This window comes from Haematobia irritans, chromosome 1, assembly GCF_050003625.1.
Source record: "Haematobia irritans isolate KBUSLIRL chromosome 1, ASM5000362v1, whole genome shotgun sequence".
In the NCBI taxonomy this organism is placed as follows: domain Eukaryota; kingdom Metazoa; phylum Arthropoda; class Insecta; order Diptera; family Muscidae; genus Haematobia; species Haematobia irritans.
Window position 1 is genome coordinate 195,566,141 of NC_134397.1, and position 72,089 is coordinate 195,638,229.

Consider the following 72,089-nt stretch of genomic DNA (forward strand, 5'->3'; position numbering starts at 1 on the left):
GTTTGAAGCCCACACTTGGTAAAGAAAAAACTGATACTTTACCATGATATTTTTCGGATTTGATTTAATTGATATTCTTCGGATTTGATTGAACTGTTGAGTTGGTTGCGAGCTAGACGTAACGTCATTCGTTACGTCATCTCAGAGACGTAACGTCTTCCATCAAACTGAGTTACCTTTTATAGTAACCCAGGAAACTTCCGGTTTGGTCCTTTACACCACATTCTCACTTCCATGTAATTTTCAAGTAATCCGTAGAATCTACAATGTTTTTGGGGTAGGGTCAACATATTGACTAGCCTTTCTTCATCATATGGCCTATCTCTAGGTTTCAAGTAGACTTCAAGAAATTCGAAGAAATTAAATTTTCATATGTACTCTTTACAAAATCGGACAAACAAGAGGTTCATTTATCCGCCCAAATGTAAGAAAGTACAAATTTTTGTAGACCTTCACAGTGGATTCTTTAGAAATTCGGACAACTGGAAGGTCCCCTTACCCAACAGTATACATAGTGGAAATTTGAATCCCTTTCGTTCCCTATATGTTAAGATGACCAAATACACTTGAATGTAGGGTAATTGTCAAAAAAGGAAGCCCCGAATTTTAGTCGAGAGATCTAAAAGTCGGTGCTTCCTGTGCATCCCCTATCCAGACAATTCCCGGTACTATATCGAAGAACATAAGCCAATTTTAAAGGAGGTACCCCACCCCGAGAATTTATCGAAGAATTAGATACCGATTTTTACTCCTTCTTATAAATTTCAAGTACATTCGCAAATTAAGTTTTCTAAGTATTCTTAAAATAAAGGACGATCTACCTCAAGTGCCAAACAATTAAGTATTGAAAGGACATTCAAATCAATTTAATAACAAGAATATTTTTCTGCAATATTTTTTTTTTTTTTTTAACAAAGGCTATGTATAGATTTATTAAAATATATTCTCTTACATATAGATATAATAATGCATAATGATACACGTGACATAAGTATATATGTATATATATGTGTATGTGTGTGGGGATGTACACATTCTTATATAAGTAAATATTTTCCTAAATAAAAAAGAAATAATAACTCTCATTCAATGATTTGTTAAAATAAAAATGAAAAATAAAGAATTTCTATAACTTATTCTAAATATACAGGATTATTGTATCTACGATGAATTGGTGTTAATCGATCTAATTGAGAATAGTTTTGTATGTATTCGGGAAGAAGAGGACAAAATTCGTCCTCTTCATATTCCGGCAATGATGGCAAGTATCTAATAGGCAGCAATAATCACTACATGGAATTAACGATGGGGGGCGGAAGAAGTATGTCTATTTGTAGGGTGTTGTATCCTATAAAAACTAGAAAAGGTTAATGTGAGAGAAAGAGAGAGAGAGAGGGAAAACAGAGAACACAAACAAAAAATCGAAACTAATGCCTCTTATGGTTTGGATGGATATGGGTGTGGTGAGTATGGTTTCTGTAGGTGTCTTAATGATTTATGAATTTCTGTTGTTGGGAATTATTTGTAATTTTGTTGAGCTGGGACGAGAACTTGAGGCTGCCGTTATAGGTTGAGACGACACCGCTGGTACAGTATCCGGATTAAGAGGGGGAATCTCACCACGGAATGGTACAAATTGTGGTGTACTTCTTATAAGCTGTTCCAATTTCGAAATACCCTGCTGATTGCGGCCAAAGAAACGGGCTACCGATCTATCATCTTCTGCTTCCGAGTCTAATTTGGGAGGTAGAACTAAAGAACTGTCCATAACAGATTTACCATCATAGGCTATAACCGATCCGCTACTCTCCGCATTACTAGCGGAAGGATTTTCACGATTGTCTGGAGGTAAGTAATAGGTATCAATACGTTCGGCTGCCTGAGCTTCAGGTTCGGTACCATATTGTCCATCTATGTCGTATAGCTCGGCAGAGTCCTCATCCAGTTCTTCACTTTGGTCCATGTCAACATCGTCTAGATTTTGTTTGTTATACTTCTTGAGTTTGTTTGGCAAAGGCTTTTCCGCAGTAGTGGTTGTTGAAGCAGTGGTAGATTTTAACTCTGCTTTTGGTAATTCTTGAGGTATAAGCTTTAGAATTTCAGATGGAACCTCAGGGGGATGTTTAACTTCATAGTCCTCTTCATCTTCTTTCGGATACTCTTCCACCTCATATTTCTGGCCTTTTAAGTATTCCGACGAAGGTTCCTTGTCTTCCATTTGGTCTTCTGTCACTGGAATACTTGCCAACTTATGATGAGTTGGTTTTAAGACTTCTTCAATTTTATTTCCATAATGTTCTTTAATTTCCTCCTGGGTATACTGCATCTCTTCGGATTCACTATTGAGTATATCCTCTAGAGTGGCATTCCTTAATTTGGCTGTCTCTGGCAATGAAGATGACTTCAACATTGAGCTTATGGGTTGATTATATAAGGAATCCTTAGCCAATGACGATGATACACTGGGATGGGTGGAATGCAATTGCAGACCAGATGATTTGCGTATGATTATACTGGCATTCGTACTATCCGGGGGAGATGGTATAAACATTGGTTCAAAGTTTTGAGTTTGGGTTTGTTGAACTTGAGCGGTCAAAAATAGAGTATCCGATTCCATGGCTTCATCAATTTCCGAACCTGGATCTTCACGACGGTTGGCCATTTGTTCCACAACCTCTGGTGGTGGCATGGGGCCATCAAGCCTTAGTATCGGTTTGAATCCACTTTCTACAACTACGGTGTCGGGTTTGAAGCCTTCATTAACGGCTGGCCTCATGGCTGCAATATCGGCAGCAGAGGGTTCATCTTCTGCTTCATGAACATCGAAGGGATTTTTGAATGCCCCCAAGGGAGCCAAAGAATTAGGCGCAGAGGTAGGCACAGTAGTGGATTTAGTCGATATCGCCAATGGCATTTCGTAGGGTTTGACTTTTTCTGTGGTCAAGGGATGAGGGACTTTGTGTGTTGGAATTGCTGGTTTTACTTTTTCACCATGGATTTTGTTTAAGACCGGTTTTTGTAACGATGAACCTTGTGGCTGGAGATCTCCATATGGGACTGGAATAGCAGGTTTCTTTACATTGTGATCGGTTTTGCGATGATTGGTGAGTTCTGTGGGCTGACCTAATAGAAGAACCGAAGCGGCTAAGGGTTGTAGAGGCAAATGAGTGTCCTTAAAGAATGGTCTCAGTATACTTGGCATAGGTTTGCGATAATGATTCACTATAACTGATGGCTGAGGCAATGGGCCATTGCCATGCAAAGCCATACCACCAGGTGGAGGGTGTCGCGGCAAATGCTGGGGCAGAATGGGTTTTGACGACGAGGGTACTTTCTTTAGGGGTCCCGGAAATGGTCTATGTCCTGGCAGTTTTACTGGATGAAAGAGTGGAGCATTAAATGGTGGTCTTAAAAATTCCGAAAGCCCAATGGTCTTTTGAGGGCCCGAAAACGGCAAATTCCCGCTTATATTGTGTGAGGCAACAGTGGCTGCCACATACTGGGGCATATGTATATGGGGTGTCTGATTAATGTGCTGAGATTGTGAAGCCAATAGTGCCGGTGATAAAGAATGTTGTTGTTGTTGTGGTTTACTAATGGATGATGATTGTGGTGCAGATAATGATGGTGGTGTTGGTGCTAATGAGGATGATTGAGATTGTAATGGGTGTAATGAGTTATGTAATGTGTGTAAATTAATTTCGCCATGTAAGGTCTCTGGTTCGGCAGTCGATATGGCTGGTTGTTGTTGAGGCGGTCCCAAAGGGTTATTCTTCGAATATGAGGTACTACCGTCTAATTTGGAATTACTCTTGACTGCTGGCAGTGTGGACCCTTGATCTGTTGTTGTGGATGACGCCTTTTGTTTTTGCCTCAATATGCTATCCTCGAGAGCCTCAGCAGCGCGGATGCCATCTGAAATCAATTTAGTAATTTCCGTTGATTTGGTTATTTCAAAAGTTAATTTGGGCGGTGTTCCATTCATATTGTGATTCTTAATTAAATCTGATTGGTGTTTTAACAAAAAATTATCGTTGTGGCTGACCTTTGTTTCATGACGTATCGACTCTTCGGCTTCCAACTCATCATCCCCATCACGCACAGGTGCCGGCACACGCACCGAATGTTTTTCCGAACCCGCATAGCGGGCATCATCACAGCTATCGTGCACATGAATCTTCCATCCCAGGTAGCGATGAGTGAAGCAATGATAGTAGACGGTGTCGGGAGTATTACGATCGGGTTTCCAGGTAATCACACCAGGCTCACCGGGATCACACTTCAGGGTAAGGGTTCGTTGATAGGCTCCAAAGGATTGATAATCATCGGCTGGAGGACCATCAACATTCGGAGTCCAGTTACACAGACGACCAACACCGGTCGGTGTAACTTCACCCGAACGTGAACGATGTACACCAGCAAATATACGAATATTCTAGAAAACGATTCGATGGGGGGGAGACCAAATTAATCTGAGTCTTTTTTCAATTCTCAACTTACCTTCTTTTCTTCTTCACGTTTGTGTTCATAACCTCCCACAGGATCATCGGTAATATAGAATGGATGATATTTGGCAGGAATTTCGGGATTATTACCACCTTCTACAACGAAGGTATACGTCTTGCCACGAACCACATGGATTTCGGGTATAAGAAGACCATTAATGAACCAGGAAATACCCCAACCAACATGGCCTGGTGAAAGGAATATAGGGAATTATGGGAAAATCTTTAAACCAATGACCAAATGGACTTACCTGTTATGGCTGAATAACCATGCTTTCCTCCGGTTGGACCCATTTGAGCATAAAATACTCCATCTTCTGGTTCATAGCACTGAATTGGTGGAATTTCCCAAGCTCCATTATCATTGGCCACAGGTTTAGGTGTGGGCACTGGTCTTCTTTGACCCAATTGATGATTGTTCTCCACTCTCCTATTGGGACTTTGTAAGGCCTGAGCTCTATTATTATCATAGAATTCCTCTTCGGGAATTCCTCCATTTCCTGCTGGCTTAGATGCCGGTGGATAACCACGTTCTCCATCGTCATCTTCCTCATCGTCTTCCCCATCGTCCTCTGATCCAGGTTTTGATCCTTCCGGTGTAGGACAATTCCATGTAGGTTGGCGTCCAAAATCAATGTAATGAGTATTCTTATTGAAATGGGTGTGGAAGGAAGTCTCATTGCGTTCATTCAGTGGCCCAATACCCCATACAATAGCCTCGAAACCATTACGTGATATAGGCAAATCTAATTTATCTGTAGCATTTAGAGATCTTTGATAGGTCACAATGGAATATCCATTAACCATGGCAGCATTTAATAAACGCACTGAATTTGTATTATCCTGGATGTTTACATCGGGACAGGAACCACGTTTGCCAGAGCATTGTGATTTATCGCTGAGGTAATAATCGATGGCATAACCCTTGCCAGTGTCCTTTTCAACCCAACTGACAACAACATCGGAACCGATCATTACACTGCGATCCTTATTGGGTGAAATACCAAAGGCCATATAGTGATTGTCTTCTGCGGAAAATAAAGAGATGGAAATTATGAAACTAAAACAATAAATAAAAGGGTTCAGTAAAGAAAATGTAAGGTTAACAATACGAGTACAAAAATCGATAATCGAGTTTTCGTTTAATCGAAAAGTCGATTATCGACTTACGATTACAAAAATTTGTTTGTTTTTCAAACTTTTTACTACAATACGCTAAATGTACTTCGTATAACATGACTTTCGCGTGCGCATCATAAATGATAAATTCACCTATGAGTTATGGGTTCAATCCCAGTTTCGACTGAACACCAAACTGTTTTTCAGCGGTACATTACCCGCTCTCTGTACACGGATAGAAAAAATTACGTTCCAAAATCGTGAACAGATGGTAACAAGATGAAACGAAAACGTTCACGAAAATCAAAACGAAATGTCCACTGGCGTTTACGATTTCATGAACGGCTTTCGTTTTTCTTTGGTAATGAAAAGTCTTAGGTTAGGTGGCAGCCCGAAGTATCAGGCTCACTTAGACTATTCAGTCCATTGTGATACCACATTGGTGAACTTCTCTCTTATCACTGAGTGCTTCCCGATTCCATGTTAAACTCAATGACAAGGGACCTCCTTTTTATAGGCGTTCCACATTGCAGTGAAACCACTTAGAGAAGCTTTGAAACCCTCCGAAATGTCACCAGCATTACTGAGGTGGGAGAATCCACCGCTGAAAAACTTTTTGGTGTTCGGTCGAAGCAGGAATCGAACCCACGACCTTGTGTATGCAAGGTGGGCATGCTAACCATTGCACCACGGTGGAAAAGTCTTAAAATATTCGTTAGACATTTTATGGCAACTCCGTCGGTGGTGCTGTGTGCTAAGGCGTCTGTTAACGCGTATGGTGAAGGCAATCCAAGTTCGAGAATCGGCAGCGGACTTTGTTTTTTTTTATAAATTCGTAACCATTACGTTTTCAGATCATGAACGCTGATTGTTGTTTTGACAACACATGGTGTCATTTTGTCGTTGTCAGATTGACACCGTCCGTTTTCCGTTTTCTCGAAGTGATTTGAATGTAAAGTGGAACGACATTCGGACTCGGCTGTAAAAAAGAGGTATTTTGTCATTGAGCTAAACCTAGTGATAAGAGAGAAGTTCACCACTTTGGTATCACAATGGACTGAATGGTCTAAGTGAGTCTAAGTGAAATGACGGGTCGCCACTATAGCTATCCTAACATTGTCTTGTTTAACGACTTTCATACTGGTCGAACGTGGTTTTTGATGGGCCTCGTCCATGTGCCTTCTAAATGTTAACCATGGAGGAAAAGATTACCAAAATGAGACAGTAGGAATTTCAAAAAATTGCGCAAAACATATCTGCACGTTATGTTTGTCGGCTCGAAGATAGCTCACTCAGCATCATATGCTGCCAGAGAGTTTTCGCGTCGTTTCTTGGCACTTGATTGACATGGATCAACTGGTGCACACTGTAAATCAACGAACAGAGATCTACACCCAGCAAATGTTTTCCTAAGAAAGAGAAGACTATTCAATAAGGCGAAAATGTAATGTCCACTAAAGGGTGATACGGTAAAAATTTGGTCAATATAAACTTGACGTATTTCTTTCATTTTTGCATTTAAAAAACCTGAACACCCCTCATTTTGAAGGTGTGTGTGTGTAGAATGTTGCTCCTATTTTGATTTTGGAATTCACTCTTCAGATGTCAAAATGCCGTCCAAGCAAGAAGAGCAGCGTATCAAAATTTTGCTCGCGCATCGCGAAAATCCGAGCTACTCGCACGCAAAGCTGGCAAAATCGTTAAAAGTTGCCAAATCAACCGTTACAAATGTAATTAAAGTGTTTGGGGAACGTTTGTAGACAGCCAGGAAGTCTGGATCGGGGGGAAATCGAAAAGCGGAAGCCGCTGAGACGACAAAGAGAGTTGCCGGTAGTTTCAAGCGAAACCCTAACCTCTCTCTCCGAGACGCCGCAAATAAGCTGGGTGTATCGTCTACAACCGTGCATCGAGCCAAAAAACGAGCCGGACTATCGACTTACAAGAAGGTAGTGACTCCAAATCGCGATGATAAACAAAATACGACGGCCAAAGCGCGATCCCGGAGGCTGTACACGACGATGCTGACGAAGTTTGACTGCGTGGTAATGGACGACGAAACCTACGTCAAAGCCGACTACAAGCAGCTTCCGGGACAGGAGTTTTATACGGCAAAAGGAAGGGGAAAGGTAGCAGATATTTTCAAGCACATAAAACTGTCAAAGTTGGCAAAGAAATATGTGGTTTGGCAAGCCATCTGTACCTGTGGCTTGAAAAGCAGCATTTTCATAGCTTCCGGGACTGTCAACCAAGAAATTTACGTGAAAGAGTGTTTGAATAAACGTCTGCTGCCTTTCCTGAAGAAACACGGTTGTTCCGTACTGTTTTCGCCGGATTTGGCATCTTGCCATTACGGTAAAAAGGCCATGGAATGGTACGCCGCCAACAACGTGCAGGTGGTTCCCAAGGACAAGAACCCTCCCAACACGTCAGAGCTCCGCCCAATTGAGAAATACTGGGCTATTGTCAAGCGGAACCTAAAGAAGACCAAAAAACTGCTAAGGACGAGCAGCAGTTCAAGGCAAACTGGCTTTCTGCGGCGAAGAAGATGGACAAGGTGGCTGTACAAAATCTGATGGCAGGTGAAAAGCGAAAGCCTAACTGAATATTTGTCCTGAATTTTATACTAATTGAACTTGAAAAAGAAATTTAATTTGATTTTTTAAATAAACGATTTCACCGATTTACACGCGTTTTCCCTTGACCAAATTTTGACCGTATCACCCTTTATTTTAAACGAGTCATAAACTGTGATCCACATCGATGACCTAACTATCACCGGACGAAAATATGGCAAATTATAGTGTTGATTTCCCGCGATGAATTGAATAAAAACGACTCAAATTGGCGAAGACAGAATTTTCGATTGTCAGCTTACTTCTCCCGTGAATTGGGCTACGAACTTCAGTCTCAACCACCGAAATCTGTTCATTTTCGATTTGTGACAATTCAGTTCCGTCTCCATGGCAGCAATGACCTTCTCATCCCTTTTTTCCCAATTTTTTTTTCTTTATAGCCTACGTACGTAGTGTACCACCGTTTTTTATTAGTCTTAGTCTGAGTATCTATACGTATCGATCTAAAATATCAGAGGGCACATGCAGTGGTATTTGCTCCAAAGAGTTTGGAATTGGAGAGTTTTTTTAATTTAGACAGCGAATGTAGCATATCTGAGGCGGAGAGATTCGCTATTGCACAAGTAACAGAACTTCTATCGATGAGGCCTCTATTTCCATTGATAGTCAAGCAGTGATAAAGGCCCAAAGCCATATAAACATAAGGTCGAAGATAGTCAGCCAGATAGCTTACGGTTCTTACTGAAAATCATAGTGTAACTCTGTCCTGGGTTCCTGAAGGAGCAAATGTACTTGCTGAGGGAGGAACACCAAATATTTGGCGATGCACAGAGGTGAGTCTGTTAATAGGAATCATAAGAAGATATAATACTCTGGGAAAGCACCTGGTAAGGATTGACTTAACATATGATGATATTTGTTGATGATGTCTGGCCCCTGAGGCTGCGAGTATCCAGCATTATCTTTTAGAAGAAACAAAATACTGGGTTCTTATTACTTTCAGACTACTAGCGATTTGTGAAACTGCAATCCGTGGAGTACACTCGCTTTAATCAAGGCCTCTGGGTGAAGGATCTAGGCAAATCTAAGGGACATTATACAAATATGATGGGATTAGCCTGAACGGATAGTGTCAGTCACGAAGAGAAAACGAGTTAGAAGGACCTCAATGGATTGATTTTGCCCACGAATATTTTCTATTATTCTAGTGGTGGTGCATATAGACTATATGGAAAAGAGATTTATTATTATTTATTATTATACCCTCCACCATAGGATGGGGGTATATTAACTTTGTCATTCCGTTTGTAACACATCGAAATATTGCTCTAAGACCCCATAAAGTATATATATTCTGGGTCGTAGTGAAATTCTGAGTCGATCTGAGCATGTCCGTCCGTCCGTCCGTCTGTTGAAATCACGCTAACTTCCGAACAAAAGAAGCTATCGACTTGAAACTTGGCGCAAGTAGTTATTATTGATGTAGGTCGGATGGTATTGCAAATGGGCCATATCGGTCCACTTTTACGTATAGCCCCCATATAAACGGACCGCCAAATTTGGCTTGCGATTGCTCTAAGTGAAGCAAATTTCATCCGATCCGGCTGAAATTTGGTACATGGTGTTAGTATATGGCCTGTAATAACCATGCAAAAATTGATCCATATCGGGTTACTTTTACGTATAGCCCCCATATAAACGGACCCCCAAATTTGGCTTGCGATTGCGCTAAGAGAAGCAAATTTCATCCGATCCGGCTGAAATTTGGTACATGGTGTAAGTATATGGTCTCTAACAACCATGCAAAAATTGGTCCACATCGGCCCATAATTATATATAGCCCCAATATAAACCGATCCCCAGATTTGACCTCCGGAGCCTCTTAGAGGAGCAAAAGTCATCCGATCCGATTGAAATTTGGTACGTGGTGTTAGTATATTGTCTCTAACAACCATGCCAAAATTGGTCCATATCGTCCATAACTATATATAGCCCCCATATAAGCCGATCCCGGAGCCTCTTAGAGGAGGCTCCGGAGGTCAAATCTGGGGATGAATTTTGCTCCTCCAAGAGGCTCCGGATATCAAATCTGGGGATCGGCTTATATGGGGGCTATATATAATTATGGACCGATATGGACCAATACTTGCGTGTTTGTGAGATACCACATTCTAACACCATGTTCCAAATTTCAACCGGATCCTCCGATCCGGTTGAAAATTGCAACGTGGTGCTAGTATAAGGCCGCTAATAACCATGCCAAAATTGGTCCATATCGGTCTATAGTTATATATAGCCGATCCCCAATCACACAAAAATTGGTCCATATCGGTTCATAATCATGGTTGCCACTCGAGCCAAAAATAATCTACCAAAATTTTATTTTTAAAGAAAACATTGTCAAAATGTTATTTCTATAGAAAATTTTGTCAAAATGTTATTTCTATAGAAAATTTTGTGAAAATTTTATTTCTATATAAAATTTTATTTCTATAGAAAATTTTGTCAAAAGTTTATTTCTATAGAAAATTTTGTCAAAATTTTATTTCTATAGAAAATTTTGTCAAAATTTTATTTCTATAGAGAATTTTGTCAAAATTTTATTTCTAAAGAAAATTTTGTCAAAATTTTTTTTCTATAGTAAGTTTTTTCCAAATTTTATTTCTATAGAAATTTTTTTCCAAATTTTACTTCTATAGAAAATGTTGTCAAAAATTTATTTTGTCAAAATTTTATTTCTGTAGAAACTTTAAACTTAATCACGTCATATCCAAGGACAAATTGGGCTATGTTAGGAAGTGGCAGCCCTATATCGCAAGCTCACTTAAACTATTAAGTCCATTGTGATACCCCAGGTAGTGAACTTCTCTCTTATCAATGAGTGCTGCATGATTCTATGTTAATCTCAATGACACGGGACCTTCTTCTTACAGCTGAGTCCGAACGGTTGGTGAAACCACATTGAGAAGCTTTGAAATCCACCGCTGAAAAACTTTTTGGAGTTCGGTCGCAACTGGGGTTGAACCCACGACCCTATATAGGCAAGGCGAGAATGCTAACCATTGCACCACCGTGACTACCAAATTGGACTACGAACTGCAGCCTCATCCATCGCATTCTCTTGCTTTAGGAAGTGCGAATTCTTATGTCGATAGTTGCGAACATCCATCAATGACATCTCCGAGGCGAAGATCCCGTATACACGAAGACCTCGTATACACTTTTTTTCCCAAAATGTTTGTTCTTCTCGACTAAGTACTTATATTGCGCAACTTCGCATAACCCGACTCAATATTGCAAAACAGGTACTTATATTAGGTTAGGTGGCAGCCAGGGCTGTGGAGCCGGAGTCGGAGTCTTGGAGTCGGAGTCTGAAGATTTTGCTGGAGTCGGAGCCGTAAAAATTTTGTTCGACTCCGACTCCGGCTAAACCAATTTTTTTAAAACACTTCACATTTTTGTAACTAAGAAAGTTTTTACGCAAATTAGTTTCCATTGCGTTATTCATTCGGTCAATGTACAGCATGATTGTAAATGAAAATCAACTTCCAATTACGGCTATCTTTTTATGTTTCCTAGAATGTTAGACTAGCAGATGGGCTGGATCGATCCATTTTAATGCCCATATCAATTTATTTGAAATATTTCGAACAATCGAAATTATTTTTTTTAATTTTATTTTAAGGCCATATACATGTGTGGAATATTGACAGAAAATTTTTTCAAAGCTGTTTTTTATAGAAAATCTTGTCAAAATATTATTTCTATAAAAAGTTTTGTCAAAATTTTATTTCTAAAGAAATATTTTTTTTCTATAGAAAATTTAGTCAAAATTTTATTTCTATAGAAAATTGAGTCAAAATTTTGTTTCTATAGAATATTTTGCAAAATTTTATTTCTATAGAAAATTTTGCAAAATTTTGTTTGTTACATAAAATTTTTTTCAAAATTTTATTTCTATTGATAATTTTATTTCTATAAAAATTCTATAGAAAATTTGGTCAAAATTTTATTTCTATAGAAAATTTGGTCAAAATTTTATTTCTATAGAAAATTTGGTCAAAATGTTATTTCTATAGAAAATTTAGTCAAAATTTTGTATGTGTAGAATCTTTTGCAGACTTTTATTTACTACACAAAAATTTTGCTAAAATTGTATTTTTATTGATAATTTTTTCAAAATTTTATTTCTATAAAAAAAAATTGTCTAATTTTATTTCTATAGCAAATTTTCTCAATTTTTTTTTACTGATGCTCACTGATACTCACTGCTATAAACAATGTATTCAAAATGTTATTACTATAGAAATATTATTTTCTATATAAAATTTAGTCAAAATTTTATTTCTATAGAAAAATTAGTCAAAATTTTGTTTCTATAGAATATTTTGCAAAATTTCATTTCTATAGAAAATTTTGCAAAATTTTCGCTGCCAAACAATTTTTTTAAATTTTATTTCTATAAAAAATTTTGCCAAATTTTATTTCTATAAAAATTTTATTCAAAATTTTATTTCTATATATGTGGTCAAAATTTGATTTCTATAGAAAAAAACATTGCCCTAAATTTGAAATATAGAGTTCAATTGTCATATAATGTGAAATTAAGACCTTTTTTGCACACATAAATAAATACGATACCACTTACGGTATCCCTACAATAGAACTACAAATTAGTGGTATTAAAATGAGATTTAGTTATATTACACGGAGTCGACTCCGGAGTCGGAGTCGAGCTGATGAAAAATGCTGGAGTCGGAGTCGAGCAAAATAGGCTCGACTCCACAGCCCTGGTGGCAGCCCGATGTATCAGGCTCACTTAGACTATTCAGTCCATTGTGATACCTCATTGGTGAACTTCTCTCTTATATTAAGTACTTATATTGCGCACCTTCGCATGACCCGACTCAATATTGCAAAACACAATTGAACCACTGTTAAACTGTTCATAACATTACAATCTGTAACATTCTCCAAAATGGGAGAATTGCATGCCTGTCATTATCATCATTATTGCGATGACAACATCTATATCATTAGGCTACCAGCTATTACTGGTTTTTGAGTGATGCTAACAGAACCGATAAATTATTTCCCCGCTTTGGATACAAGTCTAGCTTAGTCAGTGAAGTCGTAAGAAGATGTATGACATGATGGTGTTTTGCCAGTTTCATTTACACTTTTTTTCTGTGCGTATTCCATTCAAGAGAAACAGTTGCGTCCATCAATTAACAAAATTACTGTTAGTTGTTTTATGTTATGGTGTTTCTTAGTCACTGATATGGAGATTTCTAGTTTAAATGGTCGCTGATAAAACAAACATAAATCTCTAAGAAGTTCAATAAACGGAGCACAGTATGTTGTGACACAAATTACTATGGTAAAGTGACACACTTTGGAATCTTGTCCACGTAACTCCTTTGGCCAATTTGGTGATGCCATTTCTGGCATAGACAAAACATGTATGTTGTTTGAAAATTATTGCGATACTTTCATTGGATGGTTTGTGAAGAATGTATTTCGCAATGTATTGCATTAATTTAAACTAAATAAGAAAAATAAATTAAATTCTATTGAAAAGAAAATAAACTAATTTCATTGTACGGCTCATGTTCCAGTGATAGATCCGCGAGTTATGAATCGTCGAGAACATGCAATCTTGAGACTTTACGAAAAGTAGAACAAGCCTAACAGCCTAACCCCCATATGTGTGGGCAACTTGGCACCTCAAGTCAATGTCCCAAATTATAGCCATTGACAACAATGTTGTGAAGTATGAAGTGTCTTCAGAACAGTGATGAATGGCTCCGGGCTCACTCTGGGACAAGCCTGACAGGAATTGGATCCATGGAGGTAAGTCCCACTCGTTCTCCGAGAGGAGGTAGAGAATCTGTGGCTTCGGGAAGGAAAGTTCTTGCGCCATCCGGGAGGAGGCTTGAAGATTGCTCACTCCGGACCAAGCCTGACAGAAACTCCTATAGGTGTTGGTAACTTAGCACCTAAAGTCAAGGGTAATGCTACAAGAATGTGACGAGGATGAAGTGGCTCCGAGAGGAGGCAGAGAATCTGTTTTCAATTCAAACTTATTAAAGGTGTAACGAGAGTAATATAATGGTCGATGGCGTCAGCCAACCACAAAAGTGATTATGAAAAAAGTTGAAACAAGTATATACGGCCAGGCCGAATCTTATGTACCCTCCACCATGGAGGGTACATAAGATTCGGCCTAAATTGTGTTTTCTAAATTGTGAGTTAGTCCATACTCGACAAAAAAGGTATGTATAGGTAAGTCTACAAATAATTACGAATCGATATGGACTTTTGCACGGTACGTAGAGAGCCAGAATTGAAATATGGGGGTCGCTTATATGGGGGCTATATACAATTATGAACTTGATATGGACCAATTTTTGTGTGATTGGGGATCGATTTATCTGAGGGCTATATATAACTATAGACCGATATGGACCTAGTTAGGCATGGTTGTTAACGGCCATACACCAAATTTCAACTGACTCGGATGAAATTTGCTCCTCCAAGAGGCCCCAAAACCAAATCTCGGGTTCGGTTTATATATGATTATGGATTGATATGGACCACTTTTAGCATGGTTGTTAAATATCATATACTAGCACCACGTACCAAATTTCAACCAGATCGGATGAATTTTGTTTATGGGGGCTATATATAATTATGGACTGATATGAACCAATTCCTGCATGGTTGGTGGATACCATATAAAGGGTGATTCTTTTGAGGTTAGGATTTTCATGCATTAGTATTTGACAGATCACGTGGGATTTCAGACATGGTGTCAAAGAGAAAGATGCTCAGTATGCTTTGACATTTCATCATGAATAGACTTACGATCTGCCACAACGTCGAATTTTCAGTGAATGGGCCCTAGAAAAGTTGGCAGAAAATCCGCTTTTTTATCGACAAATTTTGTTCAGCGATGAGGCTCATTTCTGGTTGAATGGCTACGTAAATAAGCAAAATTGCCGCATTTGGAGTGAAGAGCAACCAGAAGCCGTTCAAGAACTGCCCATGCATCCCGAAAAATGCACTGTTTGGTGTGGTTTGTACGCTGGTGGAATCATTGGACCGTATTTTTTCAAAGATGCTGTTGGACGCAACGTTACGGTGAATGGCGATCGCTATCGTTCGATGCTAACAAACTTTTTGTTGCCAAAAATGGAAGAACTGAACTTGGTTGACATGTGGTTTCAACAAGATGGCGCTACATGCCACACAGCTCGCGATTCTATGGCCATTTTGAGGGAAAACTTCGGAGAACAATTCATCTCAAGAAATGGACCGGTAAGTTGGCCACCAAGATCATGCGATTTGACGCCTTTAGACTATTTTTTGTGGGGCTACGTCAAGTCTAAAGTCTACAGAAATAAGCCAGCAACTATTCCAGCTTTGGAAGACAACATTTCCGAAGAAATTCGGGCTATTCCGGCCGAAATGCTCGAAAAAGTTGCCCAAAATTGGACTTTCCGAATGGACCACCTAAGACGCAGCCGCGGTCAACATTTAAATGAAATTATCTTCAAAAAGTAAATGTCATGGACCAATCTAACGTTTCAAATAAAGAACCGATGAGATTTTGCAAATTTTATGCGTTTTTTTTTAAAAAAGTTATCAAGCTCTTAACAAATCACCCTTTACTAACATCACGTACCAAATTTCAACCGAATCGGATGAATTTTGCTCTTCCAAGGGGCTCCGGAGGCACGGTTGCCAGATTTTTTCGAGAGAGATCCCCAAAATTTCGAAATTATATCCCCAAAAAATCCCCAACTGAAATATGTGTTCCCATGAAATATCCCCAAAAGAAAATTCATGTAATTATATAATAAAAATCTACCAAAAATTGGAGAAAATCCAAACAAAAATTATTTTGTCAAAATTTTATTTATAGGAAATTTTGTCAAAATGTTATTTCTTTAGAAAATTTTCTTAAAATTTTATTTCTATAGAAAATTTTGTCAAAATTTTATTTCATTGTTGTTGTTTTTTTTTTCTATAGAAAATTTTAATTCTATAGCAAATCTTGTCAAAATGCTATTTCTATAGAAAATTTTCTCCGAATTTTATTCGTTTACAAAATTTTGTCACTATTTTATTTCTATAAACATTTTTTTCAAAAATTTACTTTTACAGAAAATTGTGCCAAAATTTTTTTATATCGCAAATATTACCAACATTTTATTTCTATAAGAAATGTGTAAAAAAATTATTTCTATAGCAAATGTTGTGAAAATTTTATTTCTATAGAAAACTGTATCAAAATTTTATTTTTATATAATATATTGTAAAAATTTTATTTCTATAGAAAATTTTGTCACAATTTTATTTCTATAGAAAATGTAGTCAAAATTTTATTTCTATAGCAAATGTTGTCAAAATTACATTTCCATGAAAAATTTTGTCTAAATTTTATACGTTTAAAAAAGTTTATCAAAGTTTTACTTCTATAGAAAATGGTGTCAACATTTTATTTCTATAGCTGATATTGTCAAATTTTTATTTCTATAGAATATTAAAAAATTTTTTTTACAGCAAATGTTATCAAACTTTTGTTTCTATAGAAAATTTTGTCAAAATTTTATTTCTATAGAAAGTTTGTGAATTACCTCTAAGTTGGAGAGGAATATTTTGCAAAATCTACCAAAGCCCATAAACGTTATTGTACTTCGCTTTTATACTTTCTATAACAAATTTAATACTGTGATTGAAAGTGGAAATATCCCTAGAAAAATCCCCAAATCACGATTTTATCCCCAGTCAAATCCCCAGATCCCCAAAGTGAAAAAAATATCCCCAACCACGAGAAAAATTCCCCAGTTTGGGGAAAAATCCCCTAATCTGACAACACTGTCCGGAGGTCTGGGGATCGGTTTATATGGGGCCTATATATAATTATTGACCGATTTCGACCAATTTGTGCATGGGTGTTTGAGGCCATATATTAACACCACGTACCAAATTTCAACTGAATCAGATGAATTTTGGTCTTCCAAGAGGCTTCGGAGGTCAAATCTGGTGATCGGTTTATATGGGGGCTATATATAATTATGGACCGATGTGGAACAATTTTTGCATGGTCATTAGAGACCATATACTAACACCATGTACCAAATTTCAGCCGTATCGGATGAAATTTGCTTCTCTTAGAGGTTCATCAAGCCAAATCGGGGATCGGTTTATATGGGGGCTATATATAATTATGGACCGATGTGGAACAATTTTTGCATGGTCATTAGAGACCATATACTAACACCATGTACCAAATTTCAGCCGTATCGGATGAAATTTGCTTCTCTTAGAGGCTCCCCAAGCCAAATCGGGGGATCGGTTTATATGGGGGCTACATATAATTATGGACCTATGTGAACCAATTTTTGCATGGTTGTTAGAGACCATATACTAACACCATGTACCAAATTTCAGCCGGAGCGGATGAAATTTGCTTCCCTTAGATCAATCGCAAGCCAAATTTGGGGGTCCGTTTATATGGGGGCTATACGTAAAAGTGGACCGATATGGCCCATTTGCAATACCATCCGACCTACATCAATAACAACTACTTGCGCCAAGTTTCAAGTCGATAGCTAGTTTCGTTCGGAAGTTAGCGTGATTTCAACAGACGGACGGACGGACATGCTCAGATCGACTCAGAATTTCACCACGACCCAGAATGGGGTCGTAGAGCAATATTTCAATGTGTTACAAACGGAATGACAAAGTTAATATACCCCCATCCTATGGTGGAGGGTATAAAAATGTTTTTACTGGGCGGCAAGAGTTTCAGATCCCCAGAACGGGGGACCTTGACGTGGCTTAATGAGCTTCAGCGGTTTTTGAACTATCAACCAACATGTAACCTTGAATTTCTCTATTTCCTTTTTTCTAGAATCCCATATCATTAAATCGAAGTTTACAAGAAAAATAACAAAATTAAGTAAAAAGGTTGACATAACGAGTTTTCCGAATATTTAAGCTACATACACTGAAAAAACAGTGAACACCAGGAAGAAATCTTTTGATTAATTTTAGAAAATTTTGAATATTTTTAAAAATTTTTAACTAAACAGTACTACAAGCGATGGCAACACGCCGATATTACAAAAATAAGTAAATATTTTTCGACAAATTCAAGAAAATTTATTAGACATAGTAAAGGTTTTTCACTTGTTAAAGAAAATTTTAGTTTGAAGGAAAAAATTGGAGTTCAAAATTGCAAGAATGCCTGTAGTGACATACGAAGTTCATGATGGACGCTGCTTTTGTAGTAAAATTTACAAATTTAAAGAAATAATGAACTATTTTGTGAGAAATACGAATTTAGTAAATCTTTATGCTTAATTTGCGTATAATTATTTCCCGTTTTTTAGTTCATTTATCTAACGTACGCAAAAAATAGTGATGTAAAGGAAACGTTCTCCAAACATAATAATTGTATGAACTAAAATATAGTTAAATTGGCTTTAGTGAAATAGAGAGTTCACTTTTTTTTGAGTGTATATTGGTTAAAATTAAAAATGTTGCTCTGATTATTATAATGACTTACCCAGTTTGGATACTAATTGCACCACAATGCTATCACCAGCCATGGCCCAACGGACTTCAAATGCCAAATCATCATATAGGACTTCACAGTTCAGTTTAGACTAGAAAATATTATAATAGGCAAAATTAATTGAAAGAACAAAAATACTGCAAGTATATAGAATGACTTAATTATTTTAATTTAACTCATTTTAATTTAATTAGATTTTTAGTTTAATTTATATTTGTTTAACTTAATTTCATTTATTCGAATTTAATTTAATACAATTTTGTTTAATTTTATTTAGCTATTATGTTTTATTATTTATTAATATCGTTATTACAAATACAAATTATAATAAATTTATAAACGAAGAAGGTTTAGCAGCTAAGGCTATCACACACTGAATCTGATTAGATGTTAGCACCATGCCACTTTAGTGAAAATGTTGCCACTTTTTATGCTTTGACACATTTGTGCCAGATTTTTGCCATTATTTTTGCATTGTTGCGCCATTTTTCAATTAATTCCTTTCTTAGTTCAAAAGTTTTCGTAAATTTTAATTTCGGATCCTTTTAAAATTACGGATGTGATTGATGCCTTAACATCCCAGCAAAAAGATTTGGAAGTTCTTCCAAAGCACAACTTTAAAAGTACTTCCAGAAGATGCACTCCCAATGATGTGCTTTATTTTAACTACCCAGGAAGTTCTTTTAATTCAACTTTTTATAACATGTTTTTTTATACTTTTAATGGGTAATATTAACTTTTTTCAAATAGGTTGCAAAGAGACAAAGAATTCATAAAATGGTACAAAGTAATTAAAATTCGTCGAAAAAATGCTAAATATTTGAGGTCAAACGTTTCCGAGAAGCGCTAGAATCCATTAAAAATTATAAAAATTATTTATTTGGCAAAATATCACATAATTTTTTAATTTACATCCAAAACATTGAATTCGGATCACACCTAAAGAATTGATGCAAATTCAGTGCAACGGTTGTTCAAATGGAGGACTTCCGTCCTATGACAAGCCCATGTTAAATTCATCGCTTCTGCCTCAATTTTGCACCACTTCCGGATCACAAAAAAAAAACATTTCCACTACTTTTTGGCGACGGTTTTTATACCCTTCACCACTACTGTGGTACAGGGTATAATAAGTTTGTGCATTTGTATATAACGCCAAGAAGGAGTAATCATAGACCAACCTTTTAGTATACGGATCGGCTTAGAATTAAATTCTGATTCGATTTAGCGATGTCCGTCTGTCTGTCTGTCTGTCTGTTGGTGTATTTTTGTGTGCAAAGTACAGCTCGCAGTTTTAGTCCGATTGTCCTAAAATTTGGTATAGGACCCTGTTTCGGCTCAAAGACGATCCCTTTTGATTATGGAAAAAATCGGTTCAGATTTAGATATAGCCGATCTGGTCATAATTGGCGTGTATCTCAACCGATCTTCCTCAAATTACATCCGAATATTTTATGAGTCTCGAAAAACTTGCAAAATATCAACCAAATCGGTTCAGATTTAGATATAGCTCCCACATATAGCTTTCGCCCAATTTACACTCATTTGGCCACAGAGGCCAATTTTTTGCTCCGATTTAGTTGGAAATTTGCATAGGGAGTAGAATTGGCATTGTAACTATGCGTGCCAAATTTGGTTGAAATCGGTTCAGATTTGGATATATCTCCCATACATAGCTTTCGTCCGATTTACACTCATATGACCACAGATGCCAATTTTTAACTCTGCAAAGGGAGTAGAATTAGCATTGTAGCTATGCGTGCCAAATTTGGTTGACATCGGTTCAGATTTAGATATAGCTCCCATATATATGTTTTTCCGATTTCGACAAAAATGGTCAAAATACCAACATTTGCCTTGTTAAATCGCCACTGCTTAGTCGAAAAGTTGTAAAAATAACTCTAATTTTCCTTAAAATTGCTTCAGATTTAAATGTTTTCCTGTGAACAATTTTGCACAGGGAGTAGATTTAGCATTGTAGCTATGCGTGCCCAATTTGGTAGAAATCGGTTCAGATTTAGATATAGTTCCCATTTATATGTTTTTCTGATTCCGACAAAAATTGTCAAAATACCAACATTTTCCCTTTTAAAATCGCTTCTGCTTAGTCGAAAACTTGTAAAAAGGACTGTTATTTTCCCTATCATCAAATACATATATATCGAGGGTTAATCATAAAAAAAATCATGCGAAGTTTCCTTAAAATTGCTTCAGATTTAAATGTTTTCCATATTTTTTACTAACATTGTTCCATTCCACCCTAGTGCATTAGCCGACTTAAATTTTGAGTCTATAGATTTTGTAGAAGTCTATGAAATTCTGTCCAGATCGAGTGATATTTAAATGTATGTATTTGGGACAATACAACACATTTGACGGATGTGATATGGTATCGAAAATTTAGATTTACAAAGTGGTGCAGGGTATAATATAGTCGGCCCCGCCCGACTTTAGACTTTCCTTACTTGTTGTTTGCTGGCATGCTTAAAATTCAATTATTTCTCTTCTCACTTATAGAGCAAACCAACCCAACAGCTATGGTGGATGATATTAGAATATTTAATAATACCATCCTATTTGTACCCACCACCATAGAATGGTGACAGGGGTATAATACATTTGTCATTCCGTTTATAACACATCGAAATATCGATTTCCGACTATATAAAGTATACATATATTCTTGATCAGGGAGAAATTCTAAGACGATATAAGCATGTCCGTCTGTCTGTCTGTTGTAATCACGCTACAGCCTTCAATAATGGGCTATCGTCCTGAAATTTGTCACAGATTCGTTTTTTGTTCACAGGCAGGCTAAGTTCAAAGATGGGCTATATCGGTCCAAGTTTTCATATAGTCCCCATATATACCGACCTCCCGATTTTGGGTCTTGGGCTTATAAAAACCGTAGTTTTTATCCAATTTGCCTGAAATTGGAAATCTAGAGGTATTTTAGGACCATAAAAAGGTGTGACAAAAATGGGGCGTTTCGGTCCATCTTTTGGTATAGCCCCCACATAGACCGATCTCCCGATTTTACTTCTTGGGCTTCTAGAAACTGTATTTATATCCGATTTACTTAAAATTTGAAATCTAAAGGTATTCTAAGACCACAAAAAGGTGTGGCAAAAATGGGGCGTATCGGTCAACCTTTTGGTATAGTCCATATATAGACCGATCTCCCGATTTTACTTCTTGGACTTCTAGAAACTGCACCCAGAGAAATGATTGGTTGGAATTCGATTACGACAACAGTTTGATAGTGTAGACCCACAATTTTTAATTGTGTGGAATAATCGTTAGTTACTTGTCTTGTTTGATAGTTTATATAATCAATATAACGGTGGTGTGACCAAAAGTTGGTACACGCGACCAAATATTGGTCGTTATTTATACATTGAAGTAACTGACCATTTCAATTTATTCCACCCTGTTGTGGATACTGATTTGTTTTGCCAATGTGTCATGTATTTGCTTTCCGATTTGCCTGAAATTTGAAATTTAAAAGTATTCTACAACCACAAATAGGTGTGGCAAGAATGGGGCGTATCGGTCAATATTTTGGTATAGTCCATATATAGACCGATCTCCCGATTTTTCTTCTTGGGCTTCTAGAAACTGTATTTACTATCCGATTTACCTGAAATTTGAAATCTAGAGATATTTTAGTACCAAAAGTTGGTGTAGCGCAAATGGCGCATATTGGTCCATCTTTTGGTATAGTCCCCATATAGACCGATCTCCACATTTTACTTCTTGAGCGTCTAGAAACTGTATATACTGTTCAATTTGCCTGAAATTGAAAATCTAGAGGTATTATGGGACCACAAATAGGTGTGTCAGGTTAGGTTAGATGGCAGCCCGATGCATCAAGCTTACTTAGACTATTCAGTCCATTGTGATACCACATTGGTGAACTTCCCTCTTATCACTGAGTGCTGCCCGATTCCATGTTAATCTCAATGACAAGGGACCTCCTTTTTATAGCCGAGTCCGAGCGGCGTTCCACATTGCAGTGAAACCACTTAGAGAATCTTTAAAACACTCAGAAATGTCACCAGCATTACTGAGGTGGGATAATCCACCGCTGTTGTTCTGTCGAAGCAGGAATCGAACTCACGACCCTCAGTATACAAGGCGGGCATGCTAACCATTGCACCACGGTGGTAGATGCGTCGCAAATGGGGTGTATCGGTCGATGTTTTTGTGTAGCCCTCACTCATATAGACCGATCTCCCGACTTTAGGTCTTGAGCTTCTAAAATCGGTAGTTTTTATCCAATTTGCCAGAAATTGGAACTCTAGAGGTATTTTAGGACCATCAAAAAGTGTGCCGAAAATTGTGCTTATCGGTCTATGTTTGGGTATAACCCTCATACACACTGATCTCTCGATTACACTTCTTGGGCTTCTAGAATTCGTATTTTTTACCCAATTTGCCTGAAATTGGAATTCTAGAGGTATTTGAGGACCATTAAGAGATGTGTTGAAAATGGTGAGTATTGGTTCATGTTTTGATATAACCCCTATATAGACCTACTTCCCGTATTTATTTCTAATACTTCTAGAATCCGGCTGACCACAATTAGGTAAGCCGAATATGGTGTGTGTCGAACCATGTTTTGGCTCGACACTGTTTAAAATACTGTTTTCTGAAGGGGAAAAATACTGTGGAAGCAAAAACTTGGCTTGATAATGAGTTTCCGGACTCTGCCCCAGGGAAATCAACAATAATTGATTGGTATGCAAAATTCAAGCGTGGTGAAATGAGCACGCAGGACGGTGAACGCAGTGGACGCCCGAAAGAGGTGGTTACCGACGAAAACATCAAAAAAATCCACAAAATGATTTTGAATGACCGTAAAATGAAGTTGATCGAGATAGCAGAGGCCTTAAAGATATCAAAGGAACGTGTTGGTCATATCATTCATCAATATTTGGATATGCGGAAGCTCTGTGCAAAATAGGTGCCGCGTGTGCTCATATTTGACCAAAAACAACAACGTGTTGATGATTCTGAGCGGTGTTTGCAGCTGTTAACTCGTAATACACCCGAGTTTTTCCTTCGATATGTGACAATCGATGAAACATGGCTCCATAACTATACTCCTGAGTCCAATCGACAGTCGGCTGAGTGGACAGCGACCGGTGAACCGTCTCCGAAGCGTGGAAAGACTCAAAAGTCCGCTGGCAAAGTAATGGCCTCTGTTTCTTGGGATGCGCATGGAATAATTTTTATCGATTATCTTGAGAAGGGAAAAACCTTCAACAGTGACTATTATATGGCGTTATTGGAGCGTTTGAAGGTCGAAATCGCGGCAAAACGGCACCATATGAAGAAGAAACAAGTATATACGGCCGTAAGTTCGGCCAGGCCGAAGCTTATGTACCCTCCACCATGTACTGCGTAGAAACTTCTTCTAAACACTGCCATCCACAATCGAATTACTTAAGTTGCGGTAACGCTTGCCGATGGCAAGGTATCTTAAAACCTCCTAACACCGCCTTCCAAATTGTATGTAAGTCCATACATTGTATATATTAAATCAAAAAAGATCGATTAAATACGTATATAATTCAGTTTGACAACATTTTCTATAGAAATAAAATTTTGACAAAATTTTCTATAGAAATAAAGTTTTGACAAAATTTTTTATAGAAGTAAAGTTTTGGCAAAATTTTTTATAGAAATTAAATTTTAACAAAATTTTCTATAGAAATAAAATTTTGGTAGATTATTTTTGGCTCGAGTGGCAACCATGATTATGAACCGATATGGACCAATTTTTGTGTGATTGGAGATCGGCTATATATAACTATTGACCGATATGGACCAATTTTGGTATGGTTGTTAGCGGGTATGTACTAACACCACGTTCCAAATTTGAACCGGATCAGATGAATTTTGCTCCTCCAAGAGGCTCCTGAGATCAAATCTGGGGATCGGTTTATATGGGGTCTATATATAATTATGAACCGATGCGAACCAATTTTTGCATGGTTGTTAGAGACTATATGCTACCATGATGTACTAAATTTCAGCAAGATCGGATGAAATTTGCTTCTCTTTGAGGCTCCACAAGCCAAATCTGGGGATCGGTTTATAAGGGGGCTATATATAATTATGGACCGATATGGACCAATTTACTAATACCATGTACCAAATTTCAGCCGTATCGGATGAAATTTGCTTCTCTTAGAGGATCCACAAACCAAATCTGGGAATCGATTTATATGGGGGCTATATATAATAATGGACCGATATGGACCAATTTTTGCATGGTTGTTAGATATCATATATTAACACCACGTACAAAATTTGAACCGGATCGGATGAATTTTGCTCCTCTAAGAGGCTCCGGGGTTCAAATCTGGGGATCGGTTTATATGGGGGCTATATATAATTATTGACCGATATCGACCAATTTTTGCATGGTTGTTAGAGACCATGTACCAACACCCTGTGCCAAATTTAAGCCGGATCGGATGAAATTTGCTTCTCTTTCAGGCTCCCCAAGCCAAATCGTGGGATCGGTTTATATGGGGGCTATATATAATTATGGATCGATGTGGACCAATTTTTGCATGGGTATTAGAGACCATATACCAACACCATGTACCAAATTTTAGCCAGATCGGATGAAATATGCTTTTCTTATAGGATCTGCTAGCCAAATTTGGGTGTCCGTTTACATGGGGGCTATACATAAAAGTGGACCGATATGGCCCATTTACAATACCATCCGACCTACATCAATAACAACTACTTGTGCCAAGTTTCAAGTCGATAGCTTGTTTCGTTCGGAAGTTAGCGTGATTTCAACAGACGGACGGACGGACGGACATGCTCAGATCGACTCAGAATTTCACCACGACCCAGAATATATATACTTTATGGGGTCTTAGAGCAATATTTCGATGTGTTACAAACGGAATGACAAAGTTAATATACCCCCATCCTATGGTGGAGGGTATAAAAAGTTTTGTTCCACCAAGACAACGCACCGTGCCACAAGTCATTGAGAACGATGACAAAAATTCATGAATTGGGCTTCGAATTGCATCCCCACCCACCGTATTCTCCAGATCTGGCCGTATTCTCCAGATCTCGCAGGGAAAAAATTTGGCTGCAATGAAGAGGTGATCGCCTATTTTGAGGCAAAACCGAAGGAGTACTACCAAAATGGTATCAAAAAATTGGAAGGTCGTTATTATCGTTGTATCGCTCTTGAATAATAAAAACGAATTTTGACGAAGAAATGTGTTTTTCTTTGATAGACCGGGGACTTATCAGCCAACCTTTTATGTCTAGATGTCGTAAAAATTTGATACTCTTGACCTTTGATTCAATGTTTATCATTGCAAAAACTTCATTGTCATATTCCTAAAAAAATCCGAGCAAATGTCCCAAAATACTAATAACATAAAAATCATCTTTTATGTTGGCCTGATGTCAATGCAAGCTGGTTTAATGTCCAAAATCATATTTCACACTTATAAGTCGGGATACGATCTGATAATAGAGTTAAGATATGTCAACATAATAACCATGTACCACATATATTTTATATATTTATTATTGACAACGCATAAAACTCAAAAAATACAGAGCGTGAATAAAACCAGACAATATTGAAGCAAAATGCAATGGGCTAAAAAAGTAATTCCGCTAACACGATCACCTTGGCAATGTTTATTGCCAAAAAAAAATCATAATTAAATTAAACTGATATTAAAAAAATATCCAAATACCAATAAAACCAAGACATACAAAAAAAAAAAAAAAATAAATGGCACCTTAAACAAACCTTGTGGACTGGGTCATAAATAAGGCACAAAATGCCGCGGCTACGGTTGCTGTTGATGCCATGACTTATGCAGACGGACAGACGGACAAACAGATGCAGATGCAAAGGCTAAATAAAAATAATAGTTTGTTAGTTACAAGCTGGTGGTTGATGAGAGTATGCTTGGCGAATACATCGATCCATGTTTACGATACACAAATTTACGATATTTGTGTGGTTACTACGATACTATTAGCAACAATAATAATAATTGACAATTACGTTAGCAACAGTGTTGTAAATGGCATGACATGGTTTATTTGGAAGGTGTTGTTTATGGTTGGATGTTGGCTATAATAAATGATTGATATTTATGCTATACGGCAGGCATACTGTAGTGTGTAGTGGTTAAGGGGGCGTAAACATGGTCAATAAAGCTTGAGGGTACATTTTATGGTCTCTCATTTAATTTTACCTTGAAGCCAAATTGACCATTTGTCCATCTCTTCAAAATTCCTAATGATATTGTGTTCCTTAAGAATATGAAAAATATTTTTATGTATAATCTTTCTTTTGGGTTTTTTTAGCATGAAATTTATATAAATACAAAATGAAAAATGTTTTTTTTTTTATTTTAGAAAAATATTTAAATTTTGAAAATATTTTTGTTATTGTTTTTTTTGTGTTTTTGCCGAAAAGAAAAAAAATGAAATTAGAAAAAAGGAAACATTCACAAAATGTATTGAAAGAAATGGAAAAAGGAGGTTTATCCTGAAAGCTGAGGTGCTTCGAGTTAGTAATCGCTTCTTTTTTTTTTGTTTGGGAAAGCTTTTTGTGATTTATTCTTTTCCTTTTGTTTTTTTTGTTTGGAGAAAGCTTTTTGTGATTTATTCTTTTGTTTCTTATAAAATAGGCGGCAGGTGGCAGAACTAGGAAAATATGGGGGGAGGTGGGGTAAATCAGCGCAAAATTCAAGCAATACCAAAAACAGATATACAGCTCAATTATTAATTTTTATTGTATAAACCCAATTCCATGGTGTTACACATATTTTAAAAATAATTTTTCAAAAAAAAAAGGCATTCCAAAAAAACATATTTCACTTTGTATCTATTTAAATTTTTACCAAAATATATATTTTAGTTTTGTTTATTCCCAAAAAAAAAATGTTTTAATTATACATAAAAACCTTCCATATTCAAACACATATTTTTTTATTTATTTATTTAATGACATTTTTTATTGTAATAAAAAAAAAATACAAAAAAATGGTTTTTGTTTTTATCTTAGGAGAAAACTTAAATAGTAATTAGAATATTTTAGGGATTTGGCAGAAAATACATAAATATTTTGGATAGTTTGAGCAATTAGGAAATTTGAACAAAAAATATTGGAGCCTTCAAATTCAAATTCCTTCACGAATCATTTTAATATTGCCACCCAAATTTTTTTTTTCCTTACCAAGCTCCATTTGACATTTGTTCAAACTTAGAAATGTGTGATCAAATAAATATTTTAAATAAAAGAAGACAGGAAAACATAATTAAAATTACAAACTTAAGACTATGAAAAATATTATAAAAGACATATAAAAAATTGTTTTTGTGTATGTTTCAAATTTCGAAAAACAACAACAACTCTAATCTAAAAAAAGTGTTCTTTTAATTTAAATGTGATTTGTTGATCTTTTCTGTTAAAAACAATTTCAAGTGCAAACACTTAATAGCAGCGTTTTTTTTGTTATGGGTGCTATTCTAAAAGTCTAAATTATTTAATATAGAATTGACATGTTTTTTTACCTGAGGGCTAATACCCAACATTTTTAATGATGGTGGAACATTAAGAGGTTTGGGTATACGAATATGACCAAAATCAACGGTGAAAGCTTCACACCAAACACCAAAATGGCCAATATCGAAAATAGTCAGATCATCGGGTAAAGTTAAAACAATTGTCTTATGATCATAACGGCGCAAGGGATTCTCTTTGCCATTTTCATCTGGTATGCGTAGACCATTGGATGTGGGTCGTTCACCTTGGCCAACCCAAAATTTGGCATCTGTTGGAAAAACGGGAAAAATTAAAGAATTGTTTTATTAATTTTTTATGTAAAAAAAAAAAAATATTTAAAATATTATAATACACTTATTTCTTAAAAAAATTTAATGTAAGTTTGGTTCTATTGATAATCAAGAAGTAAAATCATAAAAAGACCATACTTGTGGATCTAAACTAACATCAGGATTTTATTTCTCGAGAAAATGTTGTCAAAGTTTTATTTCTATTGAAAATTTTGTAAAAATTTTATTTCTATAGAAAATTTTATCAGAATTTTATTTCTATAGAAAATTGTGTTAACATTTCATTTCTATAGAAAATTTTGTCAAAATTTTATTTCTATAGAAAATTTTGTAAAAATGTTATTTCTAAACAAAATTTTATCAAAATTTTATTTCTATAAAAAATTTTGTTAAATTTTATTTCTATAAAAAATTTTCTCAAAATTTTATTTCTATAGAAAATTTTGTCAAAATTTTATTTCTATAAAAAATTTAGTAAAAATTTTATTTCTATAGAAAATTTTCTCAAAATTCTATTTCTATAGAAAATTTTCCCAAAATTCTATTTCTATAGAAAATTTTGTCAAAATTTTTGTTCTATAAAAAATTTTGTTAAAATTTTATTTCTATAAAGAATTTTGTTACAATTTTATTTCTATAGGATTTTTTGTCAAAATTCTATTTCTATAGAAAATTTTGTCAACATTTTATTTCAATAGAAGATTTTGTCAAAATTTTATTTCTATAGAAAATTTTGTCAACATTTTATTGCTATAGAAAATTTAGTCAAAATTTTATTTCTATAGAAAAATTTTGCCAAAATTTTATTTCCATAGAAAATTTTGTCAAAATTTTATTTCTGTAGAAAATTTTGTCAAAATTGTATTTCTATAGAAAAATTTGTCACAATTTTATTTCTATAGAAAATTATGTCTAAATTGTATTTCTTTAGAAATTTTTGTCTTCATTTTAGCTGTAGAGAAAATTTTGTCAATATTTTTTTCTGTAGAAAATTGTGTCAACATATTATTTCTTCATTTTATTTCTTTCTATAGAAAATTTTGTCAAAATTTTATTTCTATACAAAATTTTGTCAAAATGTTATTTCTATAGAAAATTTTTTAAAAATTTTATTTCTATAGAAATGCTTATTATGCTTATTCTGTAAAATTTAATGCAAGTTTGATTTTATAAATAATCAAGAAGACAAATTTTTAGAAAAGTTTTAGGATTTTATTTCTAAAAAAAAATTTGTAAAAATTTTATTTCTATAGGAAATTGTGTCAACATTTTATTTCTATAGAAAATTTTGCTAAAATTTTATTTCTATAGAAAGTTTTGTTAAAATTTTATTTCTATATAAACTTTTGTGCCAACATTTTATTTCTTTCTACAAAAAAATTTGTAAAAATTTTATTTTTATAGAAAATTTATTTTTTCATTTTATTTCTTTCTATAGAAGATTTTGTCAAAATTTTATTTCTATAGAAAATTCTGTCAACATTTTATTTCTTTCTATAGAAAATTTTGTAAAAATTTTATTTGTATAGAAAACTGTGTCAAAATTTTATTTCTATACAAAATTGTGTCAACATTTTATTTCTATAGAAAATTGTGTAAAAATTCTAAAGAAAATTTTGTCAACATTTTATTTCTATAGAAAATTGTGTCAATATTTTATTTCTTCATTTTATTTATTTCTATAGAAAATTTTGTCAAAATTTTATTTCTATGGAAAATTTTGTAAAAATTTTATTTCTATAGAAAATTTCGTCCAAATTTTATTTCCATAGAAAATTGTGTTAACATTTCATTTCTATAGAAAATTTTGTCAAAATTTTATTTCTATGGAAAATTTTGTAAAAATTTTATTTCTATAGAAAATTTCGTCAAAATTTTATTTCAATAGAAAATTGTGTTAACATTTCATTTCTATAGAAAATTTTGTAAAAATTTTATTTCAATAGAAAATTTTGTAAAAATTTTATTTCTATAGAAATGCATATTCTGCTTATTCTGTAAAATTTAATGCAAGTTTGGTTCTATAGATAATCTAGAAGTAAAATCATAAAAAGACCATATTTGTGGATCCAAAATAACATCAGGATTTTATTTCTAGAGAAAATTTTGTCAAAATTTTATTTCTATAAAAAATTGTGTCAACATTTTATTTCTTCATCTTATTCTATAGAACATTTTGTCAACATTTTTTTTCTATGGAAAATTTTGTAAAAATTTTATTTCTATAGAAAATTGTGTTAACATTTCATTTCTATAGAAAAATTTGTAAACATTTTATCTCTATAGAAAATTTTTTAAAAATTTTATTTCTATAGAAATGCTTATTCTGCTTATTCTGTAAAATTTAATGCAAGTTTGGTTTTATAAATAATCAAGAAGTAAAATCATAAAAAGACCATATTTGTGGATCCAAAATAACATCAGGATTTTATTTCTAGAGAACATTTTGTCAAAGTTTTATTTCTATAGGAAATTTTGTCAAGTTTTTATTTCTATAGAAAATTTTAGCAGAATTTTATTTCGTTAGAAAATTTTATCTAAATTGTATTTTTTAAGAATATTTGGTCCTTATTTTCGTTCTAGAGAAAATTTTGTCAAAATTTTATTTCTATAGAAAATTTTGTCAAAATTTTAGTTCTATAGAAAAATGTGTTGTCATTTTATTTCTATAGAAAATTTCGTCAAAATTTTATTTCTGTAGAAAATTGTGTTGACATGTTATTTCTATAGAAAATTTTGTAAAAATTTTATTTCTATAGAAAATTTTGTAAAAATTTTATTTCTATAGAAAATTGTGTTAACATTTTATTTCTTCATTTTATTTTATTTCTATAGAAAATATTTTCAAAATTTTATTTCTATAGAAGATTTTGTCAAGATTTTATTTTTATATAAAATTTTGTCAAAATTTTATTGCTATATAAAATCTTGTCTATTCTTATAGAAAATTTTGTCAACTTTTTTCTATAGAAAATTTTATCAGGATTTTATTTCTAAAAAAAAAATTGTCACAATTTTATTTCTTTAGAAAATTTTGTCAAAATTTTATTTGTATAGAAAATTTCATCAAAATTTTATTTCTATAGAAAATTTTATTTCTACAGAAAATTTTGTAAAAATTTTATTTCTATAGAAAATTGTGTCAACATTTTATTTATTCATTTTATTTATTTCTATAGAAAATTTTTTCAAAGTTTTATTTCTATGGAAAATTTTGTAAAAATTTTATTCCTATAGAAAATTTCGCCAAAATTTTATTTTAATAGAAAATTGTGTTTACATTTTATTTCTATAGAAAATTTTGTAAAAATTTTATTTCTATAGAAAATTTTGTATTTATTTCTATAAATAATTGTGTTAACATTTTATATCTTTCTGTAGAAAATTTTGTCAAAATTTTATTTCTATAGAAAATTTTGTCAAGATTTTATTTCTATAGAAAATTTTGTCAAGATTTTATTTTTATATAAAATTTTGTCTAAATTGTATTTCTATAGAAAATTGTGTCAACATTTTATTTCTTCATTTTATTTATTTCTGTAAAAACTTTTGTCAAAATTTTATTTGTACAGAAAATTTCGTCAAAATTTTATTTCTATAGAAAATTGGTTAAACATTTTATTTCTATAGAAAATTTTGTAAAAATTTTGTTTCTATAGAAAATTGTGTCAACATTTTATTTGTTTGATCGAAGATTTTGTCAAAATTTTATTTCTATGGAAAATTTTTTAAAAATTTTATTTCTATAGAAAGTTTCGTCAAAATTTTATTTCTATAGAAAATTTTGTAAAAATTTTATTTCTATAGAAAATTTTGTAAAAATTGTATTTCTATAGAAAATTGTGTCAACATTTTATTTCTTCATTTTATTTATTTCTGTAAAAACTTTTGTCAAAATTTTATTTGTACAGAAAATTTCGTCAAAATTTTATTTCTATAGAAAATTGGTTAAACATTTTATTTCTATAGAAAATTTTGTAAAAATTTTATTTCTATAGAAAATTGTGTCAACATTTTATTTGTTTGATCGAAGATTTTGTCAAAATTTTATTTCTATGGAAAATTTTTTAAAAATTTTATTTCTATAGAAAGTTTCGTCAAAATTTTATTTCTATAGAAAATTTTGTAAAAATTTTATTTCTATAGAAAATTTTGTAAAAATTTTATTTCTATAGAAAATTTTGTAAAAATTTTATTTCTATAGAAAATTTTGTAAACATTTTATTTCTTCATTTTATTTCTTTCTATAGAAAATTTTTTCAAAATTTTACTTCTATAGAAAATTTTGTCAAAATTTTATTTCTATAGAAAATTTTGTCAACATTTTATTTTTATACAAAATTTTGTCAAAAGTTTATTTCTATAGAAAATTTTGTCAAAATTTAATTTGTAATTTTGTCTAAACTGTGGTAACACTGAAAATTTTATCCTATTTCCTTGAAGCATTTTAGGTCCACAAATAGGAGTGCCAAAAATGGCGTCCATGTTCTGTTATAGCCGCCATATAGACCTATCTACCGATTTGATTTCTTGGGCGTGTAGAAACACCAACTTTTTGTCAGATTTTTCTGAAAATCTGAAGGTATTTTAGGACCACAAATAACATAGGTGTACCAAAAATATTTGGTTGATCCATGTTTTAAAGTAGCCCCCATATAGATCAATTTCCCTATTTGACATCTTGGGCTTCTAGAAACTGTACATTTTGTACCATTTGCCTGAATTTGGAAATCTGGAGGTAGCTTAGGACCAAAACTTGTTATGCTGAATATGGTTAGCATCAGTCAACGTTTTGGTATAGCCCCCATAATGACCGATCTCCCGATTTGACTTTTTGGGATACTAGAAGCCGCAATTTGTATACAATTTCCCTGAAAATTAATATCTAGACATATTTTAGGATCACAAATAGGTCTTGCAAATATTGTGTGTATTGGTCCATGATTTGGTATAGTCCCTATATAGATCGATCTCCTGATTTGATTTCTTGGGATTCTAGAAACCACAATTTTTATTCGATTTCCCTAAAAATGGATATCTGGAGGTACTTTCGACCCACAAAGACATCTGGCGAATGTAGTTTTTATTTAGTTCTCCTGATTTCAATCCTTCAGGGAATAGAAGGCACAATGGTCATACAAATTGCTCGAAACTAAAAACAAAAATACCAGATTTTATTTCTCCTACTCATTCTAATAATGGGGTTAAAAATCTACAGAATTTAGATGTCAAATCAAGGCATTATTTCGTCATTTTCTTGTACGCTTAGACGAGATATTTAAGATTCCTCTAAAACTCAAACAAAAACGGATTTTAGAAATGCAGAATCTGATGTAGTCTCCGTATGTGGAAATTTTAAATTTAACTTCGGGAAGCGTGTCATTTGAAACAATCTCCTTCAGGTACTATGTTTTCGTAAAATCCACTTGAAATTGTATATTAAAGAAAGCTTTAAACTAAAGATGCAAAATCTTCAATATAAATGTCAATTAATATCTCAGTTAATATAGAGATTATTTCTGATTATTTCCTTTACTTTATATCTTCAAAGTAAAGAAATTTGTGTTTTGAAGAAAATAACTAAAATATTGAATATTTTTTTTAAAAGGCAGAAACGCGTCAAATGTAGTTTAAGACTTATTATAAGGATTTTACATATTTGGCTTAACGATAGCTCCCCAAAAAATTTAATAATGAATGGCTGCGTTTGTTTTATTTAAAATGTATACCAATATTTAACTCACCTGGTGCTTCACCATCATAACTGAAATTGGGCACAAGTAATGTTTGGGCATCTACCACAACAATGGGATCCGATTTGACACCATGGACACCGGATAAACTGCCAAGTTTCTGGGGACGTGGAAAATCCAAATTATTCGGTATGGTAACATCACCAAAATTAACAGCGAATTCATCACACCATACTGAGAACCATTTAATGTCCTTTAGGGTCATACCCTCGGGTAGGGTTAATGTGATATCTTTATTTCTATAGCGTTTGGTTAATGATGTAGCACCACCTTTTTCATCTCGAAGACGGGTACCACCAACAGCACTGGGTTTTCCCGTGCTACCCACATAGAAATAGGCAGCTTAAATAATAAATATAAGAATAAGATAAATAAAAACATTAGCAATTTTGTTCCATCGAATGATTTTATGAAAAGTATTATTTTTATTTTGAGTTTGTTTGAAAATGTTTACCTGGTGCCTCGCCATCATAATTGAATTTTTTCACAAATAATGTTCTGGAATCTACGGCATATACATCACCGGAAACACCATGATGTAATCGTTTTAATGCACCGATTTTTGTGCCAAAATATGGAAATGAAGCGCTTGTGAATGAAAACACTAGAAAATAAATAACAAAAACAAAATCATAAAACAACCACAAACAAATTAACATCATTAGCAATTGGCTTAACTATCATACATACGAAAAAACAACAATAACAACAACAAAACAATAATATAGAAGGCAACAATAAATGTAAACAACATTTGGAAAGAAGTTCGGCATCATTAAATTCTTGTTTTTTTTTGTTAGCCAATGATTTTGCATACTAAAAAACAAAAGACTTAAGGCACAAACGTGGTCAGCTAATGTAGGAATGCTTGAGTGTGCGTGTGTGTGTACGATTATAACTTGCCTCACTAGCTTTAGTGCTAACTCATCCGCCTCTAAAGTTATAGTCCGTAGCAGTCTATTTGTCTCAGTGTATCTGGATATGTGTATTTATTTTTGATTACTAATTTGTTAATCCCCGTAACTTTTCTAATTTGATTTGTTTCTCTGTCCTATTATTATTGATATTTTTATATTAAAAATGAAAACAAATTTAGAAAGAAAAAAAAAAAAATAAACCACAAATAGTAATAAATGTATTGCGTTTTTGTATTTCGTCGAATTTTGTTTTCTGTCAGGAGTTATCTTAGTCAGAATTTAGCAATTAATAATAGTCATTAATCGCTTGCTTTTAGTATTTAAATATCGTATAAATCAATGTTATTAAAATCTCTTGACCTATAAATTAAATTAAGATTTAAACTCATTAAGGGTGTGCATAAAATTTAAGATTCTAGTAATAATTTATTATTGCTTTGTGCTAGATATTTAAAATAAATTGTTATTTTGAAATATTCGACATTTGTGGGAAACAAAACATTATTTATTTAAAAAGGCAAAATTTCGAGAAACACTCGTTGATTTATGACCATTTAAAAGGAATATTAAATTGCACAATACTCAAAAAAAGCATATAGAACTAAAGCCAATTTAATTATATTTTAGTTCATGGAATCATTTGACAATATTTTCTTTACTTTAATCTTGACTTTTGTTTACGTTAATTAGTTGAACCAAAAAGAAGAAAAATTTAAACACAAATAAAGCATAAATATTTACTAAATTCTGTCTCCTCAAAATAGTTCAGAATTTCTTAATATTTAGGTTAGGTTAGGTTAGGTGGCAGCCCGATGTATCAGGCTCACTTAGACTATTCAGTCCATTGTGATATCACATTGATGAACTTCTCTCTTAATATTTAGAAATTTTACAAATAATTCGCCCTTCATGAACTTCGTATGGTACTAAAGACATTGTTACAATTTTGAACTCAATTTTTTCCTTAAAACTTCCAAATTTTCTTTAAAAAGTGAATAAATTTAAATGCGTCAAAAAAATTTTTGAAATTCTAACTAACGAAATACAATCTAAAATTTTAATACAAAAATAATTTATTCTTCAGATATTTAGTGACCAAATATGCACTTTAAATAAACTGAATCCTCCAGGAGACTAAAGCCAATTTAACTTTACTTTAGTTCATAGAAACTATTATGTTTTAGTTAAAATTCTTCTAATATTTGAGAAAGTTTTCTTGACCCTAAAAATTTTTTCATGAAGTATGTACTAAATTCGTATTACCCACACTGAAAAAAAATACATTGTATTTTTTTTTTTTTTTGAGGACACGCATTATTAATATAACAATATTAACAAATTTCTTTAAAAATTAAATTTTAATTAAATGGAAGTAATAATTTTTCCTCAAAAAAAAATATTTTTATTAAATTTAAAACACAAATTTTGGAAATTTGTGTCCTTCCGTTAAATTCGTTTGCCTTTGATTAAAGTAAAGAAAAATATTTTTATTTTAAAGAAATCGCTCTTAAATTAACTGAAATATTGAATCTATAGATAAAAACGCTTCAAATATAGGCTAAGACTTATTTTGATGATTTTGTATCATTGGCTTGAAGTTTTGTTTAGAATTCAGAAAAGTTTTTACTTTGAAGTATCAGTCATAATTTGGATTTTTAAACTGGCATTTGTTTGTTGGTGAAAGCTTTATTAATATAATTATTAATTAATTAATATATCGCAAAAGAGAATGAAAATTCCAAAAAATGAGATCTGTCTCCTAATTTTAGATAGATTGGTCCCTAAATAAGTTGCATTTTGGGCCCAGAATCAATACCACAATCCTTAAATTTTTGATAGAAATTAAAATTTGACAAGTAATAAAATTTTGACAAAATTTTCTACAGAAATAAAATTTTGGTAGATTATTTTTGGAGATGGGCTATATATAATTATAGACCGATATGGATCAATTTTGGCATGGTTGTTAGCGGCCATATACTAGCGCAAAGTACTTAATTTCACCACGTACCAAATATCAACCGGGTCGGATGAATTTTGCTTCTCCAAGAGCTCCGGAGGTCAAATCTGGGGATCGGTTTAAATAGGGTTATATATAATTAAGACCGGTATGAACCAATTTTTGCATGGTTGTTAGAGACCACATACTAACACCACGTACTAAATTTCAACCGAATCGGATGAATTTTGCTCCTCCAAGAGGTTCCGGAGGTCAAATCTGGGGATTGATTTATATGATTTTAAATATCAACCGGGTCGGATGAATTTTGCTTCTCCAAGAGCTCCGGAGGTCAAATCTGGGGATCGGTTTAAATGAGGGTTATATATAATTAAGACCGGTATGAACCAATTTTTGCATGGTTGTTAGAGACCACATACTAACACCACGTACCAAATTTCAACCGAATCGGATGAATTTTGCTCCTCCAAGAGGTTCCGGAGGTCAAATCTGGGGATTGATTTATATGGGGCCTATATATAACTATGGACCGATATGGATCAATTCTTACGTGTTTGATAGAGACCACATACTAACACCACGTTCCAAATTTCAACCGGATTGAATGAATTTTGCTCAAATCTGGGGATCGGTTTATATTGGTCTATATAATTATGGACCGGTGCGGACCAATTCCTGCATGTTTGTTAGAGACCATATACTAACACCACGTACCAAATTTCAACCGGATCGGGTGAATTTTGCTCTTCCAAGAGGGTCCGGAGTTCAAATCTGGGGATCGGTTTATATAGGGGCTACATATAATTATGGACCGATATGGACCAATTCCTGCATGGTTGTTAGAGACCATATACTAACACCATGTACCATATTTCAACCGTATCGGATGAATTTTGCTCCTCCACGAGGCTCCGGAGGTCAAATCTGTGGATCGGTTTATATGAGGGCTATATATAATTATGGACCGATGTGGACCAATTTTTGCACGGTTATTAGAGACCATATACTAACACCATGTACCAAATTTCAGCCGGATCGGATGAAATTTGTTTCTCTTAGAGGCTTCGAAAGCCAAATGTTAGCGTCGGTATATATGGGGGATATACGTAAAAGTGGACCGATATGGCCGATTTGCAACACCATCCGACCTACATCAATAACAACTACTTGTGCCAAGTTTCAAGTCCATAGCTTTTTTTTCTTTCGAAAGTTATCGTGTTTTCAACAGACGGACGGACGGACATGCTTAGATCGACTCAGAATTTCACCACGACCCAGAATAAATATACTTTATGGGGTCTTAGAGCAATATTTCGATGTGTTACAAACGGAATGACAAAGTTAATATACCCCCCATCCTATTGTGGAGGGTATAAAAATTGCAAATTGCCCATCTTGAACTTCATATGGCTAAAGACATTTTTGCAATTTTTAGCTCTAATTTTTTCCTTCAAACTACGAAATTTTCTTTAACAAGTGAACAAATAATAAATATTTCTCATAAATTTTCTTCGATTTATCGAAAAATATTAATTTGTTTTGTGATATCGGCAATTGTAATACAATTTACTTAAAATTTTCTAAAATTAACCAACATTTCGTGATGGGTTAATTTTTTTCTGAGTGAATGGACATTAATAAATACGCTTTCTTTACTTTTCTTTCATGGCCCTTTTGAGAAAGATCTAACTTTAATGTGATCACCTCTTTACGAAAAATTTAGTCAATCACACGATTTGAACATTAATTCATGTTATGTTTTTAGGCCACAAATAAATCAAGAGTGTATCGTAAAATAAGATATCGCAGTCGATTAAAAGCAAATCGCTCAAACTCATTTCAAAAATGCAAATTAATGCGATCATCATTGCAAGACAACGGTAAAGGTAAAATTAACATTCACCTTGGAAACAATGTGCGCACACGATGCTTTAGTATATGTCCATAATGATAAAAGGGCGTTGAAGTGTTGCCGCTTACTTCAAAGGGTGTTCGAAAAAGGTGATCCACTTAGTACACTGAAAAAAATATTTACGTGATATTAAAGATTACGCAACCTCAATTTTTGGATGCGCAATTTACACACTATTAAGGATAAATTTCTTTAAAATAATGAAATTTTAATTAAAAGAAAGTTTATAATCTTTGCTTCAAAAATTTTTTTCATTAAATTTATGGCACACATTTTGAAAATTTGCGTCTCTTCGTTAAAGTTGCATGACTTTAAACTTAGGCAAATTTTCGTTAAAGTAAAGAAACACATTTTTGATATAAAGAAATCGTCCTTAAATTAACTGAAATATTGAATCTTTAGATTTAAGATAAAAATGCTTCAAATATAGGCTAAGACTTATTTTGAGGATTTAGCATCTTTGGTTTAAAGTTTTTTTTTTTTTGAATTAAGAAAATATTTTTTACTTCGAAATATCCGTCATAATTTGGATTTTTAAACTGGCATTTGTTTGTACGTGAATAGCTTTATTAATATACCGGAAAAATAGAATGAAAATTCGACAAAAGATATCTGTATGTTATCCTAATTTTAATTTTATAGATCCTAGATTTAAAGCCAGGTAGACCGCAAAAAATTTCCTTATTTTAAAGAACCCGCATCTTTGGCTCCGAATCAATACCAAAATCCTTAAAGGAAGGTCAAAATCTGTGGATCCAAGTAAACTTTTTTGGTGTGTACAGGAAATACGACATATTACATTTAGTACAAGTATTTGGTTTAAAACATTATTTGTTTGGTTAGACTCGGCTCAGTCTCCGGAGTCGACTCTGGGTATACTAACTACACGCAAAAAAATAATTCTTTCCTCCCAAACGAATTTTTAGACAAACAAAGTTCGTTTCTCATTTGCTTTTCGCTGCAAGGAAGTGTATTTGGAAGAAAAATATATACTTTTTGTGATAAACGTTTACTCTTTTCCAGGATGAAAAAACAATTTCATAAAGACTAACTCAAAAAAACAAAAAAAAAAAACAACGTTGCATTTTCCCTCACATCTTTCTCACATCTACGAGGCTTTTTAGTTCTTAACACCTTTTCCGGTAATATCAACAATGTAGAAGAAATTATATGATTTTATAAATTTTTAAATTTTTTTTACCTTTTGCCTGGACGGAGAATCGAACACTAACCACTGAGCTATGTAGCTGTTATGGTCATCAATAGATAATTATCCATATAAGTTATATTTATATAGCATAGCTTGCGGCGCCCACGAACCGAATAAACAAAGTTTATTTAACAGAAACAAACATTTAGTTTGGCACCGTGGAGCAGTGGTTGCTACGTCCGACTTGCATGCCAAGGGTCGTGGGTTCGATCCCTGCTTCAACCAAAGTTTTTTTTTGTTTTTGTTTTTTTTTACATATATTCCAGATATGTTCGGAAGATTCCGAAAAAATGTTCAACATTACATTGTACTATATTAAATTTTGAACTGTAAAATGTGTCCTATTTATGACCTAAATTCAGAAAAGAACAGTGTTTGATATAAACGAAATGTACTGTATTGTTATTTCAAAAATAACTTTTTTATTGAACAAATAAAAATTTTGCAACAAACGAATTTTTTTGGTGATAAAAGTTTAAAATTTTCGAAGCAATTCAAAAAACTCTAACAAAAGAAAAACGTTTTCGGTACACGTTTTCCAAACGTTTTTTTTTTCTTTGCGTGTATATCTCATGTTAATACCACTAATGTGTAATTCTATTGTGGAGGGTACCAAAAATGGACCGATATAAAGTATCTTATTTATTTATGTGTGCAATAAAGGGTGATACGGTTAAAATTTGGTCAAGGGAAAACGCGTGTAAATCGGTGAAATTGTTTATTTAAAAAATCAAATTAAATTTCTTTTTCAAGTTCAATTAGTATAAAATTCAGGAAAAATATTCAGTTAGGCCTTCGCTTTTCCAAATCCGAATTGCCGGGCCTCACGCTTGACACCTGCCATCAGATTTTGTACAGCCACCTTGTCCACCTTCTTCGCCGCAGAAAGCCAGTTTGCCTTGAACTGCTGCTCGTCCTTAGCAGTTTTTTTGGTATTCTTTAGGTTCCGCTTGACAATAGCCCAGTATTTCTCAATTGGACGGAGCTCTGGCGTGTTGGGAGGGTTCTTGTCCTTGGGAACCACCTGCACTTTGTTGGCGGCGTACCACTCCATGGCCTTTTTACCGTAATGCCAAGATGCCAAATCCGGCCAAAACAGTACGGAACAACCGTGTTTCTTCAGGAAAGGCAGCAGACGTTTATTCAAACACTCTTTCACGTAAATTTCTTGCTTGACAGTCCCGGAAGCTATGAAAATGCTGCTTTTCAAGCCACAGGTACAGATGGCTTGCCAAACCAGATATTTCTTTGCGAACTTTGACAGTTTTATGTGATTGAAAATATCTTTCAATCACTTCCCTTCCTTTTGCAGTATAAAACTCCTGTCCCGGAAGCTGGTTGTAGTCGGCTTTGACGTAGGTTTCGTCGTCAATTACCACGCAGTCAAACTTCGTCAGCATCGTCGTGTACAGCCTCCGGGATCGCGCTTTGCCGTCGTATTTTGTTTATCATCGCGATTTGGAGTCACTACCTTCTTGTAAGTCGATAGTCCGGCTCGTTTTTTGGCTCGATGCACGGTTGTAGACGATACACCCAGCTTTTTTGCGGCATCTCGGAGAGAGAGGTTAGGGTTTCGCTTGAAACTACCGGCAACTCTCTTTGTCGTCTCAGTGGCTTCCGGTTTTCGATTTCCCCCCGATCCAGACTTCCTGGCTGTCGACAAACGTTCTCCAAATACTTTAATTACATTTGTAACGGTTGATTTGGCAACTTTTAGCGATTTTGCCAGCTTTGCGTGCGAGTAGCTCGGATTTTCGCGATGCGCGAGCAAAATTTTGATACGCTGCTCTTCCTGCTTGGACGGCATTTTGACAACTGAAGAGTGAATTCCAAAATCAAAATAGGAGCAACATTCTACACACTCACACCTTCAAAATGAGGGGTGTTCAGGGTGTTTTTTAAATGCAAAATTGAAAGAAATACGTCAAGTTTATATTGACCAAATTTTGACCGTATCACCCTTTAGAGATCTAAATTTCATATTTGATGCCACAGTGTGGCGAAGGGTATAAAAATTACAACTATTTTGAGATACACTGAAATAAAATTGGTATATTATGAAAAAATTATTCAACCCTAATTTTAAAACTCGAAATTGAATATTAATTAAATAACTGAAAACTAAAGATTTTTAATTAAAAATAAGTTTATAATCATTAAAAGGTGTTTACTCATCTTTGAAATGGGCCTTTCATTGATGTAGTATGAAACAGCTAAAACATTTTTAACTTAAAGAATTTAAATTTGAATTAACTTATATTTAATTAAAACTTTGCATGAACTTTCATAGTTTCATAGCAAAATCATTAAAAGCAGATCAACATTTTTGGATCCAAGTTAACTTTAATTGTTTATATTTTGGATAATATAATATAGTTGAGTCAGTAATTACATACATGTTTCCAATATGGTATGTACAACTTAATAATAAATAAAATTGTACATAAAAATGATTTCCCATTAAGCAAATCTGGTTTTTGTCGCACGTCTGAAATTAATCAAGATGGCTATGAGAAGGTATATTCCAGCCAAAATATATTCAATACACAAAAACACTAAAAACTGCAGACATTTATACTCCATACACATATGTAAAATGTACATGCGCCGCCCATAACTAAATCACCGGTAAATAAGACTTAAGGCCCCCTTTTAAAAAAACCCAAAGAGCAATTTTTTTTAAATGTCAACGTGGTCGGCATACAGCTACCGAATGTCGTTGGCATAAAAATTGTGAATGAAGATCAATGTTCCAATTTTTTATTGCAATTTGTTTTTTTTTTCATTCGTTTTAAGTTTTATTCATATATAAAATATTTTGTGGGTCAATCTGCATAGACATAACGGCATACAAAGATACAGATATAATGGATTTTAATGAGATTTTATCTTGTTTGGCAACTATAATAAAATATCATAAACAAAAAAACAAACATCAAGAAAATATTTTATTAGCATTTTCGCATAAATTATAAAATATTTAAGTATGTTAATTAAGTATCTATTTTGCATATATTTACCACCCAAAGCGATGAGTTTTGAACAAATGTGTTTGTTTCTATTGTTCTATTTTCTTCTAGATTTTAACGAACATGAGTTCTAGAATCAAAAATCAATAAATTTATTTTCATGAGACTATCCGTTGAAAATCGTTATTAATCTTCAAGCCGAATTAAGCGAATTTCAAATCTTATAGTTTTAAATCGATGGCTCACATCATGGCGTCTACATCTTTCAAAAAATCAAGTAAAAATGTCAGTCTATAATAATAAATGATCAAGTGTTCATGAACACCATAACTCCCCAGCAAAAAAAATTGGAAGTTCTTCTAAAGGCTCAACTTTAAAAGCACTTCCAAAAATGTCCTCCCAAAGATGTTCTTTATTTTGACTACACAGGAAGTTCTTTTAATACAATTTTTTTATAACTCGTCTCTTTTTCATATTTTTAATGGGTTTTAACTTTTTTGTTTCCAATAGGTTAAAAACAGAGTAAAATTAATACAAAAATATTCAAATTTTGTCGATAAAAATGGTAAATCCATTCTAGAAATATTACAAATTTTTGAAATTATTTAAGGTCAAACGTTTCAGACAAGTGTTAAAATGCATTGAATATCATAAAAAAATATAAAAACAAGTAAGGAAAGTCTAACGTCGGACGGGGTCGACTATATTATAACCTGCACCACTTTGTAGATCTAAATTTTCGAAACCATATCTCATCCGTCAAATGTGTTGGGGGCTATATATACAGGTTTTTTTTTTCGATACCATATCTCATCCGTCAAATGTGTTGGGGGCTATATATAAAGGTTTCTCCCAAATACATACATTTAAATATCACTCGATCTGGACAGAATTTGATAGACTTCTACAAAATCTATAGACTCAAAATTTAAGTCGGCTAATGCACTAGGGTGGAACACAATGTTAGTAAAAAAAATATGGGAAACATTTAAATCTGAAGCACTTTTAAGGAAACTTCGCAAAAGTTTATTTATGATTTATCGCTCGATATATATGTATTAGAAGTTTTGGAAAATTAGAGTCATTTTTACAACTTTTCGACTAAGCAGTGGCGAATTTAAAAGGAAAATGTTGGTATTTTGACAATTTTTGTCGAAATCGTAAAAACATATATATGGGAGCTATATCTAAATCTGAACCGATTTCAACCAAATTTGGCACGCATAGCTACAATGCTAGTTCTCCTCCCAGTGCAAAATTTAAACTAAATCGCAGTTAAAAATTGGCCTCTGTGGTCATATGAGTTTAAATCGGGCGAAAGCTATATATGGGAGCTATATCTAAATCTGAACCGATTTCAACCAAATTTGGCACGCAAACAATGCTAATTCTACTCCCTGTGCAAAATTTCAATTAAATCGGAGTAAAAGATTGGCCACTGTCACATGAGCGAAATATATATATATATATATATATATATATATATATATATATATATATATATATATATATATATATATATATATATATATATATATATATATATATATATATATATATATATATATATATATATATATATATATATATATATATATATATATATATATATATATATATATATATATATATATATATATATATATATATATATATATATATATATATATATATATATATATATATATATATATATATATATATATATATATATATATATATATATATATATATATATATATATATATATATATATATATATATATATATATATATATATATATATATATATATATATATATATATATATATATATATATATATATATATATATATATATATATATATATATATATATATATATATATATATATATATATATATATATATATATAAGAGCTATATCTAAATCTGAACCGAATTCTTCCAAAATAAATAGGGATCTATTCTGAGCCAAAACACATACTTGTTCCAAATTTGAAGTCGATTGGACTAAAACTGCGACCTAGACTTTGACTACAAAAATGTGTTCACGGACAGACGGACATCGCTATATCGACTCAAGAGCCCACCCTTAGCATTTTTGCCAAAGACACCATGTGTCTATCTCGTCTCCTTCTGGGTGTTGCAAACATATGCACTAACTTATAATACCCTCTTCCACAGTGTGGCGCAGGGTATACAAACAGTGAAAAATATATAAAAATTATAAAGCGATTTTCAGAAAAAAAACTAAGTTTAGTTCCTCTTTAGTAATAATTAGTCGAAGATGTGGTATATATTAAACTAAAAAAGTCTTATTAAATAAGTATATAATTAAGTTTGACAAAATTTTCTATAGAAATAATATTTTGACAAAATTTTCAATAGAATTAAAATTTTGAAAAAAATTTCTATAGAAATAACATTTTGACAAAATTTTCTATAGAAATAAAATTTTGACAAAATTTTCTATAGAAATTATATTTTGACAAAATTTTCTATAGAAATAATATTTTGACAAAATTTTCAATAGAAATAAAATTTTGACAAAATTTTCAATAGAAATAAAATTTGACAAAATTTTCTATAGGAATAAAATTTTGACAACATTTTCCATAAAAATAAAATTTTGACAAAATTTTCTATAGAAATAAAATTTTGGTAGATTATTTTTGGCTCGAGTGGCAACCACGATTATGAACCGATATGGACCAATATTTGTGTGATTGGGGATCGGCTATATATAGCTATAGACCTATATGGACCAATTTTGGCATGGTTATTAGCGGCCATATACTAGCACCAGGTTGCAAATTTCAACCGGATCGGATGAATTTTGCTTCTCCAAGAGGCTCCGTAGATCAAATCTGGGGAACGGTTTACTTACTTACATCATGTGCCAAATTTCAGCCGGATCGGATGAAATTTGCTGTTCTTAGAGGATCCGCAACCCAAATCTGGGGATCGGTTTATATGGGGGCTATATATAATTATGGACCGTTATGAACCAATTTGTGCATGGTTGTTAGAGACCATATAGTAACACCACGTTCCAAATTTCAATCGGATCGGATGAATTTTGCTCCTTCAAGAGGCTCCGGAGGACAAATCTGGGGATCGGTTTATATGGGGGCTATATATAATTATGAACCGATATGGACGAATTTTTGCATGTTTGTTAAAGATCATATACTTACATCATGTACCAAATTTCAGCCAGATCGGATGAAATATGCTACACTTATAGGCTCCGCAAGCCAAATCTGGGGGTCCGTTTATATGGGGGCTGTATATAATTATCGATCGATGTAGACCAATTTTTGCATGCTGTTAGAGACCATATACTAACACCATGTACCAAATTTCAGCCGGATCGGATGAGTTTTTGCTTCTCTTAGAGGCTCCGGGGATCGGTTTATATGGGGGCTATATATAACTATGGACCGATGTTGACCAATTTTTCCCTAGTTGTTAGAGACCATATACTAACACTATGTACCAAATTTAAGCCGGATCGTATAAAATTTGCTTCTCTTAGAGGCTCCGCAAGCCAAATCTGGGGGTCCGTTTATATGGGGGCTATACGTAAAAGTGGACCGTTATGGCCCATTTGCAATACCATCCGACCTACATCAATAACAACTGTTTGTGCCAAGTTTGAAGTCGAAAGCTTGTTTCGTTCGGAAGTTAGCGTGATTTCAACAGACGGACGGACGGACGGACATCCTTAGATCGACTCAGAATTTCATCACGACCCAGAATATATATACTTATGGGGTCTTAGAGTAATATTTCGATGTGTTACAATAGGAATGACAATGTTAATATACCCCCCATCCTACGGTGGTGGGTATAAAAAGCCCAGTTCTTATTTTTCTTATTTTTAGTTCACGTCATTAAAGTTAGCAAACAATTGTTCAAATAAGGAACATTTACTCATATTGTGCAAAATTTAACTAAAATCAACTAATCTTCATGAACTAAAATGAAGTTCAGTTGGCATTAGAGCCCCTTTTTTCTGGGTGAAAAGTGAATAAATATGAATATTTTATCACAGTGTTACCAAATGTCAAATGATGACGCTATCGGTGACGGCAGCAAACTAATTGAAATTTTTACCACTGCATTCAAACCCATCAGGAAGGAAATTTTTGATTAATATTAAAAAATTTTGGTTAATCATAGAAATTTTTTATCACAATAAGTCAATACTTTTTCGACGAATTCAGGAAAATGTATTATTTATTTATTTATACGGCTAATAGCAACCGGGACATTACAAAATATAACTTTTTTAATTCAATTAAATATAATTCTATATGGGTCAGAATTGACCCCATAGGTCAGTATATATTCCCAATGGCCAGAAGAGACCCTATAGGTCCGTAAGGACCACAGCGAGTCGGAAGGGACTTCCAAACTAGTTTTTCGAGATGGGTCAGTAGGGACTTCGTTGAGTCAATAAGGGTTCCGCGGTACTCAATAAAGTTCAACATAGCCTATCAATGAAAGAGAATAGTTAACATATGTAAAGCAGGCATGTTAGTAAGTACGTTCCGATGGCTTTAGTGCTACGGTTTTTAGATGGCTATTTGTTGACAGCATCCAAAATTACATACCAATTATGGTTGTACAAAATATGTCATCTAAAGTCGTTAAAATATTTGGAATGTATAACTGAATATTAATTCATTGTTTTTATTTATTCAATTAACTGGTACACAGAATTAAAAAAATCCCGGAAAATTTTCGAATTAAATTCTTAATTGAGCTTTAAAAAATAATCAATTAAAAAGTTAAATGATTCAACAAATTTTTAATTGAAACAAAATTCAATCCCAAAAATTGATAGTATCAATTAATTTTTTAATTTACCTTCAACTAATTTTTATACCCTCCACCATAGGATGGGGGGTATATTAACTTTGTCATTCCGTTTGTAACACATCGAAATATTGCTCTAAGACCCTATAAAGTATATATATTCTGGGTCGTGGTGAAATTCTGAGTCGACCTGAGCATGTCCGTCCGTCCGTCCGTCCGTCCGTCTGTTGAAATCACGCTAACTTCCGAACGAAACAAGCTTGAACTTGAAACTTGACACAAGTAGTTGTTATTGATGTAGGTCGGATGGTATTGCAAATGGGCCATATCGGTCCAATTTACGTATAGCCCCCATATAAACGGACCCCCAAATTTAGCTTGCGAGGCCTCTAAGAGAAGCAAATTTCATCCGATCCGGCTGAAATTTGGTACATGGTGTTAGTATATGGTATCTAACAACCATGCAAAAATTGGTCCACATCGGTCCATAATTATATATAGCCCCCATATAAACCGATCCCCCGATTTGGCTTGCGAGGCCTCTAAGAGAAGCAAATTTCATCCGATCCGGCTGAAATTTAGTACATGGTGTTAGTATATGGTCTCTAACAACCATGCAAAAATTGGTCCACCTCGGTCCATAATTATATATAGCCCCCATATAAACCGATCCCCTGATTTGGCTTGCGAGGCCTTTAAGAGAAGCAAATTTCATCCGATCCGGCTGAAATTTGGTACATGGTGTTAGTACATAGTCTCTAATAACCATGCAAAAATTGGTCCCCATCGGTCCATAATTATATATAGCCCCCATATAAACCGATCCCCCGATTTGGCTTGCGAGCCCTTTAAGAGAAGCAAATTTCATCCGATCCGGCTGAAATTTGGTACATGGTGTTAGTATATGGTCTCTAACTACCATGCAAAAATTGGTCCCCATCGGTCCATAATTATATATAGCCCCCATATAAACCGATCCCTCGATTTGGCTTGCGAGGCCTTTAAGAGAAGCAAATTTCATCCGATCCGGCTGAAATTTGGTACATGGTGTTAGTATATGGTCTTTAACAACCATGCAAAAATTGGTCCACATCGGTCCATAATTATATATAGCCCCCATATAAACCGATCACCAGATTTGACCTCCGGAGCCTCTTGGAAGACCAAAATTCATCTGATTCAGTTGAAATTTGGTACGTGGTGTTAATATATGGCCTCAAACTCCCATGTAAAAATTGGTCGGTATCGGTCCATAATTATATATAGGCCCCATATAAATCGATCCCCAGATTTGACCTCCAGAACCCCTTGGAAGAGCAAAATTCTTCCCATTCGGTTGAAATTTAGTTCGTGATGTTAGTATATGGTATCCAACAACCATGCAAGAATTGGTTCCTATCAGCCCATAATTATATATAGCTCCCATATAAACCGATCCCCAGATATGACCTCCGGTGCCGTTTGGAGAAGCAAAATTCATCCGATCTGCTTGAAATTTTGGTACGTGGTGATCGTATATGATATTTAACAACCATGCCAAAAGTGGTCCATATCAGTCCATAATCATATATAGCCCCCATATAAACCGATCCCGAGATTTGGTTTTTGAGCCACTTGGAGGAGCAAATTTCATCCGAGTGAGTTGAAATTTGGTACATTGTACTAGTATATGGTCGCTAAAAACCATGCGTAACTAGGTCCATATCGGTCTATAGTTATATATATCCCTCAGATAAATCGATTTCCAATCACACAAAAAGTGGTCCATATCAAGTTCATCATTCTATATAGCCCCCATATAAGCGGCCCCCATATTTATATTCTGGCTCTCTACGTACGGTGCAAAAGTCCATGTCGATTCGTAATTATTTGTAGACTTACCTATACATAAGGTTTTTTGTCTAATATATACCACGTATGGACTAACTCACAATTTAGAAAACGATATTAAGAAGTTTTAAGATACCACAACCCAAGTAATTCGATTGTGGATGACAGTCTTTCGTAGAAGTTTCTACGCTATCCATGGTGGAGGGTACATAAGATTCGGCCTGGCCGAACTTACGGCCGTATACACTTGTTTTTAACTGATACTATCATTTCTGTGATTGAATACATTTCAATTAAAAAATTAATTCGATCAATTAATTTCGTGATTGAATCAGAAATTTTTTTTTGTGTGTATATACCTAAAAAATATCTTCATATTTATTTAATATTATTTACGATATTCTTAACATTTGTTCATTTATTTATTTCTTTTTTTTTGCACATCAAAATCAATTACCGTTTCTTTGTTACGATCATTTATCATTTAAACATTAATCATTTAAAGTTAATTTGTCATAAGCAACAAATGCATACATATGTTTTAAAATCACGTGTAATCATTTTAAGACATTTTTTTTTTCAAAAACTATTCGTGATAATTGCATTTCGTTTTCTATGGGAATATTAACAGACATTTATGAGTTTGTAAATAATAATAATAATATGTTTTAGTTTGTCATTTACATATATGCTTATTTATTTAGAATTTTATGGAAATCGTGACTTGTAAAACAGAAATTTAATTATTTTTTTATTAATAACTATTATATAAAAATTAGATGTTATTAAGAAGAAATCATGACAAATCATAAGTACCATAGGTGATTTGGTTCCGTTCCACTACCACTACACAGAACAAAAAAGCCGATCATTAAACTGATGCTAAATTTAACAATTTTTATTGCAAACAAAAATTTTTGGTTTTAGCTTAGTTTTATTATTTTTCACAGACAAGTCCAATTTTCCTTATCTCAAGTATGTCTCAAAAATTTTATGAGCTAAGCGTGGGTATAAAATTCTATGAGCACACAAAAAAGTTCAACGTAAACTAAAGTACAAGAACCCTTTCACACTTCTCGCCAATTATTTTTTCTTTATTTTTTTTTTTCATTTTCTTTGTATTTTCATTTTCTTTGGATTTTTAAAAAGTTGTTTTGTGTATAAGTTGGAAAGAAGGCAAAAATTATTATATCGTAATTAAGTATTGGTATGGATTATAATGTTGAATTCGGATTGAAGTTAAAGATATATATAGATCCAAAGGTGGACATAAGAAGAATCAACAAAAAAAATAAAAACTAATTGAACAAATTGATTTTTTGGGTTAAATTAAAACTATTTAGTTGTGTGTATTGTGTCGGCCCCTTGTTTTAGGCTAACTTATTCATGAAACCCAAAATCGACCCGAGACGAATTCATATGTATATTCTTACAAAACCCCAAATTCATCCATTATGATTTACTATCCACCAACAACAGCAATTATAATTCGAACGACTCCAATTCGCGTGCTAATTTCAAGTAAACAGAAGAACTTGGGCTAGATTAGGTATAACGGCAGCGATTAACCGCTGAAAAACTTATTGGTGTTTTGGTCAAAATTTGGAATCAAACATTTTTGCCAGCCACTGCACCATATTAACATTAAACAAGTAAGGAAAGTCTAAAGTCGGGCGGGGCCGACTATATTATACCCTGCACCACTTTGTAGATCTAAATTTTCGATACCATATCCCATCCGTCAAATGTGTTGGGGGCTATATATAAAGGTGCGTCCCAAATACATACATTTAAATATCACTCGATCTGGACAGAATTTGATAGACTTCTCCAAAATCTATAGACTCAAAATTTAAGTCGGCTAATGCACTAGGGTGGAGCACAAAAAAAAAAATATGGGAAAACATTTGAATCTGAAGCAATTTTAAGGAAACTTCGCAAAAGTTTATTTATGATTTATCGCTCGATATATATGTATTAGAAGTTTAGGAAAATTAGAGCCATTTTTACAACTTTTCGAGTAAGCAGTGGCGATTTAACAGGGAAAATGTTGGTATTTTGACCATTTTTGTCGAAATCAGAAAAACATATATATGGGAGCTAAATCTAAATCTGAACCAATGTCAACCAAATTTGGCACGCATAGCTACAATGCTAATTCTACTCCCTGTGCAAAATTTCAACTAAATCGGAGTTAAAAATTGGCCTCTGTGGTCATATGAGTGTAAATCGGGCGAAAGCTATATATGGGAGCTATATCTAAATCTGAACCGATTTCAACCAAATTTGGCACGCATAGTTACAATGCTAATTTTACTCCCTATGCAAAATTTCAACTAAATCGGAGCAAAAAATTGGCCTCCGTGGGCAAATGAGTGTAAATCGGGCGAAAGCTATATATGGGAGCTATATCTAAATCTGAACCGATTTCAACCAAATTTGGCACGCATAGCTACAATGCTAATTATTCTCCCTTTGCAAAATTTCAACTAAATCGGAGCAAAAAATTGGCCTCTGTGGGCAAATGAGTGTAAATCGGGCGAAAGCTATATATGGGAGTTATATCTAAATCTGAACCGATTTCAACCAAATTTGGCACGCATAGCAACAATGCTAATTATACTCCCTGTGCAAAATTTCAACTAAATCGGAGCAAAAAATTGGCCTCTGTGGGCACATGAGTGTAAATCGGGCGAAAGCTATATATGGGAGCTATATCTAAATCTGAACCGATTTGGCTGATATTTTGCAAATTTTTGAGACTCATAAAATATTCGGATGTACGGAATTTTAGGAAGATCAGTTGATATACACGCCAATCATGACCAGATCGGTGAAAAATATATATGGCAGCTATATCTAAATCTGAACCGATTTTTTCCAAAATCAATAGGGATCGTCTTTGAGCCGAAACAGGACCCTATACTAAATTTTAGGACAATCGGACTAAAACTGCGAGCTGTACTTTGCACACAAAAATACATCAACAGACAGACAGACGGACAGACAGACAGACAGACAGACGGACATCGCTAAATCGACTCAGAATTTAATTCTAAGACGATCGGTATACTAAACGATGGGTCTCAGACTTTTCCTTCTTGGCGTTACATACAAATGCACAAACTTATTATACCCTGTACCACAGTAGTGGTGAAGGGTATAAAAATCTGAAATCCCTATCTAATCAAATTAATTAAAGGGTGATACGGTCAAAATTTGGTCAATATAAACTTGACGTATTTCTTTCAATTTTGCATTTAAAAAACCTGAACTCCCCTCACTTTGAATGTTGCTCCTATTTATTTTGATTTTGGAATTCACTCTTCAGTTGTCAAAATGCCGTCCAAGCAAGAAGAGCAGCGTATCAAAATTTTGCTCGCGCATCGCGAAAATCCGAGCTACTCGCACGCAAAGCTGGCAAAATCGCTAAAAGTTGCCAAATAAACTGTTACAAATGTAATTAAAGTGTTTGGGGAACGTTTGTCCACAGCCAGGAAGTCTGGATCGGGGGGAAATCGAAAACCGGAAGCCGCTGAGTCGACAAAGAGAGTTTCCGGTAGTTTCAAGCGAAACCCTAACCTCTCTCTCCAAGATGTCTCCAAGATCGTCTACAACCGTGCATCGATCCAAAAAACGTGCCGGACTATCGACTTACAAGAAGGTAGTGACTCCAAATCGCGATGATAAACAAAATACGACGGCCAAAGAGCGATCCCGGAGGCTATACACGACGATGCTGACGAAGTTTGACTGCGTGGTAATGGACGACGAAACCTACGTCAAAGCCGACTACAAGCAGCTTCCGGGACAGGAGTTTTATACGGCAAAAGGAAGGGGAAAGGTAGCAGATATTTTCAAGCACATAAATCTGTCAAAGTTCGCAAAGAAATATTTGGTTTGGCAAGCCATCTGTACCTGTGGCTTGAAAAGCAGCATTTTCATAGCTTCCGGGACTGTCAACCAAGAAATTTACGCGAAAGAGTGTTTGAATAAACGTCTGCTGCCTTTCCTGAAGAAACACGGTTGTTCCGTACTGTTTTGGCCGGATTTGGCATCTTACCATTACGGTAAAAAGGCCATGGAGTGGTACGCCGCCAACAACGTGCAGGTGGTTCCCAAGGACAAGAACCCTCTCAACACGCCAGAGCTCCGCCCAATTGAGAAATACTGGGCTATTGTCAAGCGGAACCTAAAGAAGACCAAAAAAACTGCTAAGGACGAGCAGCAGTTCAAGGCAAACTGGCTTTCTGCGGCGAAGAAGGTGGACAAGGTGGCTGTACAAAATCTGATGGCAGGTGTCAAGCGTGAGGCCCAGCAATTCGGATTTGGAAAAGCGAAAGGCTAACTGAATATTTTTCCTGAATTTTATACTAATTGAACTTGAAAAAGAAATTTAATTTGATTTTTTAAATAAACGATTTCACCGATTTACACGCGTTTTCCCTTGACCAAATTTTGACCGTACCACCCTTTATACCCCCATCCTATGGTGGAGGGTACACTGAAAAAAAGCATGCCCGGTTCCAAAGATTTTGTCTTTACTTTAAAAATTTTGGTATTGATTCCGAGCCAAAGACGCGGAGAATACAAGTAAGGATAATTTTAAGACACAATTCTCTTTTAAATTTGGGTTTTGTGTACTTGCTTCCAGGAAGCAAATTTTAATTTTTCGCTGTTTTTCGTCGTATGCTATTAAAGTCCTTTAAAAACGAGTTAACGACACCTTTATTTTCCTAATTAAGACTCGACTTTCAGTAGAAATTATGCTATGTTTCAAGTAAAAAACGTCTTTAAAATAAAGTGTTGAAAAACATGTCCTATATTTGAACGATTTTTTGCTTTGTAGTCAAGATGCAAAACGACAACAAATTTAAAGACAATTTCATTAAATTTAAAGAATTTTTCTGAATTATTAAAGTCAAGTTGACCTTAGCCTATAAATTTTTTCTTTCATGTTAAGATACCCATTTTTAAGTCAAATCACTTAATTATAAGGACAATACGACTTCATGGAAAAGTTTATCGACTTTTGGACAAGGAAAATAACTTTATTTTAGAGAAATGCGTCTTCTATGCTAAGCAAAATTTGTATTCGTATTTTAAAGACATGAAATCTTTGACCTCACGACAATATTTTTTTCAGTGTATAAAAACATGAAGATGACATAAGCATTCTGCGAACAAAAAATAAATGGGCAAAGGAGCCAGTGCTAACAATGCCTGGAGAATTTATATGCCCATGAAAGTTAATTTATTGACCTAATAGAGGTTACACAACCTAAATTTTAGGACCCGAAATTAAGAATTGGAATAAAGAAAATATGTTTTACTTTTAAACATTTGTTGTTATTTGGACATTTACCATAAACTGGCATTTATTTGTCGTGAATAAGATATCGCAAAAACAACATAAAAAATTGACAAATGAGTTCTGTATCCTAATTTTAATTTTACTGATCCTATATTTAAGGCTAGATAGTTTCATAAAAAATGTCTTTATTTTAAAGAAGCCGTATGTTTGGCTGGGAATCAATCCCAAAATCCTTAAGAGAAGGTCAATATTTTTGGATTCAAGTAAACATTTTTTTGAGTGTGTAGGCAATAAATATTATTTAAATATTGACACTAAAAATTGAAACAAAAACAACTATGAAAGCATTGATATGAATTTGAGTTTTAGTTCCAAACAACGAGAGCTCACCACACTGAAAAAATATTGTCGTCAGGATAAAGATGGTTAAAATGGAAAATCTATTTTAAGGAATGCGAATTTTGATTTGCATGGAAGACGCATTTTTCTTTGATATAGATTTTTTTATCTTGTCCAAAACCCGATAAACTTTACAGTGGAGTCTTCAATTAAGTGATTAGACTTAAAACTGTGTGTCTCCACATGAGAGAAAATTTTTTTTGAGTACGGTCAACTTTTCTTTAATAATTTTGAAAAATTAATGAAATCATCTTTATATTTGTTGACTTTTTGTATTTTGACAACAAAAACCAAAACTTTTAACAAGTATGAGATGTTATTCAACACTTTATTTTAAAGACGGTTGTTGCTTGAAACATTATATAATTTCTACTTTAAGAAAAATATTGGTTAATTTTAGAAAATTTTATTATTTTTAGAAAATTTTAAATAAACGGTATCACAAACGCTGACATCACGCCAATATCATAAAAATAAGTAAATATTTTTTGACAAATTCAAGAAAATTTATTAGCCATAATTAATTTTTTTTCACTTGTTAAAGAAAATTTTGTAGTTTGAAGAAAAAAAATGTGAGTTCAAAATTGTAAGATTTCCTTTAGTGTCATACGAAATTCAAGATGGGCACTTTAAACTAAATAAATAAATAAATAAAATTAACAAATTTAAAGAAACAATGAACTATTTTGTGAGAAGTACGAAATTAGTAAATCATTATGCTTCATTTGTGTATAATTGTTTCCGCGTTTTTAAGTTCATTTAAATAACGCACATGAAATAGATGGTTCGCTTGTTTTTGATCATAGAGTCTGAAATTGGAAATTTAAGTTTTGAAAGGAATTTGATAGCACATGAAGAAAACAGCTGAAAAACGAATAAATTAAAATTTATTTCGTAGAACCAAGTACGCAAAACGTAAATTTAAAAGGCAATTGTGTTTTAAAACTTAAACACTGATATCACAAAAATAAATAAATATTTTTTTAGACATATTTAAGAAAATTTATTAAACATTTTTTTTTAATTTTTTCCACTTGTTAAAGAAAAATGTATTTGGAAATTGAAAAAAAATGCCTTAGCGCCATAGAAAGTTTATGGTTCACAATGAGCATGTTTATGGTAAAATTTATAAATTTTTAGAAATTCTTTGTGTATGATTTTAATTTGTGTATAAAAAATATTAAAGTGAAGGTAACCTTCATCATATTTCAGAAATTTTAACTAAACCATAATTTCTATGAACTTAAATTAATGAAATTATACTGGTGGACTCACTTTTACTGAGACAGTTAAATTAACTTGACCACAATGTTAATGGGCTAAAAATAATTCGCATTTATATTTATCATATAAACTTGCTACATGCTATCATCAATAAAAAAAAAAGAGAAAAAAAAACAGAATACTATACTAATACCGAGAAGTCATATCGTTTTTTTTATGATTGATTAGGTGTTTAATCTATTGATTATTATAGCCATATATCAAAGATCATTGAAATTTTGGAAATTATTTGAATACAATACAAAGCCAGAAAATAGTAACCCCGCTTTGTAAAAATAACCTAATTAATAACACACAACAATATTTAATGACCATATCAAGCATAAATTCGGCAATGAATTAACATTTAATCACTTTGAGGAAAGGTCAACAATCGAAAATGTTTAGTTTTTTTATTTGATAGATCTCGGCCAGATCGCAAACACACACACACACGCAAACAAATAAAGTTACATATAAAAATATTATTGGAAAAGGTCAATAAAACACACAACATAAAGACAAAAATTTCTGATAATAGTCATCATCACATCATCACAGTGAGCCACGCCATAGCCGTAAGCAAAATCAAGTCAAATTAGATGCACAATAAACACAGAAGGTCTCTTCAAAATTGTATCAAGGAAAATTTATTCAAACTTGAATTATAATGATAAAGACATAAATTAATTTCAAATTTTAAATTCCACAAAAAATCTTAGAGATTTGAATATTCAATGAGAAAAACAGAAGTAGTCCCAGCAGCAGCAACAGAAACGTTTGCCGCTGACATAATCGAGGTTACTTTGTAAGTTAGTGGATAAAGTTCGTGTCTTGAGTCTTTTGTTTGGATTAAACCCTCAACAACAAAAAATCTAACAAAACAACTTTTTCGCTAAATTTATTGTTTTAAGCATTATAATATAGATATTTATGGATCAGCAGTGTTGTTGTAGTTGTTTTGTTTGGAGTTCGTGGGAGATAGTTACAGTTTTTTGTTTTGCACAATACTAGTGTTTGTGTCTTAAGTCTTTTGTATTTTGCTTAGTATGTCTTGCAATTTGGACGTTATATTTTACGTTTTGTTTTTTTTTACATGTTATAATTTGAATACTTACAACTTATACAAATAAATCCAATTGCATAAAGCATTTTGGGTGTAATCACCGGATATAACATAATGTAATTTTGGTTTGTACTTGAGAGTAGGCTCTGTTTTGTGTTTTTGTTTTGTAGTTTAAGGTCCTTTATGACCGTTAATTATTTAAAGTATTTGAACACAATCTACAAATGAAAAAGGAAAATATTATAATTTTAATAATATATAACACATAAAACTTGATTATTATATTTTTTTTAATTTTTTTTAATTAACTTTAAAATCACAATTCATCATAATTCTATATCCTTTCTTTTTGCCATTCACTCCATAATTCTTTTTCTTACATTCACTATATGATTTTATTAAGGATTTGCAACCATTACAATAGAAACACTAGAAATATAGTCACAACTATGACCAGTTTTACGTTTTCTCACGAGAGCTGAAGTTTTTCGTTATCCAACCGATCACTGCGAACACCCAAACCGTACTGACAATTTAAATGCCAACTTAATAATAACTTTGCTCTTACAGATGCTGGCTGTTTTGCTGGTTTTAACTCTTTACTGCTGGTGCTGCTGCTGTTACTTCTGATAGCTGACTGGTGGCTAGCTGATGCCAGGTTGTTTTGGTTCGTGGTGTTTCGTTCAAGTCTCGTCTGGACACCCCATATGTGTGTTTGAATGTCAGTATGTCTTCCACATTTTGTAGTTTCATTTCATTCTCTAAACTCCATTTCTTCAAACAAACAGCAAACAAAAAAAAACATCAGCAACTAACTAAGATCGAACAACAACTGTTAGTTAACACATAAAGTTCCATTAGACTGAATATGATTTACCCTCCATTGTTGTAGAATGTTCATCAATGTCAAAGTTCATGTACTCAATTTGGGTCACTGTGAGGATTATGAGAAAACATGTGTAACAGATATAAACACCACAGCACATGTGAATAATTGCGTTTAATTAAAATTTGTTTATCATTTACATAAACCGTAAGAAAACCAAATATTTTCGAAATTGCCAAAGTGGATGGGGCTTGCAAAGATAAGTTATATAAAGAAAAGGAATCGAATTTGAAATGTAGCAAAGATACCGTGCCAAGGTATCTGACAATAAGTTCTTAACCTACGAAAACGAACTCTCCAGTAAAAAGGCCTCTGAAAATTGAAGAGTAGCCTCTTACCGAAATTGTATTACACAATGGCATACTGAAAAAATATTATCGTGAGGCCAATGATTTTGTGTCTTCAAAATGTTTTCCTTGTCCAAAAGTCGACAAACTCTTCTTCTTTAAATTGTTTGACCTTTTGTATCTTGACTGCGAAACAAAAAAGCGCTCAAAAATTTTTCAACGCTTTATTTTAAAAACGTTTTTACTTAAAACATAGCAAAACTTCTACTTTAATTTGGAAATTGCAAGGGCTTTGGTTGTATATGAAGAAAATGCTGAAAAAAAACTATTAAATTTATATTAAAAAATTTTAAATTTATAACAAATTTTGTCAAAATTTTATTTCTATAGAAAATTTTTCCAAAATTTTATTTCTATAGAAAATTTTCTCATAATTTTATTTCTACAGAAAAATTTCTCAAAAATGTTATCTCTGTTTAAAATTTTCTCAAAATTTTATTTCTGTAAAATTTTATTCCTATTGAAGATTTGGTCAAAATTTTATTTCTATAGAAAATTTTTTCAAAATTTTATTTCTATAGAAAATTTTGTCAAAATGTTATTTCTATAGAAAATTTTGTCAAAATTTTATTTCTATAGAAAATTTTGTCAAAATGTTATATCTATAGAAAATTTTGTAAAAATTTTATTTCAATATAAAATTTTGTCAAAATTTTGTTTTTACAGAAAATTTTGTCAAAAATTTATTTCTATAGAAAATTTTGTAAATTTTTTTTTCTAGGAGAATTTTGTCAAAATTTTACTTATATAGAAAATTTTGCAGGTCGAAAACCTATGTTGTTAGCACCTATATTACCTGTTTATTTTCATAATTCATTATGATTGTAAATATATAAATAAATAAATAAATAAATAATAAAGAAATAGACAATTTTGTAAGAATTTTATTTCTATAGAAAATTTTGTAAAATTTTTATTGCTATTGAAAATTTTGTCAAAATTTTATTTCTATAGAAAATTTTGTCAAAATTTTATTTCTATAGAAAATTTTGTCAAAATGTTATTTCTATAGAAAATTTTGTCAACATTTTATTTCTATAGAAAATTTTGTCAAAATGTTATTTCTATAGAAAATTTTGTCAAAATTTTATTTCAATATAAAATTTTGTCAAAATGTTATTTCTATAGATTTTCTCAAAATTTTGTTTTTACAGAAAATTTTGTCAAAATTTTATTTCTATAGAAGATTTTCTCAAAATTTTGTTTCTACAGAAAATGTTATCAAAATTTCTTTTCTAGAGAACAATTTTTTCAAATTTTATTTCTTTAAAAATTTTTGTCATAATTTTATTTCTTTAGAAAATGTTCTCAAAAGTTTATTTCTATGGAAAAATTTCTCAAAATTTTATTTCTGTAAATTTTTTTTTTCAAAATTTATTTATTTCTATTGAAAATTTGGTCAAAATTTTATTTCTATAGAAAATTTTGTCAAAATGTTATTTCTATAGAAAATTTTGTCAAAATTTTATTTCATTCGTTTTGTTTAGTTATTGTTGGTTTTGTTCTTTAATCATTGTTGTTGTTGTTTTTTTGATTTCAGCTTAAAACCATGCATTGACTAAACTACAAGTGTAGCTTAACCAACAGAGGAAAATAATGTTTGTCAAATTTATTTGGGCAAAGCTCTATAGACTGCAAGATGGTTGGATGGACGCACGTTTCGGAATTACCACATTCCTCATCAGCATCCTCTACTTGCAGCAAAACTATCAACAAATTATCAGAATAAATTCAGGCAGTTCATTAAACCCAACAATAAACCACACTTGAACCTTCCGAAAAGAGGTTTTACATGAAAATTTTATTTTCTCAAAATGTTGTTTCTACAGAAAATTTTCTTAAGATTTCTTTTCTATAGAACATTTTCTTCAAATTTTATTTCTATAGAAAATTTTGTCAACATTTTATTTCTTTGGAAAATGTTATCAAAATTTTATTTTTCTAGTAAATTTTTTCAAAATTTTATTTCTATAGAAAATTTTCTAATAATTTTATTTCTATAGAAACTTTTCTCAAAATTTAATTTCTGTACAAAATTTTCTCAAAATTTTATTTTTGTAAATTTTTTTCAAAATTTTGTTTCTATAGAAAATTTTGTTAGCATTTTATTTCTATAGAAAATTTTGTCAAAATTTTATTTCAATAGAAAATTTCGTCAAAATTTTATTTCTATAGAAGATTTTCACCAAATTTTGCTTTTAAAGAAAATGTTGTCAAAATTTTCTTTCTATAGAAGATTTTCTCAAAATTTTGTTTCTAAAGAAAATGCGCTTAACATTTCTTTTCTATAGAACATTTTCTTAAAATTTTATTTCTATAGAAAATTTTGTCAAAATTTTATTTCTTTAGAAAATGTTCTCAAAATTTATTTCTATGGAAAAATTTCTCAAAATTTTATTTCTGTAGTAAATTTTTCAAAACTTGTTTTCTAAGAAAAATGTCTCATAATTTTATTTCTATAGAAAAATTTCTCAAAATTTTATTTGTGTACAAAATTTTCGCAAAATTTTATTTCTGTAATTTTTTTTTCATAATTTTATTTCTATTGAAAATTTGGTCAAAATTTTATTTCTATAGAAAATTTTGTCAAAATGCTATTTCTTTAGAAAATTTTGTCAAAATTTTATTTCAATATTTATTTCTTTAAAAAATGTTCTCAAAAGTTTATTTATATGGAAAAATTTCTCAAAATGTTATATCTGTAGTAAAATTTTTCAAAATTTGATTTCTATAGAAAAATTTCTCAGATTTTATTTCTATAGAAAAATTTCTCAAAATTTTATTTCTGTAAATTTTTTGTTTCATAATTTTATTTCTATAGAAAATGTTGTCAAAATGTTATTTCTATAGAAAAATTGGTCAAATTTTTATTTCTATAGAAAATTTTGTCAAAATTTTATTTCAATAGAAAATTTTGTCAAAATTTTATTTCAATAGAAAATTTTGTCAAAATTTTATTTCTATAGAAAATTTTGTCAAAATTTTATTTCAATAGAAAATTTTGTCAAAATGTTATTTCTATAGAAGGTTTTCTCAAAATTTTGTTTTTATAGAAAATTTTGTCATAATTTTATTTCTATAGAAGATTTTCTCAAAATTTTGTTTCTACAGAAAATGTTCTCAAAATTTCTTCTCTATAGAACATTTTCTTCAAATTTTATTTCTATAGAAAATTTTGTCAAAATTTTATTTCTTTAGAAAATGTTCTCAAAAGTTTATTTCTATGGAAAAATTTCTCAAAATTTTATTTCTATAGTAAATTTTTTCAAAATTTTATTTCTATAAAAAATTTTCTCATAATTTTATTTCTATAGAAAATTTGGTCAATATTTTATTTCATAGAAAATTTTGTCAAAATGTTATTTCTATAGAAAATTTTGCCAAAATGTTATTTCTATAAAAAATTTTGTCAAAATTTTATTTCAATAGAAAATTTTGTCAAAATTTTATTTCAATAGAAAATTTTCTCAAAATTTTATTTCAATAGAAAATTTTCTCAAAATGTTATTTCTATAGAAGGTTTTCTCAAAATTTTGTTTTTATAGAAAATTTTGTCAAAATTTTATTTCTATTGAAGATTTTCTCAAAATTTTGTTTCTACAGGAAATGTTCTCAAAATTTCTTCTCTATAGAACATTTTCTTCAAATTTTATTTCTATAGAAAATTTTGTCAAAATTTTATTTCTTTAGAAAATGTTCTCAAAAGTTTATTTCTATGGAAAATTTTCTGAAAATTTTATTTCTATATTAAAAATTTTTCAAAATTTTATTTCTATAGAATATTTTCTCATAATTTTATTTCTATAGAAAATTTGGTCAACATTTTATTTCTATAGAAAATTTTGTCAAAATGTTATTTCTATAGAAAATTTTGTCAAAATGTTATTTCTATAGAAAATTTTGTTAGCATTGTATTTCTATAGAAAATTTTGTCAAAATTTTATTTCAATAGAAAATTTTCTCAAAATTTTGTTTTTATAGAAAATTTCGTCAAAATTTTATTTCTATAGAAAATTTTCTCAAAATTTTGTTTCTACAGAAAATGTTCTTAAGATTTCTTTTCTATAGAACATATTCTTCAAATTTTATTTCTATAGAAAATTTTGTCAAAATTTTATTTCTTTAGAAAATGTTCTCAAAGTTTATTTCTATGGAAAAATTTCTCAAAAGTTTATTTCTATAGTAATTTTTTTCAAAATTTGATTTCTTTAGAAAAATTTCTCATAATTTTATTTCTATGGAAAAATTTCTCAAAATTTTATTTGTGTACAAAATTATTGCAAAATTTTATTTCTGTAATTTTTTTTTCGAAATTTTATTTCTATTGAAAATTTGGTCAAAATTTTATTTCAGTAGAAAATTTGGTCAAAATTTTAATTCTATAGAAAAATTTGTCAAAATTTTATTTCTGTAAAAAGTTTTGTCAAAGTTTAATTTCTATAGAAAATTTATGAAGAGGAATATTTCTCAAAATCTTCCAAAATATCAAGAATTCTACCAATCTACCAAACAATTAAAAAACTACCATTATTGGTAAAATTCTACTAAGTCACAAAGTTTCTGATCCTGAGTGTGAGTCTCTAAAATTTGTGTTGTGTGTGTATGTAAGGCAATACTCACCTCTGGTTGAGCTCTTATCTGTCTCATACTAAATGAATGTATCTAATATACACATTATCCTGCGTAAGGAACTTTGAGCTTTAGGAAAACAGGTGGCATATACAGTTCGTGTGGTGATGGCGGCATCTAAGCTGTTGTTTTTTTTTTATATCTCACCGGCATTTTCATTTCAATTTTGTGCTGTTATTGCCAATAGCTGTAAATATTTGAACATGTGTTTGAACCCCCTGGCCTATGGGGTCTCTATTTAAATGTTGCCGTCGGATTTCCATTCAGTGTTCAATGGCTGGAACACTGAAACACCAGCCATAGAAAATGTGGTGGCTGTTGTTGCCATGGATATGGCCATAAGTATGTCCAACAGTTCGTACATCATTGAATTGCAAGAAATGTTGTTGGGCATCAGAAAAAAAACCTAAGTAGTTATGGTCGGAGTTGCAATTGCTTGAATGGATGGATGGATTCGGATGGCGGTTAGCACCAAAGTTGTTTAATTTTATTTGCAGCTACTTGTTGTCTCGTCTTTCAAGATTTGTCCAGATTTTGTTTGTGTTTTAATATTGCTCTCCCTCATCATCATGTCTTGATTAGGACAACACATATCATCCAATGCAGGAATGTGTTATTTTAAATGTTCAATTTTTTTTACGATACAATGAATATCAGCAGACATCAAAATGTATGCAATGAATTTTCGTTTGATTTGGATTTTTTTTTTATAATTTATTTAATTTCAGTTAATGTATGATGGTCCTCCTGAATCGTATGTCTTTTAGTTCCAGTGACATAAATTTGTTTTAAAGAAACGAGTTTTAGTATTGATCACAAGAAAGAAAAAAACCTCAGCGGCCCCCGTTAAACATGTTTGCTTAAAGTGTGCTGAGTGTAGTTTAGCTGGTTCTCTTTGGTTGATGGTCCATCAAAAAATTTGAATATGAAAGCAATGATATGCACAGAAAGCTTGACAAAAAAAAAACAGCAGACAAAATCATTTATCACCCTATGATAACAAGTGTGATATGAAAATGAGAATTTAAGCTTCTTAAGATCTTCTTTTTTCTTCTAGAAGCAATCGTATAAGCAGAGGGATATACTACAAGTTTGATGGTGAATCTGCTTAATACGAAAAGGCGAAAGGTAGTTATTTACATACCATTTGCATGAGCTACCATTTGGACAGGTTTATAGAAAAAAAACGATGACTTATTAATGGTCATAAATCATAAAAACCGTATAGTAACCATAAGCCACAATATATGTGAAAATATGTTTGCAATAACTTACCAATTAAATGTTTGCACTTGTCATCAGCTACGAAGAGTAAGATTGCATCAGTTTGCCATTACTCGACCATGTTACATGAGCTTTAGAATATTTTGTTAGAAGGAAGATTTCGAATATGATGTGGCAATTGTAACCAGAGTAAAAATATTGAACATAGTTTTTTTTTAATTGTAAAATGTAAATATTATTATTAAATATATTAAAAATTATTAATATTAAAAATATTTTTTTTTCAATGTTTCCAAATGTTTTATTTTAACTTTCCGAATTCTTAATGAATTGCATATGTGATCGACATATCTTTATCCAGCAAAAAATGGAAGTTGTTCCACAAACATTTCTTTTCAAGCGCATCCCGGGATCCTCCATCGATTCTTTTCAACTTCCGATGCAGTCTTAGAAAGTACAGAATTAGGCCGTTTTAAGTGAAAGTTTAAGTTTTGGATAATTAAATTTCCCAAAAAGAATAGACAATCAATAAAAAGTAAAAACAAGTATATAAAGCAGTAAGTTCGGTCGGGCCGAATCTTAAATACCCACAACCATGAATCAAATATTACAGTTTCTTGTGAAAATTTCAGGGGGATTTGGTGACAAGCAGATCAGTTCAACTAGATCAGATTCTGGATTTATAAGAACCATATTTGTTTGAGTTTTAAAGGAATCATAAACATCGTGTGCAAGAAAATGAAATGAAAACGAAATAACGCCTTGATTTAAAATCTAACATCTGTAGATTTTTACCCCCATTATTTAAATGATTACCAGAAGTAAAATCTGGAAACTATAATTCAGTTTCAAGCAATTTTCATTATCAGTGCACATGGACCGATATTCATAATTTTCGGCACACCTCTTTATGTTCCTAAAATACTTCTAGATTTAAAATTTCATGCAAATTTGATAAAAACTATGGTTTTTAAAAGCCCAAGAAGTAAAATCGGGAGATCGGTCTATTTGGGTGATAAACCAAAACATGGACCAATACACGCCATTTTCGGCTCTCATATTTAAGGTCCTAAAATACCTGTAGATTTCTCATTTCAGACAAATTGGATAAAAACTACGGATTTCTTGCACACCTATTTGTATTCCTAAAAACCTCCAGATTTTCGATTTCAGGCAAAGTGGACAACAATTACGGTTTCTAGAAGCCCAAAAAGTAATATCGGGATATCGGTCTATCTGATGGCTATATCAAAACATGGACCACCATTTTCGGCATACCTTTTTATACCCTGCGCCACACTGTGGAACAGGGTATTATAAGTTAGTGCATATGTTTGCAACACCCAGAAGGAGACGAGATAGAAACATGGTGTCTTTGGCAATAATGCTCAGGGTGGGTCCCTGAGTCGATATAACCATGTCCGTCTGTCCGTCTGTCCGTCCGTCCGTCCGTCTGTCTGTGAACACATTTTTGTGATCAAAGTCTAGGTCACAATTTAAGTCCAATCGCCTTCAAATTTGGCACATGTTCCTAATTTGGGTCAGAATAGAACCCTATTGATTTTGGAAGAAATCGGTTCAGATTTAGATATAGCTCCCATATATATCTTTCGCCCGATATGGACTAATATGGTCCTAGAAGCCAGAGTTTTGGCCCAATTTGTTTGAAATTTTACTCTAGGAGTACAAGTAGTAGTGCAGTTAAGTGTGCAAAATTTAATTGAAATCGGTTCAGATTTAGATATAGCGCCTATATATATCTTTCGCCCGATATGGACTAATATAGTTTTAATAGCCAGAGTTTTGGCCCAATTTGGTTGAAATTTTGCACAGGGAGTAGATTTAGCATTGTAGCTATGCGTGCCAAATTTGATTGAAATCGGTTCAGATTTATAATAGCTCCCATATGACCACAGAGGCCAATTTTTAACTCCGATTTAGTTGAAATTTTGCACAGGGAGTAGAATTAGCATTGTAGCTATCCGTGCCAAATTTGGCTGAAATCGGTTCAGATGTAGATATCGCTCCCATATATATGTTTTTCTGATTTCGACAAAAATGGTCAAAATACCAACATTTTCCTTGCAAAATCGCCACTGCTTAGTCGAAAAGATGTAAAACTGACTCTAATTTTCCTAAGCTTCTAATACATATATATCGAGCGATAAATCATAAATAAACTTTTGCGAAGTTTCCTTAAAATTGCTTCAGATTAAAATATTTTCCCATATTATTTTATTAACATTGTGTTCCACCCTAGTGCATTAGCCGACTTAAATTTTGAGTCTATACATTTTGTAGAAGTCTATCAAATTCTGTCCAGATCGAGAGATATTTAAATATATGTATTTAGGACAAACCTTTATATATTTTTAGCCCCTAATACATTTGACGGATGTGATATGGTATCGAAAATTTAGATCTACAAAGTGGTGCAGGGTATAATATAGTCGGCCCCGCCCGACTTTAGACTTTCCTTACTTGTTATGGTCCTAAAATACCTCTAGATTTCCAATTTGAGGCAAGTTGGATAAAAACTACGGTTTCTATAAGCCCAAGAATAAAATCTGGAGATCGGTCTATATGGGGGCTATATCAAAACATGGTCTGATACTCATCATTTTCAGCCCACCTCTTTAGGGTTTTAAAATACCTCCAGATTTCTAATTTCAGGCAAATTGGATAAAAACTACAGATTTTAGATGCCCAAGAAGTAAAAACTGGAGATCGGTCTATATGGGGGCTATACCAAAACATGGACCGATACTCACCATTTTCGGCACACCTCTTTATTGTTCTAAAATACCTCTAGATTTCCAATTTCAGGCAAATTGGATAAAAACTACGGATTCTATAAGCCCAAGACCCCAAATCGGGAGATCGGTCTATAAGGGGGATATACCAAAACCTGGACTGATACTCACCATTTTTAGCATTTTTTATGGTCCTAAAATACCTCTATATTTCAAATTTCAACCAAATTGGATAATAACTACGGATTCTAGAAGCCCAAGAAGTAAAATCGAGAAATCGGTCTATATGGGGGCTATACCTAAACATCAATCGATAGTCACCATTTTTGGCACACCTCTTTATGGTGCTAAAATACCTTTAGATTTCCAATTTCAGGCGAATTGGATAGAAACTATCGATTCTAGAAGCCCTAGAAACATAATCGGGAGATTGGTCTATATGGAGGCTATACCAAAACATGGAACGATACGGACCATTTTCGGCACACCTTTTGATGGTCCTCAAGTACCTCTAGATTTTCAATTTCAGGCAAATTGGACAAAAACTACGACTTCTATAAGCCCAAGACCCCAAATCGGGAGGTCGGTTCATATGGGGACCATACCAAAACATGGACCGATGCTCACCATTTTTGGCACATCTCTTTACGGTTCTAAAGTTCCTCTCGATTTCCACTTTCAGGTAAATTGGATACAAACTGCGGTTTCTATAAGCCCAAGAAGTAAAATCAGGAGATCGGTCTATATGAGGGCTATACCAAAATATAGACCGATACTCACAATTTTTGGCATACGTATTTGTGGTCCTACAATACCTCTAGATTTCCAATTTCAGGTAAATTGGATAAAAACTGCGGTTTCTATAAGCCCAAGAAGTAAAATCGGGAGATCGGTCTATATGGGCGCTATACCAAAACATGGACCGATACTCACCATTTTTGGCACACCTCTTTATGTTCATAATATACCTCTAGATTTCAAATGTCAGGCAAATTGAATAAAAAATACGATTTCTATAACCCCAAGACCCCAAATCGGGAGGTCGGTTTATATGGGGACTGTATCAAAACCTGGACCGATATAGTCCATCTTCGAACTTGACTTGCCTGCAGAGAAAAGACGATTTTGTGCAAAATTTCAGCACGATTGCTTTATTATTGAAGACTATAGCGTGATTACAACAGACGGACATGGCTATATCGTCTCAGAATTTCTCCCTGATCAAGAATATATATACTTTATATAGTCGGAAATCGATATTTCGATGTGTTACAAACGGAATGACAAACTTATTATACTCCCGTCACCATATAAACCGACCTCCCGATTTGGGATCTTGGGCTTATAAAAAACCTTAGTTTCCGTCCAATTTGCCTGAAATTTGAAATCTAGAGCTATTTTATGACCACAAAGAGGTGTGCCACAAATGGTGAGTATCGGTCCATTTTTGGTATAGCCCCCATATAGACCGATCTCCCGATTACATTTCTAGGTCTTCTAGAATCGATAGTTTCTATCCAATTCGCCTGAAATTGGAAATTTAGAGGTATTTTAGCACCATAAAGAGGTGTGCCAAAAATGGTAACTATCGGTTGATAGTCACCTTTTTTGGCACACCTCGGTTTAGGTATAGCCCCCATATAGACCGATTTCCCGATTTTACTTCTTGGGCTTCTAGAATCCGTAGTTATTATCCAATTTCGTTGAAATTTGAAATCTAGAGGTATTTTAAGACCATAAAGAGGTGTGCTAAAAATGGTGAGTATCGGTCCAGGTTTTGGTATATCCCCCATATAGACCGATCTCCCGATTTGGGGTATTGGGCTTATAGAATCCGTAGTTTTTATCCAATTTGCCTGAAATTGGAAAGCTAGAGGTATTTTAGAGCAATAAAGAGTTGCGCCGAAAATGGTGAGTATCGGTCCATGTTTTGGTATAGCCCCCATATAGACCGATCTCCAGTTTTTACTTCTTGGGCGTCTAAAATCTGTAGTTTTTATCCAATTTGCCTGAAATTAGAAATCTAGAGGTATTTTAAAACCCTAAAGAGGTGTGCTGTAAATGATGAATATCGGACCATGTTTTTATTTAGCCCCCATATAGACCGATCTCCAGATTTTATTCTTGGGCTTATAGAAACCGTAGTTTTTATCCAACTTACCTTAAATTGGAAATCTAGAGGTATTTTAGGACCATAAAAAGGTATGCCGAAAATGGTGAGTAGATAGGGTCGCGAAAAAAAGTTCATGCAGTCACCCCCCAGTTTTGTAGCATATTTGAAGACAATTTCAGAACACTAAAACTTTTTTTTTTCGTGCACCCTACGACCCCCCGAAATGCAATTTACTGTACTGTGTCGTCATTTGAAGTCCGATCGAAAAGAAACGCATATCGTTGTTCTTGGTTGATCAGGGGCTATATTTCGTGCATTGGTCATTTTTGACTCCGACGTCAAATTTGATTTTTAATTTTTTTATTTCGCTTCGTATACCCCTATGATGCCCATTTCTTATAACCATTATAAAGATCTTATCAAAATATGAAACTTTTGCTTTGGAAGTATTTAATTATATTCATAAACAAAAATGTTACAGAGATTTTAAAAAGTCAATAGGTCACCCTCACCATTGGTGAGTATAGGTCCATGTTTTGATATAGCCATCAGATAGACCGAGTAATATCGGGAGTACTTTTTGGGCTTCTAGAAACCGTAATTGTTGTCCACTTTGCCTGAAATCGAAAATCTGGAGGTTTTTAGGAATACAAATAGGTGTGCAAGAAATGATTTTATTTTTTAGGCTTCTAGAATCCGTAGTTTTTATCCAATTTGCCTGAAATGAGAAATCTACAGGTATTTTTGGGACCTTAAATATGAAAGCTGAAAATGGTATGTATTGGTCCATGTTTTGGTTTATTTCCCAAATAGACCGATTTCCCGATTTTACTTCTTGGGCTTTTAGAAACCAATCATATCAAATTTGCATGAAATTTTAAATCAAGAAATATTCTAGGAACTTAAAGAGGTGTGCCGAAAATGATGAATATCGGTCTATGTGCATTGATAATGAAAATTGCTTGAAACTGAATTATAGTTTCCAGATTTTACTTCTGATAATCATTTAAATAATGGGGGGTAAAAATCTACAGATGTTAGATTTTAAATCAAGGCGTTATTTCATTTTCTTGCACACTTGCACACGATGTTTTTGATTCCTCTAAAACTCAAACAAATATGGTTCTTATAAATTCAGAATCTGATCTAGTCTTCATAGGTAAAATCTTTGAATTTATCTTCGGGAAGTGTACTGGTTGAACCGATCTGTTTGTCACCAAATCCCCCTGAAATTTTCACAGGAAATTATAATATTTGATTCATGGTGGTGGGTATTTAAGATTCGGCCCGGCCGAACTTACTTCTTTATATACTCGTTTTTTGAGTACGTTTGTTAAATTAACCAAAAAAGAGGGGAAATTTTAAACAAATGAAACATAAAGATTTACAAAATTCGTACATTTCACAAAAAAGTTCAGAATTTCTTAACCCTGGAAAGTCATCCTTATTTTTTGTACACTAACGTCATCCTTCGTCATTTTGACTACGGCTTATTTCAAGACGCTATAATTTACATCGTAAGCAAAAATGAGAACCAAAATTGAGTTTATTTTCTTATTCAATTTGTTTTTAATTAGTATAAAACAAAAATTCATAAAATGGTTGAATTATTATAACTTAAATTTATCATTTCCCAATCGACTAAAATGCATTTTAAATCGAAAATGAAATTACGCGTCGTCATTTTGACGAAGGATGACTGTCCAGGGTTAAAATTGGTCAATTTTACCAATAATGCACCCATCTTGAACTTCATATGGTACTAAAGACATTTTTGCAATTTTGAACTCAAGTTTTTTTTCCTTCACACAACGAAATTTTCTTTAGCAAGTGAAAAAAAGATAATAAGTATGTCTAAATTTTTTCTTAATTTGTCGAGAAATATTTACTTAGTTTTGTGAAATCGGCTTGACATCTGCGTTTGTCATATAGTTTAGTTAACATTTTCTAAAATTAAGCAAAATCTCCTTCGTGGTGGGTTCACTATTTTTTGAGTGTATAGCATTTTTGCAACAGACCGGCGACATCGGTCGTCTTAGATTTTCACAAACTCGTTTCACAAGAATCATTATTCAATACTCAATTT

General features: G+C 32.7%; 1 protein-coding gene across 3 annotated transcripts; it reads right to left on the reverse strand.

Moving 5' to 3' along the window:
* Nucleotides 1–861: 861 nt before the first annotated feature.
* Skel (DM13 and DOMON_DOH domain-containing protein skeletor) lies at nucleotides 862–58,730 on the reverse strand. 3 transcript variants are annotated; one of them, XM_075292474.1, is made up of 10 exons: nucleotides 58,432–58,596; nucleotides 58,104–58,269; nucleotides 34,860–35,009; nucleotides 34,397–34,747; nucleotides 28,371–28,630; nucleotides 18,777–18,876; nucleotides 4,757–5,533; nucleotides 4,501–4,694; nucleotides 3,858–4,435; nucleotides 862–3,788 (listed from the first exon to the last, which is right to left on the reverse strand). In XM_075292474.1, the coding sequence occupies exons 2-10, from the start codon at nucleotides 58,162–58,164 to the stop codon at nucleotides 1,496–1,498; spliced, it is 4,764 nt and encodes a 1,587-aa protein (XP_075148589.1). In that variant the 5' UTR covers nucleotides 58,165–58,269; nucleotides 58,432–58,596; the 3' UTR covers nucleotides 862–1,495. The 3 variants fall into 3 exon arrangements, with proteins under 3 accessions (XP_075148589.1, XP_075148588.1, XP_075148587.1); XM_075292473.1 differs by lacking the exon at nucleotides 58,432–58,596 and adding an exon at nucleotides 58,620–58,730 and having other exon boundaries at nucleotides 3,733–3,915; nucleotides 4,046–4,435; XM_075292472.1 differs by having other exon boundaries at nucleotides 3,733–3,915; nucleotides 4,046–4,435; nucleotides 58,432–58,597.
* Nucleotides 58,731–72,089: the final 13,359 nt, after the last annotated feature.

Coding starts and splice junctions, on each gene's coding strand:
- Skel (XM_075292474.1), bottom strand. CDS start 58,164: ATGTTATATCCGGTGATTACACCCAAAATGCTTTATGCAATTGGATTT. Junction 18,877..28,370: donor TGTTGGGTATTAGCCCTCAG/GTAAAAAAACAT, acceptor AATATTTTCTAG/TCTAAACTGAACTGTGAAGT. Junction 4,436..4,500: donor AACGTGAAGAAGAAAAGAAG/GTAAGTTGAGAA, acceptor ATCGTTTTCTAG/AATATTCGTATATTTGCTGG.